Source organism: Ochotona curzoniae, unplaced genomic scaffold (assembly GCF_017591425.1).
Source record: "Ochotona curzoniae isolate NIBS_2020 unplaced genomic scaffold, NIBS_Ocur_1.0 contig_3643, whole genome shotgun sequence".
Classification (NCBI taxonomy): Eukaryota; Metazoa; Chordata; class Mammalia; order Lagomorpha; family Ochotonidae; genus Ochotona; species Ochotona curzoniae.
The window spans coordinates 6524954-6581739 of NW_024465933.1; the positions used below are offsets into that span (position 1 = coordinate 6524954).

At 48.2% G+C, this 56786-nt stretch overlaps 1 protein-coding gene across 2 annotated transcripts; it reads right to left on the minus strand.

Annotated features, from left to right (window-relative positions):
* Nucleotides 1-7948: 7948 nt before the first annotated feature.
* LOC121158201 (sp110 nuclear body protein-like) lies at nucleotides 7949-26846 on the minus strand. 2 transcript variants are annotated; one of them, XM_040982862.1, is made up of 14 exons: nucleotides 26751-26846; nucleotides 25559-25692; nucleotides 23334-23495; nucleotides 21580-21748; nucleotides 20216-20449; nucleotides 19836-19919; nucleotides 17904-17978; nucleotides 16990-17058; nucleotides 15262-15324; nucleotides 13604-13744; nucleotides 11780-11845; nucleotides 9585-9683; nucleotides 9004-9143; nucleotides 7949-8176 (listed from the first exon to the last, which is right to left on the minus strand). In XM_040982862.1, exons 2-14 carry the CDS (start codon nucleotides 25559-25561, stop codon nucleotides 8060-8062), a joined length of 1422 nt encoding a protein of 473 aa, XP_040838796.1. In that variant the 5' UTR covers nucleotides 25562-25692; nucleotides 26751-26846; the 3' UTR covers nucleotides 7949-8059. The 2 variants fall into 2 exon arrangements, with proteins under 2 accessions (XP_040838796.1, XP_040838797.1); XM_040982863.1 differs by lacking the exon at nucleotides 15262-15324.
* Nucleotides 26847-56786: the final 29940 nt, after the last annotated feature.

A 56786-nucleotide genomic window follows, 5' to 3' on the forward strand; every position in this document is an offset into this window, starting at 1 on the left:
GCTGGTCCGTTTGATTTGGCCAGGAGCAGAGACAGAGCAATAAATCTCAGGTGGTGTGAGAAGAGTGAATTTCATAGCCCAGTCAGCCCCCTAGAGCTGAATTGGGCACCATTTTGCGTAAGGAGGAAAGGGCAAGGGAAAGGACTGAGCATGCTCTAAGAGGGAGTGAGCTCATTTCTGACTCAGTGAACTGCAATGACGTGGCATTCTACAGGTTCCATCCAGGGCAGGTCTGGGTAACCCTCGGATCTGTCAGCCAGCAGATCAAGAACTGTTGTGGTAGCACGTCGGGCGCCATTTTGTGCACTGTGGCAATAGCTTTGGGACTGCAAGTGAAAACAGTGAACTGCGCTTGGGCTGAGCTCGTGAGAACTCACTGAGGTCCCGCAGGAAAATAATACCGACTGTGGCATCGTACCGGTCAAAATAGGTCAGTGTGGCATCCAGACCTAACGTCCAACAAGTTCCGACAAGATCAGCACCACCAACAACCTAACTAGATAGTACACCTGGTGTCTCAAATCCTGGAACCCACTCCAACCGGAAGAGGGAGAAAGGTTGCAGAGACACTGGTGCAGCCTCAGCACAGTATCACAGGAGGTGGAGAGCGGTGAGCCAAGAGCTGGGGCTGTGGAGATCACGGTGGATATCTGACATAAGAATCCAGGCCTGGAACTCGCTGGAGGTTGTGGCACAAGTGGCTGCAAAGCAAAAAAGTGGTGTACCAACTGTAATAAGTAAAATCGCATTGTAGACCTGTGGGTGACACAGCTTAGGACCTGCCCCAAGAAGAAGACTCTGCTAACTAGAAGTACAATGATCAAGAGCAAAAGAAGAGACAAAGGCACAATGAATCTTACTGAAAACTCCCCTGCAAAGGAGCAAAATCCTTTGGCCAACCTCAGAGTTCACTAAGGAAGACATCGAGAAAATGGGGGACACAGAATCCATAAGACTCATTTTAAAGATTCTGGTCAAAAATGAGAAGCTCATGCAAGAGTTCAAAGAATTTAAGGAAGCAGTAAAGCAAATCAAGGCTGGGATATCAGAAATTAAGAACACAGTAGAGCAAATTACAAGTACAGTGGAGAGTCTCCAAAATAGAATGAAGCAAGCAGAAGAAAAAAATCTCAGAATTGGAACATATCTCCTGTCACCAGGGGGAAACAAACAAAAAGCTGGAAGCAGAGCTGGATCAGGCCAAAAAAAGTATTCAAGAATTGAAAGACACTATTAAGAGGCCAAATATAAGAGTTATGGGAGTCCCGGAAGGTGCAGAAAGAGAAGCTGAGTTGCAAATGTATTTAATGAAATAATCAAGGAAAATTTCCCTAATCTGGAGAAAGAATTGGGAAACAAGATCCAGGAGGGACACAGAACTCCCAACAGGCTTGATCAAATGCAATCTTCACCAAGACACCTGATAATCAAGCTCTCTTCAATTGAACATAAGGAAAAGATCCTTAAATGTGCATGTGAAAAAAATCAATTGACATATAAAGGAATGCCAATTAAGCTCACAGGAGATCTCTCACAGGAAACTCTACAGGCAAGAAGAGAATGGAGTGACATATTCCAGATTCTAAAAGAAAAAAATTGTTGGCCTAGGATAACATATCCAGCAAAGCTTTCTTTCATCTTTGAAAATGAAATAAAATTATTCCAGAGTAAAGAAAAGTTAAAAGAAATTGCCTCTTCCAAACCTGCCCTACAAATGATACTTCAAGATGTTCTCTTGACAGAGAAGAGGAATAGCACCTACCAAAACCAAAGGCAAACGGGAAGAACATCCCAGTAAAATGACAACAGAAGACTAAATCAATGAACAATCCATTCCTAAAATGACAGGACCAAATTAACTCTGAATGTAAATGGCATAAGCTCAATCAAACATCATAGATTAGTAGACTGGATTAAAAAACAAAACCCATCTGTTTATTGTCGGGAGGAGACACACTCCAACAAAGATCAGCGGAAACTATATCACATGGGTTTTGTTGTTTTCTATTGGTTTCATCTCTTCAAAACACTTTCTTCTGATTAAATCATTCAATGACTCGTAGACCATGCAGTGGCATCACTTTCTTCAAGAAGGTTCTTGATTTTCACTTCTTCAGCTACACATTATACATTTAATAGCATGCTGTTTAACTTCTTGGTAGTGTTAATTTCTTTTTTCTCTCAGATGCTGAGTTTGTTTTGTGGCTCTTCATTTAAGGGAATGCATAGTAGTTGTGCAATGGAGATGGTCATATCTAGTAACATGTCATTTAACTTCATGGCATTGTAAATTTCTATTTTTCTTTCTATTGTTGATTTTGTATCATGACTTTGCATTTAAGGAAATGTACAGTAGTCATGTAATGGAGACTAACATCCAGATGTGAGGATGCAGTGTGGTATGCATTTCTGCTTCCAGACAAAGATGGACTTACAGTGAAACAGTTTATATTATATTTTGACAATAGGACTCAGGACTCTCTGCCATTGTCCATGCCCGAAAAGATGGACATATGACTGAGTATGAAGAACTATATATTAGTGATGATATAAAGGAACTAGGTGGGTGGGGGAGGGAATTGGGGAGGGGATAAGGGAATATGGAACTGTATCATAAAATGACAGCAATAATAATAAAATGTGAAAAAAGGGATTACTTTTCTTTTCAAGAAAGATTTATCTTTATTTGAAACGCAGAGTTACAGAGCGAGAAGAAACAAATATCTTCCATGTACTGGTTCATTCCCCAAAATGGCCACAAAGACCAGAGCTGGGAAAGAGCCAGGAGCTTCTCCAGGTCTCCCAGGTGGGTCTCCCATGTTCTGCTGCTTTCCCAAGTGCAGGGAGTTGGTTCCAAAGTGGAGCAGCCAGGACACACACTGGCACCCATCTGGCATGAGAACACTGCAGGTGTAGGCTCAACCTTCTGTGCCACACCAGCCCCAGGCATCACAGTTGAAACGTAAAATTCAAAGAGAATCCTCTTGACTTAGATTTTGACGTCGATTTGCTTTCTTTCGATCCCAAAGTCATAATCTGAAAGAATTGATGAGCTAGACATCACTAATTTTTTTAAATGTATGCCTGTCCCCAGCTGGCTGCTGGTGGGTCTCAGAACGGGGTGTCTCATGCCTGTATCCTAGACAACAGCCACCATGTGCACGTGGTAAGCTGTCCCTGGGCCTGCCTGGGCTCTGAGGGCTGCTCCCTTTGGGGAGAATACACCAAGGGGGAGGTCTCCAGGGCTGGGCAGGTCCAGGGCCCACCTGCGGCTCACATTGGGCAGTGAATGGGATTGGGGAGGGGCGCGACCTTGGGCCTGGGAGTTTAAACTTCCAGCAGCCTTCCGGCTGCTGGTGGGTCTCAGGATGGGGTGTCTCATGCCTGGGTCCCAGAAGACAGCCACCATGTGCACGTGATAAGCTGTCCCCAGGCAGCCAGTATGCCATTTGGTGCCAGGCTCTGCCTGTTGGCCGCCCAGCCGGGGAGCTCTGGGTTTTGGTTCTTTGAGCCGCTGCTTAGTTAGCTCCAGGTTGAACCCATTGTGCTTCTAGGACATGAAGCATTCGTAAAGATTCCCATTGGCAGTAACTCTTCCTTTGTAAAACTTGCAATCACTGAACAATTCTGACCACCAAATACCAGTCCATGCAGAAGCTATGGCTTAGGGCTTGTCCTGCACAATTATATCATGTTACCTGACATGATGATGGATCAGGAGAAGGGTTACAGTAAGCAAGCCATTACATTAACTAGCACTCAAGAACCATAACCGGGAGTAGATTCTGTGAGGGATGTGTGGGCCACATCCTGTGAAAATTCTAGCCCCACTGCTTAGCTCAAGAGTTGGGGTGGTGATAGACTAGATGTGACCATGGAGCCTGCCATCAATCACAGGTAAAGGAACCCCCAATAGTCTGGACTGGTCAGGGCAGCAGCACCCAAATGTGCATTCTGAATAGGGTGTGGGGTGGGCCGGCTGCAACGCACACCAGCTCATACAAGGCCAAACGGAAGGCCAGACTGCGCCGGGCACTGGCCTAAACCCAATGGCATGTATGAGAACTGGGTCTGGGAGTGGATTAAGTGGAGCAACTTGGGAAACTCCCTTGGCAAATTGTAACTCCCACTGGTGAACATGTGGTCCAGGCCTGGGGATTGGACAAGCTGGGAAAATTAGCTCCAATGGCTGGGTAATGTGTCAACTAGTAATGGAACAGACTGGACCGAACAGGACTGAGCAAACCTTAGCCCACAAGCAAAACTAGAGACCAGGACGGAGCACAGGTCATGCTGAGCTAGGCTCTTGTACGTACTGGTGTGCATGAGCCAGGAATGCTAAGCCACAGTGTTGAAGGCAAAGGTCAGGACAGGTAAGGGTCTGTGCCAAGCTGAGTCAGAGCAACCACTGGCATGCGCATGATCTATGGCTGCGAATAGGCCTGGTTGGGGAGCTAGGGGACAACCCCAGCTGGGTTGAGGTCCCACCAAGGGGCGTGTGACCTAGAATGGGAGCTACGTTCTGATCTGGAAACGGTTATAGTCTCCCTTGGCACAAGTGTGGACTGGGATTGGATGCACCGAACTGGGCCGGACCCCAACACCCCCTGGTGTCATGGAAGACTGGGATAGATGTGGGACAAACTAGGCAAGGTCTCTACCCCCTACTGAGCCATATGTGAGCCATATGTGGGTATGGACAAACCATGGTTGGGCTGAAACATCCAACAGCAAGAACCAGTTTGGGTTGAAGGCCAGTCAGGAAAAGCCACTGTTCCTGCTAGGACAGGAGGTAGACTGAGTAGGGTTGGCTCATGGACCCACTGGTAAGCGTGAAATCTAGCATTGGGAGAAGTTCTGATGGAGGAGCCTGGGCAACTGCTCTGGCAGGACACAGACCCGGCAGGTCAGCGCAAGAAACATGATAGGATACAGCCCAGAACAGGCCATGGAAAGTTTCCCACTGGCATACAATTGGCATGGGTCGGGGGAAGACCAGGCTGAATCTGTTCACGTCATCTACTGGCATTCCAAGCATCAGAACAGTGTGTGTCAAGCCAGGTTCGGTCGCAACAAAGACTAGTGCACAATACGGAATGCCAAGGTGAGGTTGCCTGTACCGGAAGGGACTGCAGCGCCCAACCAGCAAGCATGAGAACAAGGAAGGGAGGCGAACGAGCCGGCAAGGGGAATAAGGGAGGCTTCCTTTGCTGGACAGCTACTCCCACTGGAGAGTGTGGGCTGGGATGGGGGCAGACCAGACTAAGCAGGGCTACAACACCTGTGTGCCTCATGTGGACTAGATCAGGGAAAAGCCAGGCTGGGCCGATTATTCCTACTGGTGCAAACAAAATTAGAGTGGGAGTTGGTTGTTTGGGCTTAGCTGCAGCATCAGCTGGCAGAAGCTGGTACTGGGGGCTAGGTCTGTCAAGTTAAACCACAGAACTACCTGGAGAGAGCACAATCCGGGAGTGGGAGAGGCCTGGGAGGGAAATAGTGGGCTCATCCCTCTTGGGTAACCAATTCCATGGGAGGGCACGAAAACCAGGACAGGGGCTGGGGTGGAATGGGGTGTGGGACAGACTGGATTACTGCTACACATACTGGCAAACCAGGGTAGGGGCGGGCCTGGTGGGGGTTATTGCGGGTCGCTCCAACTAGGCTGCAGCTCCCACTGGTTTATGTGAGGGCCAAGTATGTGCTGGGCAGAACCAGGCTGGACTGCAACACCCATTGGTCCCAGTGGAAGTCGGGAGTGAAAACACAACCAACCCAGGAATTGCAACCACCAGCTGATCTGGACTGTGCCGGGCCCTATACTTGCTAGCACATACAAGAATCTGGTTTGAGTACAACTCAGATAAAGTTTGTTTGGAGATCTCCCCAATCAAAATGTTGGACTCTGAACCCTAACGAAGAAAAGAGAGAATATAGAACAGGTCAGCCAACCATCTCAGCTATGATGGACTATGTCAATCAGTGGATTCTTCAAGGACCTCATAGTGCTTGGAGTGGCAAGATTGGCAGCGATTCATAACTGTTGAAATATCAAATCCACTTGAGCAAGAACCTCAGGGCATACCCTACATGTGGGACTTGGGGAGGGTAGGAAATTGGGTGTACCTTCTCCCTTAATACCCCCTTTAAACATGAAGGAAACAATATGCACCTGCTGGGACCTTCTGGTTCAGGAGACTCCACACCTGCTTCCACTGCATCTTAGGTCATGGAGGCAGCACCCCGTGGGCACATCACGAGACACACTCTTGGAGGATCAGCGTCAGGTCTGTTTATTGCACACATGCACACAGCTAGACCCTCGTAGAGGCCGGGTGAGCTGCAGAACTAGTTGCGCACTAGGAAAAATAGCTGAGGGAGAGCCTAGCCTCAGCCCATATCTGATCAGAACTATTCAGTCTGTGTCAGGAGGTGGGACTGAGAGGTGTGATGGGGTGTGCCCCTGGCTGTCACCTGCTACCACGTGGCATTATAAGGATTGGAGACACTAGCATATCTTACATATTAATGAGTGATCCTTGTTTTCAAGACGTGTAAGTTACAAAAGTAACAGTTGTTCTAGGAATTCCAGGTTAGGTGCTTGGATCCCTGGCTCCAGCTTCCTGCTAATGCAGACCCAGGGGAGGCAGTAGCAGTGGCTCAGATAACAGGGTTCCTGCCCTCCACGTGAGAGTACTGGATTGGTTTCTGGCTCCTGGATTTAACAAGGTACAGACCAGGTCACTGGGGGCATTGGGAGTGAACCAATGGATAGGAAGTCTCTTTCTGCTTATCTCTCAAAAAAATTCCAGTTGTATATAATTCCATAATGCAGAAGATAAGTGTCCCTGTGATTCTCCTCTCAGGATAACAACGGTTGAGTATTTCAGATACTTGTATGGTTTCCGTGGCAGACCTAGCTGGACTCCTCCCTCATACATTACCACCAGCGTCAGCTTTCTGCTGCTGTCCTGACTGTAACAATGTGTGGGGACTTCCCACTGGTGGAAATATGAATCCACATAACTAAGAAACACCATTCTGTGTTGTCAGAGTCATGATATGCAGGCTAAGCCCCTGCCTGTGATGCAGGTGTCCGTCCAGTAGAGGGGCTGGTTTGAGTGCTGGCTGCTCCACCTACGATCCAGCTCCCTGCTAATGTGTCCAGGAAAGCACTGAAGGATGGCCCAAGTGCTTGGGCATCTGCACTCACGTGGGAGACCTGGATAAAGCTCCTGGTTCTTGCCTGGCCCCATCCAGGCTATTCCAGCCATTTGGGGAATGAACCAGCAGATGGAAGATTCTCTTTGTTTCTCCTCCTTTTTCAATAACTGTGCTTTTAAAATAAATTTTTAAAAAGTCTTTTTACAAATCCACCATTCTGCAGATGTAACAGGTTTTTCATAGCTGATGGGATTTGTGTTCCTCTCTTAATTTTGTACCATGATTAATGTTACACTGAAGATCCTTGAACTCCTGGATATTTCAAATCAGGTTGGAAAAGCGGTTTATGCAACACATGGTAGAATCCGCAGCTGAAATTGTGAATGAAGCCCTCAGAGGGTCAGACTGGGATCTCGGGAAAGACAGAGAAGTGCTACTGTCTGTGCTGGAAGCTCACCCTAACGACCCTCCCTCGTGAGCGATTGAGACTCATTCCTGGAGAACCCAGGCAGGCAAGTGAGGAAAGACAGGGCACATGAGGTCAAACAGGCAACGGACAGCTGCAGAGACCAGCTCGGTTGAGCAAGCATCCTGATGCCACCACCAGCACACACTCTTGGGCAATACTCGTGTCCTGTAGGGATCAGCGGCTTCTCCATTCCTGTGATTCTCTTCTACTCCAATGCCACGTTTACTTTTCCAACTGTGGTGTTCTAGTTCTGACACCTTCGGTTTGTAGTCATCCCAACAGCCATATTTTAACAAAACACACACATGGACACATCAGTTTGTGTTCTAATTTTTCATTTTGGAAAAACCTGTTCTTAGCCATTTAAGATAAGCTGTGGAATCCTATGCTCAGCAGTCGCAATGATGATGTCCTGCCAGGATGTGGAAGTTACTTGGAGCTGGTTAACTTGGGGACTCTGAGGCCTTCAGACAAATGTGGCAGAAACTCACCTGCCCTTCCCCCTCTCTTGAGACATCTGCCTGGAGGACAGAGCAGCAGTCCTTCCTGAAAGAGAGGAAGCATCAGTGAAGGGGATGAGTCTAGAGCGTCCTTTGTGGACATGCAAGTTCCCACCTTCCCGCTTACATGCCTGGACTTCACACCGGACCTCAAACTCAGAGTGTCTACCTGCAAAGTAAGCTCCGGTCCCCAGCCAGCTCGTTCCGACTCTCCCTAGTGGGGAAATCAGACTCTTGGGTCACTCAGACCTGAGACCCATGTCCTTTTGCCCCAGTCCCTCATCCATCCCTGCACTCTCCCTTCTCATGTCTTCCTCTCTGGATGAAGATCCTTCCAAGTGCATCCTAGTGGTAACTGCTTATCCCTGGAAAGTTTGTGTGTTAAGGTAGCTAGGGCTGGTCCCCTGTGTGCACCTGACCATGGGCAAGCACAGTATCTGTGCAAATGCAAAGGAGAGCCTGGCCCCCAACAGTGGCCACAGGTGTTTTTAGAGGGGTCCCGGCAGGTGGGTGCTGAGCAGGCGATGATCCGATGATCCAGTAGAGGAGGGGAAGTTGTCACAGGTACCTATATCTCCCGCTCATTTCTTTCCCACCCTCCCCACCCAACACTGGCAGACCACGTCCCTCCTTCCTCGAACCCCTCGGCCTGCACATTGGAAGCTCTCACATTATTCTCTCTGCCCTTGAAATTTCCCAACACCATCACCCGTCTGCCTCTGTTGCCTGTCACGCTTCTCTGGCTGCACTAAGCTCCACCTCCATCATGCCGGTGAAGCTTAGTGGGAGTTCCTTGGTCTTTCTGCTCCTTGAAATCCTTCTCATTCCTGGAAGGCTTCCAACCGCCTCCTGTGAACTTTTGCCCCCATTCACCTCCAGCAGCTCTCTGAGGGACTTTTCTCCACAGCGGATGTCCCGTTTCCAGTTCTTGCCTCCTCGTTTCCCTTCTGCTGCAAATTCACTTGGGGTGAACCAGGCACCTTTTCCATTCTGAATACACTTCTCCAAGGAGCCTGCAAGGGAAGGATGACCCATTTCAGGATCCAGCCCTATCCTCTCCTGCATCCCAAGTCTTTGAACTCCTGCTCAGGGCATCCACCAAGAAAGGCTGGCCCTGTGAGGTGGGGGCCTCGAGCAAGAGGTCCAGGTTCCTTCTCTCCTAACCTAAAGGAAGCCTAGGAATCTGCTTGGGTGGTGAGGGAGTCGACAGAACTTCCATGTTATGTGACACCCACACGCCCCAAAGCGCTCAGCGCTGCTGGGTGCATTTGGATTTCCTTGTGGGAGTGGGGCAGTCTGCTGGCCAGACACAACATGGGAAAAGGGCTTTAAATCTCTTCCCCAAACACTTGCTTCCCTGCAGCCATTTCTGGAACAACGACATGTAAGGGCCCTCTCCTCCCTCTGACTCCCCCATGGTAGGATGCGAAAGAGCAGGAGACCATAGGCCTCACCTTGTCTCATTTTCTTTTTGTATAAAATCCCCTTAGCCTTTCCACAGGTCACAGGAAGCTTTGGACAGCGAAAGTCCACGGTGTCATCCTCATGGTTTTCTGAAAGTAGAAGTTGACCTTACTCAGTTCTAGCTTCCTCTTGCATTGTCCCCTCCAGGAAACCCAATCAATGGGGATCAGTGGTAATCAATGGTATTGGGAAAGATAGCTTAATTTGCAGGAGGCATTCCACTTTGAGCAGTGGATGAGCTATCTGCCCAGCGTGGTGTGCCGTGCTCCCTACTGATTACAGATGTCTCAAATGGCAGAGCAAAAGGTGGCTTTGTGGGTTACCATGCAGAGTTTCCCCTTTCCTGGGGTAGGTAGGTCACCAAAGCAGGTGGTGTTTTTTGACCTGAAAGCTTTCAAAGCCAAGTCTATTCCTAAGCCCAATTTCCTGGACTGTTCTTGACAGTCCTGCATTTGGCTTATTCATCGTAGCAAATTGCACCCAAGAGAGGGGACCCTGTGGGGAAAGTGCTGGTCGGGGGCGGGGGTGGGCTCTGACATCAGCCAGCCCATGCTCCTAGGTGAGCGTCAATAGGGACTGGTGTGGACCACCACAGTGAGTGAACAGTGACAGCCTGCTGTGAAAAGCCAGCAGTTACAGATGAATGAGTTCATGGAAATGAGAAGCACAGGCAGGGAAGGAAATTAACAGAAAAGCCTGACCGAGTCCAGGAAGTACAAAACGGAAAAGCACCTAATTAACAAGGCCGGCAGAACAACTCCAAGAATTCTTAGAAAACATAAGGGGAAAGAGCCAGGTGAAAATTAGCTGTGGAAAAGGCCTGGAAAAGATCTGGGGGCTGGGAAGCGACACTAGAGGGGATGTGGAGGGGCTAGGGAAGCTCGGGGGCCTGGAGGAAAAGCAGCCACGAGAACATACTACCAGTGGCAACGTGGACCATCCTGTGTTGACAGCTGGGGGAGGTGGGCCGGGCAGGGCTCAGATTCACAGAGAAGGAGTGGTGGTCAGCTCACTGTATGGGGAGGAGTTGGCACTACAAGTGAGACAGGCCAGACTGCAACGGTCACATCAGAGACACCTCAGCAGGCTCCTCAACATGTGATCGGCAGCAGCACAGAAGCCCTGTGTTAGAGCAGGAGGCACGGCCAAGGCCAAGTGCTCACGGGGGGAGGCATGTGCCCAGTGTCCGCCTGCATCCCGGATCCCCCAGGGTTTTATAACCCACGTGTCTGGGCTCATTTGCCTTTTGGTGCAAAGGACAAAGGGCTCAGATCACCTGGGCTGATTGTAGCTAATGCAAGTGCTTCAACTTTTAATTGAATCTGTAAAATGGGTTGCTAGTACCAGTTACGATGAGGATCTGATGGGCTAATTGTAAAGCAATGTACATATTTGGATTTTTATCAGGGTTTCTGCAAAACGTTGTGCAGATTGTGCAGGGAGCAGTGTTGAAGAGGAAGATGCTGGGATTTCACCTCAGAAACACACTCAACATGTGTGCTTAGCACAATCATCTTCCAGCAGGGAGTAGCAAAGGCCTTGTCTTAAAGAGTCAGCTCTGCGAGAGGAAGGCAGGGGTGGGGAAAGTGGCACTCGGTGTCCAGCTGACCTAGAGTGGGCGTGCCAAGCTGGTGCAGCCTGTGGGGTGTCAGTGCTGGCGAGGTCCTGGCTGTAGACCAGGGGGCCAGGTATGTTATGCTCTTCCCTGCTGTCCACTCCTTCCACTGCACACTTACAAGGCCAGTGCTGCCCGATGCATCAGCAGCAGAACCAGGGCACTGCCCACCTCTGCTGAGGAGTCCAGCAGCTGCCAACACTGTGAGCCAGGCATCCCAGGGCATCCATGAACCCACCGTCCTTGCATTTCTGCCAACAACAGGCTGGAGGCAGCACAGGCTGGGATCTCTCTTTGAGAAGCATCTGTAGGACTTACAGTGGGAGCAAGTGACAGAGGGGACAGTCAGCAGCAATGATGCTGAGGAGGGAAGGTGTGGAACACGATGGGGGCAGTGGGAGTAGGGACACCAAGAGGCCACGTGTGGTGCACAGAGGGGAAGCACAGACGCCAGCCTTAGAGAGCTCCTCTCTGCTCTGAACTGACATGGAGGCGGAACCCAGGGCAGTGAGGACAGGGGTGGGAAGACAGTAGGGGACCAATTCCAGGGAGGACCCTGGGTGCACCCACCTCTCTGGAGAATATTTTTCTGGATCCTTTTTGAACGTGCACGAGTGTTCGCTTTCTGTTTCTTTTCTAAAGAAATGAAAACATACCATAAACAAAGATGTATACACCTCATATGATAACAATTTTAATTTTTTGCTGTATTTCTATAAGTTAGGGGGAGAAAGAATATATATATATATATACATACAGTACAGAAAGAGAGACATGACAGAACACGAATTTTCACAGTAAATGTGTACTTACGTATTTAATATAAACACTCGAAGTGAACAAAAGGGACATGTAGTTTCTGAATATCACACAGAAGGGCTTTAACGGCAGCAGAACGGGGCATGGAGCAGCAGTTCTCAGGGCAGGCGAGTTGGCCTCCTACATCAGCATGTGGCAGGGATGGGAAATCCTGCTGCCACGACCACCGGCACCTCACGGTGAAGGACAGGGGCTTGCTAAGCAGCCCCTACTGCACAGGGCAGTGAACACGTGAGCAATTATCCTTCTGTAAGGCCAACTGTTACATGAACCGCACACTCATACCTGCACACTACAGATACACTCATTTTTCCAAATTAAATTGTCCCCGCAAGCAGAAGCTTCTCACAATAAGTGAAAGGGGTTAATTTTTAACATGAACAGTCATATAAAAATGGGCAAACATAAGCAGGTAGTCTATGAAAGAAGAAGATTCTGATGACAGACTTATAAAACAGGTAAATTAGTAAAGACAGGTTAGACGTGGGGTACAAGTTCCCAGTGATTCAAGACCAGTATTGGCAACTCCAGCCCGACAGCCTGGCACCTCTTCATGTGAATAAAGACTTAGTGCAGCACGACCCTGCCCACACCCTTGTGGGTGTGTCCCTGGCTGCCAGCATGCTACAGAGACAGAGCTGAGCAGTTGATGCACAGACTGTGGGGCTGTAAGCCTGCACTATTTATCATCTGAAACTTGGGGTTGTGGGGGAACTTGCCATGCAGCAACTTTTCCCTTCTCCCTCATGCTATTTCTTCATCACAAGGTAGATAAGGCTCAGCCCCACATGACTGACATGCTTGGCTCTAGTGGCTGACAAGCCTCGGTTTAGCACATTGCTGCTTTGGGGCCAGAGAGAAAAGGAACAGGAGCTCTTCAACCTTTGCCCAGAAACTGACCCTGTGTTATAGTCCACCTTTCTCTGGCTGACTTAAGTCACATGGCATCTCTGAGTGCACAGCGTGGGTGTCTGAAACCTTCTCAAGGGACTGGGGACGGGATACTGATGAGCAGTGAGACGTATGCACAGCCTACTGCCGTGTGTGTGCCCACGGCACACAGAAAGTCGGAGGAAAACCGTGGAGAGGCCAGGAGTAAAACCTCATTATTTCTAGTGTTGGTGAAAATAAGGGCTTTTGTTTGCTCATTGGGAGTGCAAACTGTATACAAGATGGGTAAATGAGGAACACTCTACAGAGTCCTTGACCAAGACACTTCACTTCTAGAAATGAACACTGAACAAACAATCCTGAAAATACATCCACCCTGAGGACTGGAGCCACTTGCGATCCTGGCATGAAAGAGTTGATCACACTCAGTGAAGTAGTGGTGCCTCCATTACTGCAAATGGAAATAGCAGACACTGGGGAGCAGTCCAGTGAACACACATCCAAGACCAGCTGCTCCCTGAGGATGTCCTGCCAACAAGCTCTCTAAGCCCGACTGAGCCTTGTCCTGGCTTCACGTGCCTCTTGGCTGTATGTCTTCCAACAGCTTTACACTTCCACCTGCTCAGGAGAGACCACGCACACAGAGACAGAGTCCATCAAATGGCGGAGTCCATCGCAGCTTACCCTCCAGTCTGGACACCCGGGTACAGTTCATTTTTGCCTTCTTGTTCCTTGTCATCACCCCTGAGTTTTGGATTGGATCCCCTTGCCTTCTAGCCACCTGCTCCAGCTTCTTTTGCATTCCATGCCCAGATGAGACAGCGCCTGGGCCAACAGTGATTTGTGATTATTCTACATTTGGGCCTCCAGCAAACCTCTCCGCACCCCGCACCCAATTCGTGACTCCCTCCTTCTCAGTCCAGCCACTCTCCCACCCCTTGGAGATCCATGGACCTTTCCACACCCCGCACCCAATTCGTGACTCCCTCCTTCTCAGTCCAGCCCGACTCTCCCACCCCTTGGAGATCTATGGACTTTGCTTTAGCCTGGTCATTTCTCTATAATTACTTCTTTGTTTTCTGCAGTGTCTTCCTTTCTCCCCTAGACTCACTGTACTTCTTCCAGTTTAGCTTTTCCCCCTTTATGTCCTTCACCACCAACATTCCATAAAAGAAGGACTGGCATCTACCTGGCTCACTCCTGAGTCCCCATGGCTTGGGCTATAGACCTGACACTTTATGGATGCGCTACAAAACAGCCCATTTTTGAAAATACAAAATGTGTATATTTTTCATTACTATAAAGTAGCAGGGTTCACGGCTATGAAATCAACAGGATTCAGGGAAGGGCAGAGGCTGGCCCAGAGCCGAGGAGTCACTGCTCATCCTGGCCATCTGGGAGGCCTCCAACACTGAAGCACAGAATCTCCTGAGTGGTAGGGGATCCCTACATTCCCAGAACCACCTGTCCATACCAAGAAGCGCTTAGAGGCCTGCATGTCAACTTTCCTGGAAGTCATCAGTAGAGGAAAAGCAAATGGCAGAGAGTAGGTTTCCTCCAGCCTAAGGAGGCAATGGGTAGGAAATCAGAAGGTAGAAAAGGAGGGCAGGGGAGGACGAGCAAGCAGAGTCCAGGTCACAGCCCGAGACTAGTGGTGCTGGAGCACCCTGAGCCTTTGGAGGTGTCCTCAAAGCAGTCGAGCACCTATCTCGACCATGGTTCGGCAGCTGCAAGGAAAGTTCTTCCAAGAGTCCCTATCCTCCACACGGGCAAGGCATCCCACATCTCCCTGACAAGAACCCCCGAGGCCCTCAGCAAACAGCCAGGAATGGGGGAAAAAGAGGATGAGGAAACAGAGTGAAGAGGGACAGAATCTGGGGAAGGAGATGGAGACAGGAGGGCGGCGAAGCAGGCAGTTTCTTCAGCATGTTTCCTACGCTGCCAACAGCACAACCTCCATGCACTGAGACGCAGACAGGGCAGGGGAGGGGTTCTGAGAACTAAGTGACTCCAAACGTAATTCCGGCTTGGGATTGGGCGCCTCAGTCCTGCTGCAGCTCCCTGCTCTCCCTGGCTGGGACCCTGCAGTAAACACAGTCTTCACCTCGATGCTCCCTGCTGCCTCCTGCCCCCACCTCCACCACCAGTCCTTCCTGGGGGCAAGAGACCAGAAGGCCGGGTTTGCGTCACTGTGGTGCCAGGTTCTGTCTTGGTGGGAGGTGTCTGCTGATGGCGTGGCTTGGGCAGAGATGGGCCAGTAAAACTGGGTGACCACACTGGTCGCTCAAGTGACAATCAGAACACTTACAGGAGAGTAGTGACACTTCACTTTTCTTGCTTACCTCCTGGGGTTTTTGTTTCCTCTTGTCTTGAATTTGAGCAGCTAGCTCTCTTTCTTTTTTCCTCTAAAAAACGGGGAAAAAATGTTTCTGTCTGCAAATATTGATTATTAAAGGCTATACTGTGAATTTTTTTTCTTAACGTTCAAAAAATGTATTAGACTGTCCACTGGCTGGTTCACTCCCCCACATACCTGCAATGGTCAGGGTTGCACCAGGCTGAAGCTGGAAACTCAGAACCCAACTCAGGTCTCCCCATGGGTGCTAAGCTGGGGTTGGTGCTGCACCCAAGCCCTGCCATGTGGGTGCTGCTGTCTTCTTTTTTCTTTTTTGAAAGCTTTATTTATTTATTTATTTATTTATTTTTATTGGAAATGAGGATTTACAGAGAGGAGAGACAGAAAGATCCTCCATCTGCTGGTTCACTTCCCAAGTGGCTGCAACGACTAGAGCTGAGCTGATCTGAAGCCACGAGACTCTTCTGGGTCTCCCATGCAGGTGCAGGGTCCCAGGGCCTTGGGCTGTCCTCCACTGCTTTCCCAGGACACAAGCAGGGAGCCAGAAGAGAAGCAGAGTAGCTGGAACATGACCCAATGGCTACATGGGATCTTGGTGGGTACAAGGCAAAGACATTAGCCACTAGGTTACCACACTGTGCCCGATGCTGCTATCTTCACCACCAGGCTAAAGGCCCACTCCCTCAATGCTTTTTAAACCAAAATTGTCTGTTTTCTCATCACTTTGTGGAGGCCTATGTGATACCAGTGCTTCTCTTTTACCTGGAAATGAGTAAAGATGTAAGAGAGCTATACTAGAAACTCACACTTAGAATATACCAATTTCAAATTAATAACCATTTTTTAAGACTAGAAGAAGAAAGCAGAAAACGATCATCAGAAGCCACGGACATGGAAAGGTTTTCCAAGCTGAAATTCAAGCCTAGGAATCAAAGACTATGAAAATGAAGTGAGAAAAACTGCACAATATGTAACATAACAAGTCATCATCCTTCACAGAGGAAGCAAAAAGCAAGTACTCTGTGTGGAGCAGAGACCAGCATTGTAGCGGGTTAAGCCACTTGGCCCACCACTTCGCACTTCTCTCTTGCATTTCATGGCTGCCCATGGACCAAGAAGTGATCTGTGGACAGTTCTAACTGGGGTCCCCAGGAAACCCCTTCTTCCCCTGCCCGATGACCTTTCTTCCTGAACCCAGATCCCTCCCTTCAGGGGCTCTTTACCCCCTGCTTGCTTTTCTCTCACTATTTCTCCATGAGTATCTCTTTTTGGTTGTATATAGGTTTTCTCCCCTGAGATCATCATCTGCTTTCTCTCTCTGTCCAGGCACCATGAGTGGAAATCCACCATATACAGTTAGGGAAATTTTAGAGAAGCCTTGTCAAGTTACCTGCAAACTTGATCTATAATTAACCCTCTTCTAGAAACCACCCCTCCCATCCCCAATCAGATCCGAATCCAGCCTGTTTATAACACTGCCTGAGTGTCCGTCCTCAAGGCCACGCTGACTCCACTATGTCCACCTCCACTCCTTCTTAACCCAGCAGCCACTCTGATCTTGTCAACTTTAAAACCAGACCACGTCACTTCACGGATTCCACCTGTCCAGTGGCTTCTCACTGCATTTGAAATGAATTCTAATGCCCACATCTTGGCCGGCCGACCCTGTGTGAGCTCTCTCCAGCTCCCAGCTCCTCCCCTTGCCTCATCTTACCTCTTGGGAGTCTTTTTTTCTGACGTCGCTTTTTTGGAGTTGACCAGATACTCCTTTTCTTCTTAGTTCCTAAAAAGAAGGGACAGAAGACATCTTTTACATTCACAGGTGTAGATCTTCCGACCTTCAATGTCAATGATGTTCAGCTTCTAAGAAGGAGCAAACTTCAAAGACAGGGGTCAAAAAAGGGGAATTATTGAACATTAGAAATGGAGCTGGGTCTCCATTACAGAACCTATAAGCTGGCCCTTTGGAGTGATCAGAATGTGTGGCAGAAGAAGCCACCAGACACGGGTGGAAGAAGGATTTGAGATGCCAGAGTGTTGGGTGGGTTGTCTGTTGCCTTTAGCTACTGTCAAAGAACCTAGGATGATGGCAGGACCTACAGTGGGAGAAACACAGCATTTGATGACAGTGGGAGAAACACAGCATTTGTCTTTCGGGGGATGGTGGGGAAGCCGGCAGGTGACAATGATGGAACGAAGGGACTTTCAGCTGGGTGCTGGAGTCTCCAAAGAGGGGACACAGGACCAGGGTCCCAGATTGGAGCATCAGGCAGCAAAAAGCAAACTGCAGCCTGCCTCCCACCAAGCAGCCTCAGCAACAGCAGGGAAGGCCCAGCCATGTCTTAGAGGAAATGCTGTCTGCTCAGGGGAAACACCCATCCATTGCAGAGGTTGGTGCAGCTAACTGTCTAGGAAGCTGGGGAACTGGGAGACCAGTGGTGCCAAGGGATGGACATTCAGAATTCCCTCTGGTTTCCCTGTGAGTCTCTTCACTGCAAGAAGGTACCATGAGTGGGAACAATGGAGAAGCTGTGCTGGCCATCCCGAAGCAAGACATGGCAAGCTATGATAAGGGAGAGAGAGCAGCTGTGGGTCCCCTGACACCTGCAGGAGGAAGACAACTCTCACCTTTCCTGGGAGATGGGCATGGGACCTCCTGGGAATCTTCTGGGTCATCTGGCTCTGGAGAATCCTCTCTTTTCACTGACAAGAGAAATGCACTTTAGGCTCAGAACATCCGGGGGTCGGGGAGGAGGCAGGATGATAAGAAGGTGAACCTGCTGGCACCACACCCCCAGGGGTCCCTGATTCTGCCTTCATTTTGCCAGCCTGTGATGGTGGTTCCTTGGGTGACTTGTCCCAGTGACCCAAGATATAGTGAAGGATATAGTGACCCAATATAGTGAAGCCTTAGTCTGACCCATTTAGGGGAATTGCTTCAGTGGAAGCGGGAAGACAAGCCCACGGGTTCTTGGTGGCTGTGCTCCAGGGATGCAGCTAAAGGCAGTGGGGAGCAAGATGTCAAATTCTGATGGCCAGGTAGAGGGCACCACCTTGGCCTTGTGGGAAATATGGTATTGCTGCGATGTCTACACATGCTGTATCTGTGACTGTCTCACCTTGAGAAACAGTAAAGGAGACTAAGTGCCTTGTATACCATTAAACACAGAGGACGGCTGAAAAACCAGGAGCCTTTTTCTTTTTCAACAGCAAATGTACTTGGACACAAGGTCCTACTAGTTTCTGGTTGCAAAAGACAGGACTGGAAAGTTCCTCTTACGCAAGGTTGCCATCTTCCTCTTGTTTCCCAATACCACGGACCTGTCTCAAATGCTGGCCTACTTAGGAGCAGGTGAGAGAGGGGACAGGTCACCATTAGATCCCTGAAATGAGGACATCCACTATTATACGACCCAAGTGACCTGGAAGTGACTAAGGTTCAAAGTCAGGGTGGGTACCAGCAAGGAGGAACAGCACTGCCTCGTCACTGTTGGGCCACTCAGGACTTGCTGGCTTTGCTTCTTCACAGTCATCTAATTCCTTGCAATATAAATCTGTTTTCTTTTTGTTTCAAAGGCAGAGAGAAGTAAGTCTTCCATCCTGAAACAGCCAGAGACAAGCCAGGCCCCAACCAGGAGAGAACTCAGTTGTCAAATCATTGCAGTTTCCAGGCCAGCACACAGGGACCAGGGTAAGGAGGAGAGAGAACATCCAATTCCAACTGGTCCCCACGATGGGGCGGCCAGCTGCCAAGGCCTGGCCCATGGTGGGAAGGAATGGGCAAGTCAACAGTCATTTATGTTCCATGAGTCATTACTGTAATAATGCTACTTAGTATCTGACAACTGTGAGGATGGAATCTTCTCCAATGGAATCCAGAGCTCCTGGCATCAGCCCTGTCCATCGTCGGCTGTTGCAGCTTTTGGGGGAATAAACCAGCAGATAGAATCTCTCTCTCTCTCTCTCTCTCTCTCTCTTTCTTGCATGCTCTCTCTCTGTGTCTTCCACTCTCTGTAACTCTGCATTTCAAATAAATAGATCTTTATTCACAGTGTTCCATTTGGGAACACTGTCCAACAATATCGCACTGCCAGAGTTAATGTGAGCAGATGCTATCATAGTGATGATTTGGGGCAATAAGTGGCATAATTTGGAAGCTCAATCAAGTTTGAATGCTCTTTCAACATTTAGTAATCTCTCTCCTTTTTAAAAAACAATTCTTCTAATGTTAGTCTTGCAAATTAAACCCTACTAAGACAAATCAGGTTGAAACTCAAAGCTCCCCCTAGTTATCCTGGGTCAAGGAACCAAATAAGGCCACCAGCTCGGGAGGTGCACCACTTACCTGACCGTCCAGAACAGTGTGTGCAAGGCTGACTTGCCCTGCAGTGGGGGCTGCTCAATCAGCACCTCTGATTCTTTTTCTTACTGGTTTTTTTTTTTTTTTGCCATGCCCAGGTGGGTCTCCTGGGGTTTCTGCCACAGCTTCCTGCTTGGCAGGTGCATGCCATCCTACACAGCCACCTGGAGCTAAGCTAAGCCGGTCCCAACCCACATTACCTTGGGCAGTGTCCAAAGGAGGGCTGGGCAGCCTTTGGGGGTCTTCCTGCTCATCTCTTTCAGATATTAAGTTGGCGTTGGTCACTGCATGGAGGAAGGAGACCCTTACAGGTTACAGGGACTGGGTGGGAGAGGAGAGTGTGGCAAGAACACTGGGGCAGACAGAGTGCCAAGGGCTAAGATAGGTGGCTGGTGTCCTCACAGTGGGAAGTGGGTGCTCCAAGCTCCGGACCTCCTGGGACACTGCCCATGCTCACCATCCTTTCTGGAAGGGGCGGTGCGTGGACAGGCAGGACCATGGCAAGGACCACTCCAATGAAACACAGCCCAGGGTCCCCAGGGTGGGCACACATAAGGGTTGGACAGGGTTTGTTTCTCACCTGGCTTTTTCCTTCCTTCCAAGATGTGCACAGGCTGAAGCACAGAAGTGTCCGAAGAGCTGGGCGAGGACACTCCAAGGTCACCAACTCTGCTGGCACTGGGCAGCTGGCCCTGAGGAGGCGGCTGTGGCAGGGGCAGCAGCAGGGTCTGGGGGCAACTCCCTTCAGTGGGGCCAGGTGGGGCTTCCAGCGGGATTGCTGGGCGTGGGTGCCACTCTCCATAGGAAGTACAGACTGGGATGGGGAAAGAGCATGTGGGTCACGTGGGGGAGGGGATTTTGCTGACGGGAGGATAGGGGTGTGCAGTTGTTCACTAGCTTCCTGGGTACAGAGAACAGACTCAAGGTCCTCGGCCCACCCGTGCCCTTTTCTACTGTACTGGATAGGGCCACCCAGTGCTGCAAAGCCCTGATCTAACATGGGTGTGGTTTCATACCCAAAGCTCACTTTGCCTTTCTACACAAGCATTTAAGCTTTTTCATTTCAGTTTCATAGAATTAAATCAATCACGTACATGCAATAATTTTAATAGAAGTCTCTGCTTTTAGAAATAAATACACAGGGCATGCCTCCCTGAGTAAGTACAATACAATAAAAATTCCCTTGCAGGGGAATGAGTCCATTCATATTCTCATGTCTGCAGATTCAGCTCCTGGGCCTCCTGCCGTTCCCTCTCATTGGCTTACACTGCCCCTTCTCTTACTTTACTTCTCCAGGACCCTGAACTTCCTCCCTACTGTTGCCCTGCACGGTTGGTCTTCCCTTGTGATTCTTCCCCATCATTTTTCACAGAAGTAAAATTGTTTCATGCAGTGAACAGGAAAAGGAAAGGAAAGGTGGATTTGGGGAAAGAGCCTGGAACAAAATAAATGAGGTTGAGCCCCATGGGGTCGGGGCTGTTCAGCCATGGGGTTCCTTTGGCTTCAACATGCTTAGCAAAGCTTTGCCTGTCCCGGCTTCTCCTGGCACTGCCCTGATGCTGCCGAGAGAATGGGCTCACCTGCAGGTATACCTGCACCTGTCTGGAGCTCAACCTTCCCCTTGGCTGCCCCCTTCTCTGACACTGTGACTGTTACCTGGTTACTAGTCTCTTGGGCATCAGCTTTTACTGTGTTCAAACCATGTTCCTCGTATCACCAAAATGCCCAAGTGTTCCCCGTTTCACCATGTTGAACCTTTCTCACCACAAGATCTTGTTTTGCACAAAACTGTTTTTCACTGTTGAAGACTGATGGTTCATGTCACCACTGACAAGAGCAAACTTGGAGAATCCAGATGTTGGGGAGTTAGCTTCTTTACACACCCCCAGTCTCCCATCGGGCTGAACTGACACCCTGACGGCTGGACACGGCTCAGCTCCTCACCTCTCCTGAAGCTCGTGAGAACTGCTGCCAGCCTGGGGTATTCACACAGGTTGATGTGGCTGAACAAGGTGCCCAGCAATGCTGGGGTGAATGTCTGCTCCAGCCTGGTAAGAACGTCATACACCACTCTGCTTACAGGGACCAAACGACGACACTCCTCCACCGAGTCCTTTCAGAATGGAGCAAAGAATGACAGCCCATGCTTATCCAAGCAGACGGAGAGCAAATCCACTCACACACGTGGGGCTCTGTCCATTGTAAGAAAGCTAGTTTACCCTTTCAAAAATTTTAACAGAAAACACATTGCCAAGTCCCCTAAGGTGAAGTTTTGTGAAATTTGATATCATATACACTTGAGGGAAGAGAATCTCTTAAAAACAATCTTATTTGTTTGAATGGCAAAATGATAGAGACAGAGGGACAAGACACAGAAAGAATCTTCTGTTTGCTGGTTCACTCCCCAAATGGCTACAACAGCTGGGGCTAAGGCCAGGCCAAACCAAGAGCCAGGACTGCGTCTAGCTCTCCCACATGGGTCAGGGAACTTGAACTTGAGTCATCCTGTCTTGCCTTCCCAGACACACTAGCAGGGAGCTGGACTGGGAGCAGGGCAGCTGGGACTTGAATAAGTGCTCTGAAATGGGATGCTAGTGTCACAGGTGGAAGCTTAACTTGCTGTTCTACCATGCTGGCTCATGGAAGACAGCATTTTTAAGGAAGTAAAGTAGCATCATGGGATGCTGTCATGTAGTTAATTTTTGAAGGCTTTGGGCTAGAAACTTTTCCTTTCTTGTACTTGAGGTGGTCTAAGTAGCTTCCAGACTCCCTCTTGGTGAGATGAAGTTGAGAGAAACAGAACAGAAGAGAACTGATAGCAAACATGCACTGAACCCCTTCTAGGCTCAGGGAGCCTTGGGTATGGAGTTGTGTGTGAGAGCAGCAAGACACGGCCCGTGTTGGAGGTGGGCAGTGTCAGGTAGAGAAGATGAGCCCTGAGCAATTAAACACACGTGAAATGAATTCCCAAGGACGGCTATGCATCATGCTATGAAGGAAAAGTGCACATAGCTATGGGAGAGATTAATGACCAAAGACTTTACAGACGAGGGCTAAAGAGACCTGTGCGGGGCAGTGATGACGGAAGGAAGGAGCTGCAGCAAAGAAGGCCACCCAGGGCAACCGTTCAACACCTGCTAGCACCTATGAGCAATCGCACTCCTCCCGAAGACAGGCCCATTCAGAATCTTGAATGTGAACTTAACAATGTTGAGATGTGACCATGAAGGATCAGAGTGGGTCCTGAATCCGAGAGTCATCGAAAGAGAAGGAAAGCAGGGCAGACATGGATGACAAAAGGACACGGAGCTGGATGTGTGTGGCCATAGGCAAGGCGCACCAAGCAGCCACCAGACACCACGAGGGAGGCAGGGAGTGGAGTCTCATCGGAGCCTCCAGACAGAATCAACCCCATCAAGTCTGGACTTGGGATTTCCGGCCTCCACACCCATGAGAAGGAGTGAATTTCTGCTGTTCTGAACCAGCTGATTGGAGGTCATCCACTAGGGCTGACGCTGTGGCACCCTGGAAGCTAATGCCCTCTGAGTGACGCACAGACCCCATCTACGTGAGCATGAGCAGGCCCAGACTGGACCTGCCAGACCCCAGAAGCCGCAAGGGCTGGGGGTTTGAATCTCTGTGATTGGACAGCCCTGTTGGGGTCTGGGCTGCCAGGAGAAGGGGTGTACCCGACTCACCGCAAGCACTCTGTCGGTGATGAAGGAGTTGTCCCGGAGGCCCTCGAAGAACGGAAACGGCTTGTGGATGGCATAGGCGATCTCCATCTTCTGACACATGAAGTGCTGAAAAAGAGCCTCTTCCAAGGCCGCTGGCACAATGAACATCCTGCCGGGGGCTGCCTGTCAGGCACGGAGAAGCCCAGAGTCAGAGGGGTGTGCCCAGCCGCTCTCGGCATGGCCCAGCCCCTGAAGACGGGCAGGTGATGCCCAAGTCATTCCTCACTGCAATGTCTGCCTGAAACGTGCACGGGCAAAGGAAACAAGGACAATTTCCAGGAACGATGCATGCCAAGAGCAGCTGACATCATGATGCTAAAATTCCAGATGCTGAGGCACATGTGCTTTACAAAGCTATTTATTAAGTGCCTCCTGTTTACCAGACTTTGTTCTAAGGGTTTTTTATGCAGTAATGTATTGGATCTTTTTAAAAAATATTTTATTTATTTGAAAGGAAGAGTTTTATATAGAGAGAGGAAGAGACATACAGAGAGACATCTTGTATCCACTGGCTCACTCCCCATATGATCACAACGTCCAGGACTGGGCCAGGCTGAAGTCAGGAGCTCCTTCCTGGTCTCCCACGTCGGTGCAAGCGTCACGTACTTGGGTCATCCAGGAGAAATAGCAGGGAGCAAGATTGGGAATGGAGCATCCAAGATTTGAACCAGTGCCCAGATGGGATGCCAGCAACTACATACAGGTAGAAGCTTAACCTGCTATGTCACAGTGCCCACCCCACTAACCTGATCTTTACTAAATGTTTGTAGGATGGTTACTATGACTAGACCCATTTATATTGTTGAGGACACTGAGCCATAAAGAGGTTTTTTCTGGTTTGCCTCTAAAATGATTTATTTATGGGGTTAGAACGGTGGCACAGCAAGCTAATTCTATTTGGTGTGGGTATTCCATATGTGTACCAGTTCAGTCCAAACTGCCCCATTACTTTCATTTTTCAATAATAAATTCATTTTATTTTTGATGATGTTTACATATTTGAGAGGGATGCATGCCCATACGGATCACCGATTAGGGTGCAGAGGGTTGAGGCATGGGGAAAGTGGATGAGACAACTGCTTCTAATCTTTTTTTTTTCTGTATCTGTGGAAAGTGGAGAAGGAAGAGGTGAGGGCCACTCCCCACAGCCCAACTGCATCAGTACTCAGGGATCGCTACCCAATGTCATCCCAGGGTCCCCAATGTGGAGCATGTTCTGAGGATACTGCTTAAGTGGTTTTAACAGTTCTGAGATGCTGTTGATTGAGTTGCTCCAGGGATAAGGAATTCCTTCCAAGGTCCATTGGCTGACATAGTCCACTCAGAGTCTCCATTCACCCAGACACTCGCTATCAAAAGCTTGTCTGGGAGAGCTGTTTAATTTGTTCTGCCATCCACGGTACTAGACATCCTCTAGGCCTAAATGAACTGGTTGCCATGTCCCCCGTGAGCAGGTGGGCATGCCGTTCACCACACAGGCCTCAGCAACCATGGAGACCCAGCTCTGACATACGCACCCCAGGGTCAGACCACACATCTGTGATTTTCACTGTGGCTGGAGTTTTGAGTCCATTGATCCAGCTGGGGGCTCCCCAAAGAAACTTCATCTGAGGTGACTTTGGACCTGACTCCTGTGTGGGTTTGGTTCAGTCTGTCACCCACATCAGCCTACACACACACTGATGGTTTCCGTCATATGGTCGGTTCTGTCTCCAGCCCTATCTCATATGCAAACTAAGGGATGCTGTAGCCAAGGCCAACCTTCATGCACACAGCTGCTCTGCTTCTGATCCAGCCATAGGCTAACGGCCTGGGAAAGCAATGGAGAATGACCCAAGGACTTGCACCCCTGCACCTATGTGGGAGATATGGAGGAGTTTCCTGGCTCCTACCTTTGACTCCAATCGGCTCTATCTAGCTGTTGCAGCCATTTGGGGAGTGAACCAGTGGATGTAAAATCTCTCTCTGTCTCTCTCCCTCACTCTCTGTAATTCTGAATTTTAGGTAAAATAAATAATCTTTATTTTAAAAGTTATTTATTTATTTGAAAGGCATAGAGATGGTGAAATCTCCCAGTTACTGGTTCACAAAAGTGGCTGCAACCATCACAGCTGGGACAGGTGAATGCTGGGAGCAGGAACTCAACCCAGGTCTCCCAAGAGGGTGGCAGGGATCCAGCCACTTACCATGTATGCTTTTCAGGGTATACATTCACAGGAAACTGGAACTGGAAATGGAGTTTTGACGTCAACGTGGGTGTCCTGGTAGGGCCTGCATGTGTCCCAAGTAGCACTTTTACCAAGATGCCCAACACCTGCACCTGTGGACAGGGAGGATGACTCCTGCTCCAGCTTGTGTGGCTTATAGAGAACAGAAGGGAAAGAAGCATGCTGCCCACACTTTACACAAGGGAAGGAGACAGGGGAAGGAGAGATAGCACAGACCTGGGCAGGAGTGCAGGTCAGTATGATCGCTGGCTAAGAAGAGGCGACGGCCCTGCAGCTCCACACAAACAATGCATTACCAACAGTGCGCAGAGCAAGACATCTCATGGTTTCTCCTTCTTACTCTGCTATGAGCCACAGAAAGGTGAAGTCACCAGCTCCAGGCTTTCTTGGTGGCCTAGTAGAACTTATTGACCTTATGGTCCTACTTTTTATCACACAGGACACTGCTGTTCAGAGCGGGGGCTCCTTTCATGATAGATGGGATCTGACACATGAATATGCAAAAGGTAAACATCCAAGCAAAGCGGGGAAACACAAAGACACAAACAGGCTATTAATAAAGAGCTAAGTCCAGCACTCAACAGCTGCATGAGAAACACACTGACCACCAGCAGTCAGAAAAGCTCAAAGGAAGACAGTTTGAGAACACATGCACTTGTCAAGTTGGCCAAGCTAGGAAACCCTAGTCCTCATCACTAAATTTAGAAGCTAATTTAATGATCACCCCCAAACGAAGCCCTTTGAACTCCTGTTTCTAGAAACTGAACTCGAAGCAAGAACCATGAACGTGCCTACAGAAAACACAGGGGAACCTTGTGGCAGGCTTCCAACAGTTACTCAACCAATCACTGGAAAGGACTGGGAATGCAGGAGCAGCCTGAGGGCGGGGTCAGCGTTTCAGGGAAGATCCAGGGCACAGGACACACTGCTGCAAACGCCAATTTAGGAGAAAGGCAAGTATGTCAGCTTTGCCTTCCTGTGCCCCCTTTCCCTTTTATGTGCTCCCCAAAGTCCCACCTATCCTTTCCCACCCTTGGGAAAACCTCAGAATCCAAACACTTGCATTTCAAGCCCCCAGTGGCTGCTTCCAGAAAGTTAGTCCAACAGCCCTAGCCACCAGTCACGAAAAGTTAGGGGCCCGAAAACTCACCTGTTGCTGCTGTTGCAACTGCTCCTATGCCCTTCTTGACCCCAGGGAACTGAGGCCCGCAAGTCCTGTGGATGGCTGACCCAGGCAGCCAGGGCCTGCTTCTGAGAAAACGAAAGTGCTCTTAGGAAGTTGTGGGCGGGACCAGTGCTTGGTGCCCAGGCCGGCCTGTGGGCGGAGCCGGGCCGGAAGTGGGGCCTGTGCAGCTGCAGGTTGATGCTGCTCAGCCCCTCAGGGTCAGCCCTCAGAGGGGCTGAAGCGGGTGGGGAGCCAGGGACCCCCTCGGAGTGTTGGGAGTAGGAAATCCACCTTTGGGTGTGTCTCACATGTGGCCCAACCTGAAATGGCCTGACTCACCATGGCTTTTGCTGGTGGGTACTGCAGCCTGGCTTGGTCCAGCCTGCCCCTGGGGATTTCACTTTCTTTGGACTGCCTGCTGCTGCCACTGCTGGGAGTGGACCCACTGGCTCAAAGAGTCCACAAAGACTCTTCACACACTTTGTGCAGTGTCTCTTCCCCCAGTCCACCAGAAAGGAGGGCAGTGGCAGACACAGCAACAGGGGGGCTGTTTCCAGGGACCGTGCCCTCTGCTTGCCTCGAGTCTAACCTTTCAGGATCCGGGGCAGCTGAACTTTGTGCAGAACAAAGCAGTCTTTGGAAGTCAGCAGAGTCATGGAGAATTCTAAGCTCCTGGCAGCTGGAGGTGGCATGGGAGCAGCTGCTGAGTTGGAGGTGGACCCCAAGTCTTCCCCTTTCCATTCTCATGTGAGCAGCACTGGCGGGCTCAGGGTCAGGGGAGTGACCCTCCCCCTGCAAAGGGAGCACTTCCAAGCCCTGCTTCAATCACACAGACATAACACCAAAGCTTGTTGCTAAAAAAAGAACTCAGCAATCTATATCCATTTCCAAGATCTACATGTCTGGAGAAAGTTCCAGAAGATGGTGTGACTCATGCCTCTGCCTGCACATGCAGATGAGTTCCTTTGCACCGAGCTGCTTTTCAATCCCAGCCTCTTTCCTGGGTGAAATGTGAGTTCTTTGTCTTGAAGACCCACTGCTGTCCCCAGAACCTTGTTTTAGAATGATTCCATAGTTATTAGCGTGCATAACTACAGCCAAGTCGGAGTCAAGGCTGCCACATCAATGACACTAAAACAGGTGCTCGACAGAACCGAGATTTTAATGCAGGGGAGAGAGAGCACCTGCCCTAGCTGTCCCTTGGATACTTTTGTCACCACGTTTGAGACGCTTCTGGAAATCTGCAGATACCCACGTGGTTGGATGAGGAGTGGTCTGAGTGCATGGTGGGGTTGGTGCAGGGAATGCAGCTCATGTTGGAGAACCACAGGGCAGCATGCAGCGTCGGTGGCTTTCCCTGCTCCCAGTTCCTTCTCTTTCCATCGAGTCACTCTGCCCCTCACTTCCTGCTGCACCAGGGAAATTGGCTTCCCTCATCCTGTAAGCAGCAGTTTGGGGAGGTCAGGATGCAGGCTCCCTACAGAAAGTGAGAGCGAGTCGGGTGTCCCTGAAACCAGGACCTGAAGCTTTCACACACAGAGAACTTCATCTTAAAGTCATACTGTGCTGCCTGCCCCAGCCGACGGACACTCCAGGGAAAGGGGCCTCATGGCTTCCAAGGACTGTTCCCTATGACATCTGAGTATCCTCCTGCGGACCCCGAACCTCACCATGGCCCCTGACAGTCTGCAGTGTTTGTAGCTCAGGCAGTGTCCATCTCACAGTGGGAGCCTGCTGAGTTCTGACCCTGCAGGGCACTCAGAGGACTCAGCACTGTCATTGTCCTAAGCTATGAGATCATGGGCTTTGGGTAAAGACCTCTCGGGCTCAGCTCCCAGCGTGGGCCCTCGCTATGAATCCACACTGCACGCTCCTTGCGGGGGAGGAGGGAGATGGGGACCCTCTGCTTCTCGCCGTGTGTTCTTGGTCGGGAGACATCCTCCTGAGGATTTAACGATCCCAGGAACCAGATGTGTCTGTACTATACTTCCTGTTAGACCCAACTCTCCTGCTCTTTGGAAGACAACGTTTCTGTCAGGTTCTATCAGGGCAGGACCCGAGTCCCTTTAAAGTGGTGGCTGCTTCAATACATCCCTAAAAATAAAACAAAACCATATGCAACAAAGAAAAAAGAAATCCTCTCCGACTTCTGAGAAACAGCGTGCACAGCTTTCCTGTCACTCCAGATGGTTTGTTAACTCCAGTGGAGATCTAGAACAATCCATGCGTCTTCTAGGAGTTTCTTGGTTTACAAAGTCCACTCTGGGGGGCACAGAGTGCCAGCACTTCCGATCAGTGCCGCCATTCTTCCAGGGTGGCGCTCGCCTCGGGGGCCCTGAGGTCTCCAGGACCAGTTCTGGCCATAGGAGGGGCAGTGCCAGGGGACAGCTGAAGAGGGAGCACCACACCTAGCAACGTCCGGTGTGCGGTGTCCAGGAGGCGCCTCCCGTGCATGGCACTTCCGGGAACTCCGCAGGAACACCCGCCTGAGTTACCGGAAGCAGGCGGCCCTGGCGGGGAGAAGCCCGAAGTGACGCCACAGAGTAAAGCGACTTCTTGTTGGTTATCGAGGGGGCCGGGGAGAAAGCAGCCCCACCAACGCTCTCGTTATTCCAACTGGGTATGCCTTCCTTGTAGCCCTGGGCGTGCCTTCCATGTAGCCCTGACACTGTGGTCAGCCTCGGGCTCCGCAGGCCTTCTGCTCCCATCAGACATGAAACCCCTTATTCTGCGTGACATTGAAAGTGGATTTTTCCATCCTCAAGTCTTCAGGTTTCCCCTGAACCCCCAGGCTGGGGGTCTGACAAGGGCTATGGTGGTTCATACTGGGACAGCACATTCGAGATTCCTGTGGGGCAACCCTGCCCCCACCACAGCATCACATCACCGCACTAGTGTGTGGCATGTTCTAGAAGGCAGTGTTTCCCCTGCTGCTGAGACCCCTGCCTCACTGTCTTTGCTTGCGTCTTGCTGGAAATGCTGGATTAGCAGGTAGAATGGATTCTGACCTGGGCCAGCTTAACTGTCCCAGGGCTCATCTGCAATGGCCTGAGTCTTGGGGATGTAAGGGGGGCAGAGAGACGATGCTGGACCCTAGCCTCGGGTCCCAGGAGCCGTGTACTGATGTGGCCACAGCCTGTTTCTCTCCTGTGTGCGCCTGAGGTGGGATGGGGTCCATGGCAGGTGCTCGCTTTCAGAAATGTTTGCAAGGTCCCGTGTCCCTGCCTGCAGCTGGCCAGCTGTTTCTGTTTTCTGATTTCTCGGGAAATAGAAGAGTGAGCCCTTAGCTCCTGTGTTGGAGGATTGTCCGAATGGTGAACGGCCAGTGTCAACTCCACCTGCTCAACCACCCCCGTGGGAAAAGGACCAGTTTCCAGATGCAGTTCATGCTGCCACAGCTCAAGGATACCATTACCGTGGTCACACCCAACCCAGAAACCCAGCTCTTGCACACATGTGATCCCTTCACTCACCACAGTTCACATCTTTGGGCACTGAGGACTGCCCAGCATGATGTGTGGGAAAGGGGTCGTAGCCATGGAGAGTAGGCCGTGGGAAGAGCAGAGGGGTGTGCATTCTCTCTAGAGTGGGATGGTGTCACCTGCTGGACAAGTCCACCAGCCATTCTCAGCTCATGCCAACCAGTCACTGGGCACTCACCCCTGCTGCCCAAGGAAATGGGTCCATCTCCAGAGAGAAAGCCAGAAGTTTCCAAGGTTGATGTCAATGTTTTGAGAACCAGCACAACCCCGACCAAAGAGCCGTTGTACCCAGAGACCCCTGCGGCTGCCAGCTGTCGAGATGCCGTTCTGTTTGCCAGCCCACCAGCACCTGATGAACCTCGTCCCAAGGTAAGCTCACAGTTCACCCGTACCCTCATCAAAGGACGAGGCCCAGGAAATTCAGCAAATACCTGGGATTACCCGATGTGTTTCCTGAGCCACTGTGTAACCTGGAGCCATTTGGGTGCCAGCCTGCGGTGTGGGTAGTCACAATGGTACCTGGCAGGCACCTGGGGGTCAGACATGGCATCTGCACAGTGATGTCCCATCAGCTTTAGAGAACTTGACTTGGAGTTTCCCAGGGACTGGAACTGCTAGAGCTGATGGTCTCAAGAGGCCCACCTCACCCTCTGCACTGGGGCAGTGCGCTTTCAGTTAGCTCCCATCGATCACGATTTCCAGCAGGAGCAGCTGTGGGCAGGGCAGAATCTGCTCTTCCCTGCCTGTCTGCTCTAGCCATGGTCAGCTGGTGTGTGTCAGACACCCCGGGCAGGCTGCACACAGACTCCTCTCCCCTCCCTCTCCCTCTTCCCATGGCAGAGCCTCTTGACGGCAACGCATCTCCTCTCATACTTCAAGAGTGTCATGTTGGCTCATGGGCCTGGCTTATAAAGCTCCACTCTAACCGCTGAAGCCAACCTACTCTCTTCCCAAGGCTCCCATGAGCACCCCGAGGAGCCCACGGTTGGATTGTGTCCTGTCTCCCCTCTCTTAGTTTCAGCAGCGTAAGACCTCGGGGTCTGAGCTCCTGAGGTCACGAGAAAAGTAGTGAATGTATGGCTACAGCCTCCTTTGTGTCTGGAGTTGTCAGCAGGAAATGCGCAGTGAATTGGCTCTGCACCATCCACTGTTGCTGCCTGCTCAGTCTTCTGCGCTTACTCATCACTGAGTAAAATCCATGTGCTGGGGAGGGGTTCCCACAATTAATTTGCAGGGCATCCAGGAGAGCAGAAAGATGTGAACTCTGGGCCACCTTGGGACTCCCAGAAGAGGGAGCTCCCTGGGAGGCAGATGGCCCTAGAGGGTTAACAAGGGGTGGAGTCATGGTACTTCCTGTTGGACTGGAACCCTGAATTTATGCGGATGACAAGACTGCTGATGCTTTAGAACTGCTCTCAGAAATGTATTCTTAAGTTGGCCCACATGTGTCTAGGGAAAAAAGAAAAACCAATGCTTCCTTGCAGGTCCTGTAAAATTGCGATCTTGCAGAAAGGATATGTGGTTCCTATTGCCAACTACCAACAGAACCCAGTTCAAGGGAGATGGTAATATCGGGCATGGCCACTAGAGGGGAGTGTGGGAGCTAAGCTGAGGCAGCAGGCCTTTACTTGGATGGATGCTCTGGATGTGCAGGGTCTGCGTTGGGCACAGCCACTGACTGGTCAGTCCTGGGGAACACGCACAAGGGGCTGCGTGGGTATGGGCCGCAGAGAGTCGGTCTGGTCGTAGGTAGCACCAGGCACAGGGGCTACATAGCAGGGAAGGATGTGGGTAATGATGCAGCCTGGGAAAGGGGATTTGGACTGTGACTTGGGGCCAGCCCCTACCTCGGCTCCCTCATGAGGACAAGACACTTCTTGGGGGCTTTTTCAGAAGGGGGATTGTGGGGTTGCAATGCTCCCTGGGGCTTCCCTCCCCTTCTTATACCCAGATCCCATTGTTGGGAGCCATATACATTATAGCCATATTAAAGCCATTTTTGAATCTAGATCTGGCTCAGTGAAAAGTACCAGCTAGCAAAGTGCAAGGGAAACCAATTTTTAAGACACCCTGCGGTTTACAAGTTATCTAGCAACCCACCCAGCTCTGAGCACACTTGGTGCTTGTAACAGGATGTTGGCTTGTGCCCTACCTGCTGGCATCCTCTTGTGAGCATAAGGGGGGGCTTTGGGAAATAGCTACCCAGAAAGAGTTGTGAACCATGCCCGCCTCTTGCAAGCATAAAGGGCTTTTAGAAATAACTGTCCAGAAAGAGCTGTGAAGCCATGTCCTGGACCCTATTTCCTCTTTCTCCTCACCCATAGACCCTGTTTTGCAGACTATAAAGCCTTGTGTGAAAATAAAATTTGGTCAGCTTGATCAGACATCCTGTCTTGCTGTCCATTCCTGTGTCTCTTGTCCTCCCATTCTCTCCTAGGTTGGCTGTGACCCCCGTTGACTGTCCTGCTGGACGGGACACCCCATAGCCCTTTCCATGTCAGCCTGGGGCCTCTTGCCAGCCATCCACTTTCCCAAGAATTTGCTTTCCTGTAGCAAGAAGAATTACTTTTCCATTCCCAGGCATGATCCAGCCCCTCACAAGCTCTTCCCCCTGTGGTACCCAAAGGCCCCCACTCCTGTACCCCGTCTCTGAGTTTCCACTAAGCAGATACCCGTGTGGGGGTGAGGGTTGGGAGAGGAGGAGCCAGGCTCAGTGTCACCCCATATGTTTATCTCTCTCTCTTTTAAAGATTCACTTTCTTTATTGGAAAGACAGATTTATAGAAAGGAGAAACAGAAACTGAAAATTCTTTGTTTCCCCAAGTGGCCACAATGACCGGAGCTGAGTGGAACTGAAACCAGAAGCCACAAGTTTCCTCTGGTCTCCCACATGGGTGCAGGATCCCAAGATTTTGGGCCATCCTTGATTGCTTTCTCAGGCCACAAGCAGGGAGTTGCATGGGAGGTGGAGCAGTTGGGGTACGAACTGATGCCCATATGGGATCCCAGCACGTGTACAGAGATTTAACAACTGAGCCACCGTGCAGGTCCCCATCACAGGTTCTTCTAAAAGCTGCAGAGTTGGTACTGTGTTCTGCTGAACCTGGGTGGGAAGGGGGAGGATTTCTGCACAATCGAGTGATTCCAAGAGGCTGTTACTGCCCACCCCTGTCTCTGCCCACTTGGGGCACAAGCAGATGACAACCCACAGAGAGAGCCACCTCTGTGTGCTTGAACACTTAGAGTGTCAGAATGTGCCCCTCCCCGACCCGTTGCATCTTTTCTCACACTGATTTCCAACTAGATCTCCAAGTAGACATAATCAAAATGAGCAGACACGTGGGGACACACACACACCAGCTTTATTCTTGCTAACAGCGCTTGAGACATAGATTAGACAGGTGGAATAGACAGCCCTAAAATAGACTCCAGAATTGGGCTGATCCACAGAGCCCCAGGCTGCCCCACACCATCAACCAACATCCCCATCCCCACCCTCACACCAGCCCCTGTCACTGTGCACTTGAGCTTGGTGGTACCCTGTCCACAAGCCCTCCCCCTGCCGCAGCGAGAGATGTCTACCCCAGAATAAGACACAAAACAGACCATGCGTGTGCACCTGCAGGTGCAGAGGTCCTGTGTCCTGCCGAGGATGTCCTGCCCAGCATCGGCCACTGTGTCCTAAGTTGACTGATCCCACTCCTCTGTGGAAAGCGAGAGTGGGAGTGGAGAGACAAGAAGCCCTTTCCTCCCTGTGTTTTCAAGGGTGATGTGCAGGTGCTCTTAAGGCAGCGGAGTGTCATCAGATCCCCTGGGAGGAGTTGGGAATCCATTGCTCTTATGCCTTAGCCATCCACCCCCTGCTTCCCTGGGCCCTGGGTTCTCCACGCCCCACCCCTGCTACTTCCGGTCCCTGCCCCCTCGGTTCTGTCTGGACTTCAGCTCCCCAATGGAGTCTTACAGCTGCATTTGCTCCCCTGTGCTTTGATGCCTACACCCCACATCAGATCACGGGTGACTTCAGTGTGGAAGGGTGAATCGGCTGCGGCCCCTGGGTAGGGAATCAGGGGAGCAGCACTATGTACTGGCTTGCTTCCTACCTCTAGGGGCCTCCTCCTCAGCCCTAGCTGGGGTTGCAAAGCAGCCCGCAGTCCTGGTTGGTACCTTGGGGGCCCTCTTGCCCCAGCCTGATCACAAGGCATGCTGGTGGAGTGCCCAGCACCAGGCACCCTGTGCTTTCCACACGCGGGCCTGCCCATCAGCACCACTCTTGGTGCAGCCTGGGCTTTACATGGGCCCGTGAGAAGGGCTGACATTTCTGCTTTCCTCCAGCCACCCTGCCCCACAAAGGGGCAGATGGGCAGTCAGCACCTCCGTTTGCTGTGTGGACTGTGCCCTGCTCCTGCAAGGCAGAAGCAGCTGAGGACAACTTGGGTTCAAGGCATTTTATCTTTCTGACTTGGTATGCACAAGTGGACTCCCTGGAGCTGGTCCTGCTGGCCCCGGGATCCCCCTTTCCTGTCCTCCAAGTGGTGTCAGCCACCTCTGAGGGCAGCAGTGAGGAGACAGCTTGTTTAGCTCTCAAGTTGTAGTTTCACTTCTCTTTTCCCCGTTTGGGTGGAGCCTGCTGGCTTCCCAGCCAGGCCCTCTGAGGCGGGGGGGGGGGGGGGGGGGGGGGGGGCTTCCTGCTAGGGCAGGGCACAGGCAGGGAGCCTGGGGGAATCAGAAGTGGAGCAGGCTGTTGGCAGGAGGGGACAGCAACAGCTCTACCAGGAGAGTTCTTAGCCACTTCCTTAGCTGTCTGTCAGTCCGCAGAGCAGCTCCAGTGTCCTCAGCTTCTGTGGTTCCTGGGGACTAGTGCAGATTCCCAGGAGATCAGGTAGGTGGGCTGAGGAGCCCGGTGTGCGGGAATGGGCTGTGTGGGGCAGCTGGGCCGTTTCGAAACTAGCAGGGGGCAGTGCACTGTGAACACAGCTGGAGGATGTGTGACTTTCTCATTCAGCAGCTTCTACTCCTCTGGCCAGCCTGCCAGCAGACAGGGCTGTCCTGGTGACGGGTGCAGGACTGATTTCCTCGCGGCCTCTGAACGAACTTTCTCTAGGGTCCCTGCCTGCTCCTTCACGCAGGTCATGGCCATCAAGGAAGCTTAGAAAATAGCAAACATGGGAGGAAGCGCTTTGCCCATTTTCCAGCTTTGGGCGTGGTGGGTCTCACCCTGGCAGCAGGACCAGCCCTGGACTGACTCGGGTCTGAGCTTTTCTCTGGAAGAGAGGGGCCCGTGGGCATCAAAGGCTGGTGCAGGCTCAGGGGCTTTATTTTCACTCTTAACTTCCAGATGAGTGGCACTTCTGACATAGTCACAGAAATCGTCTCTTTTCCTGTAGTGGGCTCAGAAATAACATGGCCTCATCGTTTTGATTTAATTTTTCACAAAGAAACATGATTTTGTTCATAAAATTTCCAATGACACAGAGGTAGACAAGAGAAAGAAATGCTGTCGCTCCTTCCATTCTCAAGTCCTGCGATGTCTTGGATGTGCCTTCCGTATCTGTGCACTTAACATAAATAATTGGCTTTGCAAATATTGAGGGTGCTTCAAAAAATGGAATGAAAAAATAAAGTTTGGGTTTTTTTGATGCAGAAAATATTTGAAATCTGTATGTACAGGTGTCTCCAGGAAATTCACTGCAAATACAGGTTAGGAAAAAACTATGCATGAAATTCCAATGAACTTTTGCAGTCCACTGATAAAATTTACATATTCTCCATCAGTAATAAATGGGACTAGACTATGGGTATAGGGTCTGCATTTTTCATTTTCAATTATTTTAGCAGTGGAAATCTTAGCAGTCTTTGTGTTTATGTGTAGCTCTACCTCACTCTTTCTAACAGCTACATGACGTTGCTTGCATAGGATTTATACATCCTTATTGTCAAACGAGTACCTGTGGATGAAATCTAGACTCTCGGTTGTTCACTTTGATCAACAAGCCATAGTGATGGTTGTGCTTCTCTCTCGCTGTGTCTCGCATGTAGACAAGTATTTATCTTATGTCAAAAACCAATAACAGGTCTTTTTGTTTGTTTCAAAGATTTACTTAGTTTTAGTGGAAAGGCAGATTTACAGAGATAAAGAGATACAGAGAAAATAATCTTCCATCTGCTGGTTCACTCACCATGCGGCAGCAATGGGTCTCCCACGCGGGTCTTGCAGGCCTCTCTCTCGGGTCTTCCAGGTCTCCCGCATGTGGCGCAGGGTCCCAAGGCTTTGGGCCATGCTCAACAGCTTTCCCAGGCCACCAGTAGGGTGCTGGATGGGAAGCAGAGCTGCCAGGATTAGAACAGCTGCCCATATGGGATCCTGGCACATGCAAGGCAAGAATTTAGCCACTAGGCCACTGTGCTGGGCCCCAGCAAAAACAGGTCTTGAGGCAAGGTTAGAACATTTACTGGCTGGGTCAGTGTTTTTAGTAAGAGCAAATGAGGGAAGCCATCTCTCCCCACTTGGCCAAACTTTGCGACGGGTGACATGTGACTTCTTGTTTCCATTTGTGTTTTCTGGTTGCACGGGCAGCTGGGGAGTTTGTGTGTGTTTAACAACCACTCAAATCCCCTCCTCTCTCGCTAGTTCATTCTTTGCCTGTGTCATTTGGGTTAGGCATTTGGCCTCCTGTTCAGGACATGGGAGGATTTGCTTGATATTCTGAAAAGCAGAAGTACGCTTTCCTCATCCTTTATCTTCGCAGTAGTCATGGCCATATTGAATACTCATTAGGGTTTGGTTCTTTAAATGTATATTCTTGTAGGAGTGTTTCTGAGCTCAGTGCTATAGTTCCGTGAATCACCCATGAAGCCATCATGTCAGCCACCGTGTGTTTGTTTCTCAGCCTAGAGTTCACATTCCTGCTTTGTTTAGGTTGTTGGGAGGCCTTCAGCACCTTGGGCTACCCTCTGTCCCTGTGCAAGTTTGCCTTCTCTGCCCCTTTGTTGTTTGGCATGCTACCGTGGCCTCACAGCCCACCTCGCCCGTGCTTGCCCGGAAGCTGGCTCTCATGTAACTGCCTTGGCTGAAAGTGAATCATCTCCCTTCTGGGCAGTTGGAAGATTCTTCTTAGGTGCTTGTTTCACCTGGGGGTGCCACCCGTCTGCACACTGCTTGCCAGCGCTGCCCTCTTGCCCAGGTCAGCAGAGGCAACACAAAGTAGGGACTTATTGGGTGCAGGTTTTTTTTTAGTAATATATGGGAATTGTGTAGTATGAAAAAATTCTTCATGAGCCTGGTATTCTATGGTATAGAAACAGTGATGGCAGTGGCTTGCCTCTTGGTCCCAATCCTAAATCATTTTTAAGTTGAAGAAAAAATTTTTTTTTTACTATTGCACAAACAAGGGTGTTGCCTGCTGTTAGTTTTCTTTTAAAGAAGGTTTTCTCAAATGAAAGAAGTTTTACAGTTAGCGTTCAATATTTCCAATATGTAGTTTGGCTTATTTCTGCTGTTTCTCACTTATAATATTATTTTTTATCTGGGACTATAAAAGATGATATTTATTTGAAAGACAAAGTTAGAGAGACATGGAAGAGAGAGAGCAAGAGTGAGAGAGAGAGAACTTTTGTCTGCTGGTTCAATTGCCAAAGCGCAGCAACGGCCAGGGCTAGGTTAGGCCAAAACCAGGAACTTCTTCTGGCTTCTTTTAGGCCTCCCACACAGTTGCAAAACTGCTGTTTTCGCATGTACATCAGCAGAAAGTTGTATCAGAAGTGGAATAGCTGGGACTGGACCCAGCACCCACATGGGACACCAGCACTGCAGGTGTCAGTTTAACCCACTGTGCCACAGTGCTGGCCCTGTCTTTCTCCTCATCCTCCATATTAAAGCTTTTAGCAGCTCTTTTATACCGTCCTCCACCAATCACTTCTCCCTGTGGGTCCACTTGGCGCTACCTGATAGGCCAGTAGCAATGACATAATCACAGCAAGGGCATCAGCCTATCCCTGTGACTTCCTGTTTATCTGCTGGCGAGACCAACCCCACCTCCTGGTCCTGGGCCAGCCGCCATCTTGCAAAGGCCCTTCCTATTCCTGGGAGTGGCTTCCTCACCCCGCTCCCCACAAACATTGGATTGTAACAATGGGCAACAATGTTAGCTGTGTAAGAAAGGGATGAGAACCTAGAGGAATGAGAACTTATAGACATTAAAGGACATTAGAAATAACTGGAGATCCCAAAAGAGAGAGTTGGAAATTGATCAGCATTTCATGTATGAAATGACATGGCCTGGGATGTGTGAAGTGCTGATCATATCTGAGACTGAGACTTGGAAAATGCACCAGTTGGTAGGATATTGAAGCCTATATATTGGCTGGAAAAGTTGCAAAAACTTAAACATGAGATGTTAGACAGCAATGTGTCAATATACTTAAAGGCCTGGGAATCTATTGGATTTCCCAGTGGATATTGAAATTGTAAATTTCTTCAGCAGTTCTGATAACTCCAATGTTGAAGTTCTCAGTGAATAGGAAATGGTCAGTGCAACGAGAGAGAAAAGGATAGAAAAGATTTTATAGGCTATCGAATTGGTTGGTTTATGTTTAACTATTAATTCCATGGGAAGTTTATTTTTACATGTGAAATGAAATGCAAAGCTACTTTTAAAATCCAAGCATTTATGTAACAGCATTGCCAGACTAGTTTATCCTTTATTGCTTTGAAATAACATCAATTTTACATATTAAAGAATCTTGCAAGGAATATTTTACAAGGGGGTGTGCTCCTCGCACCGTGGGCCAAGCCACCACCATCCCATAAGGGTATTGGCTCAAGTCCCAGCGGCCCCACTTCTGATCCAGGTCTCTGCTGATTGCCTGGGAAAAGCAATGGAAGATGAGCCAAGTGTTTGGATCCCTGCCTCTTGCATGGGAGATCCAGGTGAAGCTCCTGACTTCTGCCTGGCTCAGCCCTGACCATAGTGGCCATCTCATTGGTCAACTAGCTGCTAAAAAAAAAAAAACTGTCACTGTGACTTTCAAAGAAATAGATCTTTTGTTATAAAAGGCTCAGGGAAAATGCTTATATGAAAAAAGCATGTGTTTCCAATAATTTTTGCACTAAAAGTAAACTAACCATTTCATTCCATGTTTTTTACAAACTTTTTGAGGTACTCTCAAATGTGAGTCTGTGCAGATGATTTCTGTTGATAAGTATTCTTATTTGATAAACTACTCTTATTTGTATTTTAATATTGAAATGACTTATTGACCATTATTTTAATGGGAAGTACAATCCCTTTTCATAGATCTTTTCAAAGCACAGTTGGCTCTTCTGGAGTTTTATTCCCTGAGAAAAATTTCAGAACCAATTGATAATGTTCTGCAGCCTGTCTAGCTGGGAAGCCTTCCCGGGGCACCCTAACCTCCCCATCTAAGCAGTTCTGGCTGTCTTAGGCTGATGTGGCTCACTTCTGAAGCTGGACCTCTCCTGTGTTGGAATTGTTGTGGGCATAATGTGTGCTCTTCTTTCTTTCTGTCCTTCACTCATGAAGAATGCACAGATCTGCATATATTTTAAAAATATCCTTCATATCTGAAAGTCTACTTTCACAACTACCAAAACTGTGGCAAGCATAGAGGTTTACTATGAAAATTAGTCTACTTCTCTTTTTTCCATTTTCAGTATTGCTAATGAGAAGCCTGCAGCCATTCAGGTTCTTGATCCTTTCTTTTGTATCACTTGCTTTTCATTCTTTGAAATTACCAAGTTCTTTTCTTTCATCCGTTGGTTCTGACATGTCTGGATCGTTTGGTTTAGTGTGGGTGTAGAGTTTAGTCACTTTTCTAAGTCCTTCAGGACTATTTGAGATGGAAATTGATTCCAAATCTCTTAAGTTTGATTCTAATGTTTCTTTGATTATTGTTGTACATCTTTGAACCTTTTAAAGTTCCTGTTTTTGGATTTTAGGTCCTAGAATAGGTCTTCCTTCTGGAGTCTTCTTGGGCTTTCTTGTGTTTTGCATATCTACCATCTATAAAATTTTTTCAGATTGTTCTTTGCTTGTAGTGATTTTTAAATTTCTTCCATTTGTTCCATTAAATAAAAGTGTAGATAGGTTTTCTAATGTAACCTGTCTTAGAATTTCTGACATAATATCTTCTTGGTCCTGTCACACTGATTTTCCATCTGCTACTGGGTGGTATTTACCAATAGTTTACTGTAAGGTCTTTATCATATGTGTCTATGAGCAACTTTGAGCCCAAATCTTTATTTCTTAATTTGTAGTTGTCTGTTTTTGACGGAATGAATACACCAGCATCCAGAAGAGATTGGGAGTTGTGTGTGTCTGCTTTTCATGCTGGCACTGCAAAGCCTCAAGGGAAACTTCTAGGTCTGTTTCAGCTTGCAGTTTGGATGTTACAGTTCTGGGCCAGGAAGCCCCTAGTCTGATGTGTCCTGGAGGCTTCTCAGCATGGGTGGGGGGGAATGATCCCATGGTGTTCTAGGAAGCAGGGGAACAGCTAGATGGGACCTAACTCAGCCATTGCTCGAGAACACCTTCGAGGGCTGGTCCACCACAGTTAGATCAGGTCTCCACTCTTTCTTTTCTGTTGGGTTTTTTTGTTGTTTTTTTTTTTTTAGATTTATTTATTTGAACTTGAAAGTCAATTACAGAAAAAGAGAAAGATTTTCCATCAACTAATTGTCTCATTCAACCTGCCACAACAGGAAATGCTGCCCTGGTTTGAGGCCAAAGCCAAGTACCAGAAACTTCATGGTCTCCTACGTAGGAGATTCTGCCTGCATCCTGTATCAGAATGCCTGGATTTTAAGTCCGTGATCCACTCCCAGGTCCAGCTTCTTGCTAATGAACACGCAGGGAGATAATGCTGATGACTCAAGTAGCTGGATCCCCACCAGCCTCTTGGGAGAGACCCAGATGGAATTCCTGGCACTTGGCCTTAACCTGGCCCACCACTTGGTCGTTGCAGATATTTGGAGGGTGAATCAGTGTATGGGAAAATGTCGCGCCCACGTGTCTTACCGCCCAGCAATAAGACGCAGACGCGAGTGAAGTCTTCTGCGGTAAAATTTATTGCGAGCACCAAGATGAGGAAGAGAGAGAGGGGCGACCCCAGCAGGCTGTCTGCTCTTATGTGCTGACTGGCCCCGCCTCCGCCGATGATAGGTCGGCGTCATGATCACGCAGGGTCCTGGGCGACCGGATTCGTCAGTCCCCAGTGTTCACGTGCCGGCCACGCCGCAGCTCACTGCGCATGCGCTAGGCACCTGCGCAGTACCGCGAAGGCTACGTGACTCTCCACCACGCACGAAGGTGTGGCTTCTTCGGCCGGCGCCATTTTAGGTACGGCATGTGGCCAGTGCATACAGATGCGGCTTGCAACATCTCTCCCCTTCTTATACAATAAAAAAAATAAGCTGGTATGGCCCTGTCTTAGGTTGTAGACTCAAGGCGCACGATCCGTCATAGGGAGGCTGCGTAGCTTGACGTAGTCCCTGTCTTAGACCGATAATTGTCTGGGTCTATCTTACCCGTCATGGGCTACAACCGCGGTGGTTGTAAAGAGCAATGTCTCGACAAGGCAGTTATAAGAGTGACTACCCTCTCGCGTGCAGTGGACAAGTCCTGCGAGGTGCAAGGGCTAGTCAGGTGCATCATGCTCGAACTCAGTGCAATGCCATAATGGCCTGAGGTGCAGGAGCCATGATGTCCATGCTCTTAACTAAGCCTGTTGAAGCATGCTCAACCATACCATGGGGGAGTCACCATTCTGCATGGCTAGTAGGGCTTGATGTATTGCCACACAATCTCGCTGAGTGCGGCGTCTCAGACGACACAGGCAAAAAAGGCATAAGGCACAGCCTGCACACAAGAGCAGAATCAGCACAACCACTCCCACCCATTCCTTAATATGGGAAGTGATGTTCCAAATCCAAGTGGCCAGGGTTTCAGCAACAACAGGATCCACCCGTGTAGAATTAATCTGGACAATGGCAATTCTCAACTCCGACTGTAAAATATCAAATTCTCTCGTCCAATTTCCTAAAAGATAAGAAGAAAGCTGGCAAGAAAGATTAGCAGTCGTTGAAACATTTTGAAAAGGAATAGAAGTAACACATAAACCTTGACACTAAAATTCTCAGGAAATGCTTGAATACAAAGCGTGTCCTGTAGGGGGAATAAAAAATTACGCACATTCTCCTTAATATCATCATAAGGGAGAAAAGGCAAATCCAAAGAAGAAAAAATCAAGGAAACACTCAGGCTGAGTGGGCAGCCGGTAAGGGTCGTGGAAAAACACTCAAAACTCCTCATCGTGGCTCAGCAATCACGGTCCTCACAAGCGCCATACAGACCATTAGTTGCACCATCAGCCGTGTTTGCACTGGGCGGGGCACCATTGTCCTGTGGGATTGTAGGAGGAGCTTCTGATTGCAGGGTTGCATGAATCTTCCCCAAGTCAGATCCTCGGGCAAGCGTTCCAACGGTTGCAGAAACGTCAGAAGGCGGTGATGGACAGAAACGAGTCAATCGAGCTGGAACCCAAACCGGAACTGGGGCGTCCTGTGGAAACACACAAATGGCTCCTCGAGCCTGCCTAATAACTGGGTCTGGGCCCTTCCATTTGGACTCCAGAACATCCTTCCACTTGACCCAAGATTGCTCTTGCGCCATGTTGAGGGAATGACGATCTGCAGCACTGAGGCCTTGCTCATCCAGCTGTAAAAAATTGATGGTGAAAAGAGCCAGGGCTAGAGTGGCCCGAGGGCTCTGACTGGCGAGGCCAAGTGATTCCCAGGTGGTTTTTTGTTTTTGTAATATTTCTTTTTTTTTTTTTAAAGATTTATTTTTATTATTTTTTCATTGGAAAGGCGGATATACAGAGAGGAGAGACAGAGAGGAAGATCTTCCGTCCGATGATTCACTCCCCAAGTGAGCACAACGGGCCGATACTATGCCGATCCGAAGCCAGGAGCCTCTTCCGGGTCTCCCACGCGGGTGCAGGTTCCCAAAGCTTTGGGCCGTCCTCGACTGCTTTCCCGGGCCACAGGCAGGGAGCTGGAAGGGAAGCGGGGCTGCCGGGATTAGAACTGGCGCCCATATGGGATCCCGGGCGTGCAAGGCGAGGACCTTTAACCACTTGCGCCACCGCGCCGGGCCCTGTAATAATTCTTTAATAGAGCGATGAGCACGTTCGATTATTCCCTGACCTTGTGGATTATAAGGGATGCCAGTCACTAATTTGACACTCATTTTCTGCATTACACGTGCCACAAAATCACCAAAGGGCTCATCCGGCTCCTGCTTAACCTGTGTAATGCCCAGTTTCTCTTGCCCTTTAAGTGAAAGAGCCTTCCAAGCCTTTATAGCTGCAGTAGAAATTTGAGTATATACTGGCCATGGATATCTATTTTGATCATCAGAGTATTGGCCTTGTCCGGAAAGCATATTATAAGACCACGTCAAAGTGTCGCCGCCGCGCTGTTGATTTGCCCGGGCGGTCTCAACCAAAAGCTCTTGCCAGAGGCCCTTCCAATTTAGATATGATCCCATATTAGGGAGAACAGCCTTCACCACAAATTGCCAATCAGAGGGAGTCATATTCATTCCCCCCATACGTTCTAACAGGGACAAAGTGTAATTGGCATGAAGACCGTATTGCTTTACAGACATGGCCAATTCTCGCACTAATGCTGCATCTACCTGTCTGTAAACTCTTTCCCTTTCTTCTTCTAAGACGGGGAACATATTTTGAAGTTCCCGGCGTGTGGCTGGATCGATGAAGGAGGAGCCGGCACCACAACTCATGGGCGGGGCAGATGGCTTCACAGCAGGAGGAGCCATTAGTGAAATGGCTCCAGAGCCCTGAGGCCATGGGCCGAGCGTGGCCGGCGCAGTAGCACCGCCATTCTCTTTCTTCTCTTTTTCTGATCCTCCTCTGCTTCCTGCGGGTTGTTTGCGTCCTAAGCGCCTATCCCGCTTGTACCCTTCCTCCGCATCGGATGTCTCCAAACTTGATGAGGAAGATCCTGCTTTCAGTTTCACCTTTATTTTTTGCTTCAAACCGGTTCTCCTCTCCCGCTCTGTTTCTGAGAGACTATCCTGGGCAGACTGAAGGGCTTTGTCACTCTCTCTGACCGCTCCCTTACGGAGGGCATAAACCATCTGCAAAAATTTCACCAGAGAGACCTGTGCGCCCATGTCTATAACCAGAAGCAGTGGCTCATATACCTCCGATTTATGCTCCTAGTCACCCGAAAGTTCTCCCTCTCAGAGCTCCTTACCTGTTTTTTGGCCGCAGTTCTGACTTCCTCCCGTTCGAAATGGGAGGCCCCCTCCAGGTCCCGGGTTTCCGGCACCAGTTGTCGCGCCCACGTGTCTTACCGCGCAGCAATAAGACGCAGACGCGAGTGAAGTCTTCTGCGGTAAAATTTATTGCGAGCACCAAGATGAGGAAGAGAGAGAGGGGCGACCCCAGCAGGCTGTCTGCTCTTATGTGCTGACTGGCCCCGCCTCCGCCGATGATAGGTCGGCGTCATGATCACGCAGGGTCCTGGGCGACCTGATTCGTCAGTCCCCAGTGTTCACGTGCCGGCCACGCCGCAGCTCACTGCGCATGCGCTAGGCACCTGCGCAGTACCGCGAAGGCTACGTGACTCTCCACCACGCACGAAGGTGTGGCTTCTTCGGCCGGCGCCATTTTAGGTACGGCATGTGGCCAGTGCATACAGATGCGGCTTGCAACAGGAAAACTCTCCCTGTCTCTGTCTCTGTTTCTCTCTCTCTGCCTTTCAAAAAAATAGAGATAGGGTCCCGTTTTTCAGAATCTGCTTTTTGCTTCCTGGCCTAATGCAAGCACATGGCTTAGGCTCTGCTGTTTGAAAAGCCACATAGTGTGATGATCAAAGAGGGTGGTTGGAGGTGGGAGCGTTGGGAGTCAGGAAGCTGGAGAGAAGGTGGCCTGAATTCCAGTTCTGTCACTGTATGAATCAACTGGGGTAAGCCTGGCTTCACACCTGTAGAACACTGGTGACGGTAATGGTTCTCATTTCATGGAAGGGCCAAGAGAAGAGACAGTGTAGCACCATGGAAGGCACACTTAAAAGAGTGTGCTGTATCAATCAAGCACTCACAGTATTTCTAAATGTGTTGCAACAAATTGGAACCTTAGAATGCTGTACCTTTTCAGTCCTGAGTGTCCATTTAAAAAAAATTCAGGTTTTAAACAGCCCAGAAAAGGCCATGGAAAGCTACACACAGGCATACAATTGGCATGGGTCGGGGGAAGACCAGGCTGAATCTGTCCACGTCATCCATTGGCAAATCAGGCACCAGTGTGGGACTACCCATTTCGGTCGCAACAAAGACTAGTGCACAATACAGAATGTCAGGGTGAGGGTGCCTGTACTGGAAGGGACCACAGTGCCCAACCAGCCTGAGAACAAGAAAGGAAGTGGGCAGAGCCGGCAAGGGGAATAAAGGAGGGTTCCTTTGCTGGACAGCTACTTCCGCAGGAGAGCATAGGCTGGGATGGGGGCAGACCAGACTAGGCAGAGCTACCACACCTGTGTGCCTCATGTGGACTAGATCAGGGAAAAGCCAGGCTCGGCGGATTATTCCTACTGGTGCAAACAAAATTAAAGTGGGCGAGGGTTGTTTGGGCTTAGCTGCAGCATCAGCTGGAATCTGGGAGTGGGAGAGGTCTGGGAGGGAAATAGTGGGCTCATCCCTCTTGGGTTACCACTTCCACGGGAGGACATAAAACTAAGATAGCGGCTGGGGTGGAATGGGGTGTGGGACAGACTGGATTACTGCTACACATACTGGCAAACCAGGGTAGGGGGCGGGCCTGGTGGGGGTTATTGTGGGTCGCTCCAACTAGGCTGCAGCTCCCACTGGTTTATGTGAGGGCCAAGTATGTGCTGGGCAGAACCAGGCTGGACTGCAACACCAATTGGTTCCAGTGGAAGTTGGGAGTGAAAACAGAACCAACCCAGCAATTGCAACCACCAGCTGATCTGGGCGATGGACTGTGCCAGGCCCTGTGCTTGCTAGCACATCCAAGAAGTTTTTTTGGAGATCTTCCTAATCTACATGCTGGACTCAGAACCCAAACGAAGAAAAGAGAAGACAGAACAGGTCAACCAACTATCTCAGCTAGGATGGACTATGTCAATCAGTGGATTTTTCAAAGACCTCATAGTGCTTGGAGTGGCAAGATTGACAGCAATTCATAACTGTTGCAATATCAAAACCACTTGAGCAAGACCTCAGAGCATGCCCTACATCCGGGACCTGGGGAGGGTGGGAAATTTGGTGGGCCTTCTCCCTTAATATCCCCCTTTAAACATGAAGGTAACAATATGGAAAATATACTAGTATTATCCACTTTCCTGTAGCCCTTGAACCTTCTTACCCTAATTAACTATGTAAAGATTGTCAAAAAAAAAAATTCAGGTTTTTGTCTTTGATTTAAGTTTGGCTTAGCTACATTCCTTCTCTACTCAGGTTTTCAGAGTGTTTGTCATCAAGGATGTTGAACCTTACCATGAGCCTGTTGAGATGATTTGTTTGTCCTTCCCTCTGTTAATGTGATGGGTCATATTTATAGATTTGTGTGGTTAAACCACATGTACATTCCGGGAATAAAGACCACCTGATCCCAATAAATGACCCTGTTGGTGTGCTACTGTATTTGGTTTGCTAGTATTTTATTGGGGATTTTTGTAATCACGTTCTTAGGGAATTTGGCCCAGTAATTTCATTTTCTTAAATTGTTGTTTTCTGGAGTTGGTATCAGGGCAGTGCTGATTTGGAGGTGTTCTCATCAATTGTTTGGAACAGTTCGAGAAGGATTTGTATTATCCTCCTGATTGTTTTGTAGCATTCAGCCATGTTGCCATCTAGCCCTGCACTTCTAGTTGATAGTAGATTCTTTTTTGTTAGTAATTCAGTTTCCTTACTCTCTTCAGATTTTCTGTTTCTTCTTGATTCAGTCTTGGTATGTTTCCAGGAATTTCTCTATTTCCTCTAGGTTACTAAATTTGTTGGTATGTAACTATTCATCATAGATTCTTAGGGTAATTTGTGTATCAGTGGTATCAATTGTGATGTTTTCTTTTCACTTTTTGATTGGGTTGTCTGTCTCCTGATTAGTCCATCTAAAGGCTTGTCAGTTATGCTTTTATTTTCCAAGAATCAGCTCTGTCTTTCGTTGAGCTTTTTTCCTATCGTCTCATTTATTTTTCTGTAGTTTTATTCCCTTCCTGCTGCTGACTTCAGGGTTGGTTTTTCTTTTTCTGGTTCCTTGAGTTGTAAGTTGGATTGTTCACTGAGTTTCTCTCCTTTTGTTCAATCCCAGTGTCTATAGCTAAAATCTCTTCTCTTAGGATTGCTTTGTCTCCCCAAAGTTTTGGTATGTTATATTTCTATATCCATTGGTGTCAAAAATGTTAAAAATCTTCCATTCTTGTTTTTTCTTTCACTTGCTGTTTGTTCAGTAATATGTTAACTTTCATGTGTTTGTGAGTTTTTTCAGTTTTCCTCTCATTACTGATTTCTAGTTCATATCATTATGGTTAGAAAAGATACTTGGTATAATTTCGGTCTTTCTATTTGTTGAGACTTGTTTTGTGGTCTTGGTGATCTATTTTCTTTCAACACACACGCCCAGGCTCTCTTTGGGAACCATTTACATAGACTGTGATTTTTCTTTCTTTCATTTTCAGTTGTGTGTCTGTGAAGTCAGCATGAGTGTCTTGTAGGGAGCAAGCAATTAGATCATGTTGGACTTACTATACTTTTTTCTGCCTTTTGATTGGAGAATTTGATCTATTTGCATTCAAAGTAATTATTGATAAGTAAAAATTTACTGTTGCCATTTTGTCAATTACTGTCTTACTCTTGCATAGTTTCTTTGTTTCTGTATTTTTTCTTGTTAAGTTCATTTATAATTTAATGCTATTTGGTAAAGATAATACTTTTTTCGCATTTTGTGCATATACTGATTTTTTTTGTAGTTATCACAAGGCTTGAAAAATATCTAGAGTTGTATGTAATTGAAATTCAGTTATTATCAACTAAAATAGAATAGCACCAATTTGTGTTAACACAAAACAAAACCAGTTGTCTCGGGAGATATGGTTGCCATTCTTGTTACACTCTCAGCTTACAATTGTTATTATTACACCATGTGATATCACTCATAACTAAGTTTTTGAGGTAGAATGGCATTTCTCACTTAATTGAGTGGTTTGATGACTGTGATCAGAAATAGGGCATTTTGCTTTTGTCTTTTTGTGATCTGCTTTCTCTTAATTGCTCACTAAGATATATTTTCAAGGACAGATCCTGTTTTTCTTTCATTATTTTATACTCCTGTCTAAATGCCCTGCTTATTCCATCTTGATTTTATAGGAGCTAAGGTTTTTCAATTGAAATACATTCTACATATGCTTAGGTGGGAAGTACCTATAATCGCTGTGATGCAGGATGGGCTGGGCAGTCCGCAGTTACTTCTTCTGTGACCTGTGCGCTTCCTCCCATTTCATCTCTATTGCTTTAGCTCCGTTCATTCTGGCATCTACCTAGGATGCTTGCTTTAAATGTGCTGGTGCTTGGTGGCCTTTCCTTCCCGAGTGTGACCTTAGGACCTCCCACGGGCCCTGTAATCCTAATGACCATTTTCATGGGGTGTGCTTTCCCATAGAGATGTCCACAGAAGACGAAGAAGAAAAGCTCATCTATGAGGCAATGTTAAATCATTTCAAGAGCTGCAGAGTGGAGATCTCACATGCAATAACGCACACATTTCCTTTTCTTCATGGCCTCCGTGACCGTGGACTCATCACGGATAGAATGTTTCAGGTAAGTGAAGTCCACTGTGTCACAACCTGGTGTACTAGCAGCCACTTAATTTATGCTCTGATATTCCAGATTCAATTTCAAGTTACAACCAGTGACAGACAGGTGTTTCTGTAAGTGCTCCTGTATCACTCATGCCCTGCTTCTCCCAGACGCAATGGTGTTATGTGACGCCCTCTGGAGGTGGGCGGATGCACTGGTGATAAGCCAGAGTTCACACAATTGCACTCTTAGATGGGTGCTGTCTTGTATATGTCATACCGTATAGTTCAAACAATCATTCATTATAACATAAACTAAATGTTATAAATAATTTTAGTGGATTAATGATTTTACTGGTTTACTGAAACAGTTACTGGCACAGCACTTTATTTCAATTAATGTTGATTCAAAATATCTAAGTCCAAAAGCCTTAAAACTCATTGGGATGAATTTAGAAGTAGAGGCTTGCTTGGTTTTTCTTTCATTTGTGTGTGTGTGTGTGTGTGTGTGTGTGTGTGTGTGGCACTTGTGTAGTCTTAAGAGTTTGAGTAGGGCCCAGCATGATAGTGCAGTGGCTAAATCCTCACCTTGCATGGGCCGGGATCCCATACTGGGCACCAGTTTGTGTCCTGGCTGCTCCACCTCCCATCCAGCTCCCTGCTTGTGGCCTGGGGAAGCAGTGGAGGACGGCCCAAAGCCTTGGAACCCGGTACACGTGTGGGAGACCTGGAAGAAGCTCCTGACTTTTGGATTTGGATTGGCTTAACTCTGGTCATGGTGGCCACTTGGGAAGTGAACCAGCAAGTGGAAGATCGTTCTCTCTCTGTGTGTCTCTATCTCTGCACCAAAAATTGCCTTTTCAATAATAATAAGTAAATCTTAAAAAAAAAAAAAAAAAAGAATGAAACTGACTTCTGGAGCTTGTTGTAGCTTAATATTCTGTGTTTTTGTATTTTGTATTTTTTAAGGATGCTGAAGAATCTTGGAGAAAAAGGGTCCCTGTAAAATATGTAGTGTACGATGTTCTTGAGAAACTGGAGAAATTTGACGGGACTGGTTTTCAGGCAGTGTTCAACGAGGTCAACCTGCAGGAATACCCCAAATTAGTTCCTGTTCGTAAAAGCTTTGAAATTGGTAATTATGTTAATTGTCTACCTTTAGGAGTTTAGGGTAAAATATTTTCAGCAAGCATGTACTGAGTTTCTAACACAAACCACAGACTGTGCTGGACAGTGGAGATAAAGTACTTGTCAAGACAGACGCGGCATGAACCTTCTTGGAGCTTCTGGCATGATAGCAGGGGTACAGCCGCCACTCAGAGATCTGCTGAGCCAGGCGTTTAGAATAACAAGATGACCAGCATGACACGGGCACCACGGTTACTTAGGAGGACACAGGACAAGTCACAGAAAATCCCAATGAGCAGAACCAGTGGCTTCTGTTCCACTGGAGCCCTTGTGTTGGTCTACACTGCAGCCCACCCCATTGACTGCAGCCTGATTTGAGCGATAGATAATCTAACTGTGGGTGCGGGACCCAGCTTGGCTTGGTACTCTGTGCTCATGGGGTCGGTCTCTTGTAAAAACCTCCCCAGCCAGTTTCAGGGACACCCAATGGGGGCAAGGCCAATTGTAAGAGTCACCACACTGAAGGGAGATCTCCTCACCCCTTACTCTGCTTTCTAAACAATAAAAGAATCTTTTTTAAAAAGAGGTACCAGAGAAAAAACCCACATGATTCTCTTTTATTGAATATGTTGCTATCTGCTTTCCCTCTCTCAGCACTCTTTAGGTAACACAGCCCACAGTGCTTCCACTTCTGTTTTCTCCAGCCTTGCTTGTCTTTTTCTGTCTGGAAAACATAAAACCTCCCTTGCTGACATGCCGTCTCCCATGGACTGATGGGGAACGTTCAGTTCTGTGGGATGCACTGATCCGGAAACTAGAAAATCATAAGCAGGTGGTTTTGTGACTTCCATGGTTCCTGCGAAGATCTCTGACTGCCTTCTCATCTCTGTCTTCAGAACTCAACCGCATGCTGCGATTCCAGAACAATGTCAGAGGCCACATAGAGGAGAATTCCAGGATTCAGCTGCCCCTGGAACAAGGTAACAAGCATTTCTCACTTGTAGAGGGAACGGAGCCAGCTGGGTTCTGGACAGAGAGGATAAGCCAGGGATGGAACGTGGGAGGACACGGAGAAGGTCAGGGACACGAGGGAGGACATTGAGAAGGCAGCCGAGGTCAAAGTGGAGGAAGCCAGACTTGCACAGCTGAAACACCTGGAAACAGTAGTGCTAGAGAACCTTCCAGACAGGAGAGCTAGGGGTGGAGCCCTGAAGGGCTCAGAAGCATGGCCCGTGGCCAGCGTTAAAGAGGAGCCCAGATGAAAATCTTTCTTTGTCTGGTCTTTGTCCTCTAACACACAGCATCTGAATATGTTAAACTGGTAACATGTGTGACTCCATATCCTTGATAACTATCTGTGTGTGCAGGTGCCAGGAACAGGGAGGGATGAATGGAGGAGAAGAAAGGGTTCAAGGCTGCAGGGTGTGGGCAGGGCTCCCTGAGGGATCCCCAGGCACGTCGGGAGTGGAGAGCAAAGGGAGACAAGGAGAACCCTGCAGCTCACAGCCCACTGACACAGAATAAAACGGATGACTTGATGTACCGAGCATATATAGCTCTTCATATACTTTTTGTGGTAAGAACACTTAAAATCCGTTTTCAGTAATTTTTAAGAAAACGAGATGCTGTTGTGAAGCACAGATGAGCTCTGTGATGGTCCTCTTGTACCTGGCTTGTTTCCCTCAGTGTTGTGTCCTCCGGGTCATGTGGGTTGATTCAGGTGATAGGAGCTTCTTCCTTTTGAGGCTGAGTCGTATTCCTTTGTGTAGATGTCATCTTTGCGCATTCCTCTGTCGCCGGGCACTTGGGCTGACTTCACGCCTCGACTTCTGTGTCTAATACTGCTCTGAACGGGGGAGTGCAGGCACCTCCGTGACATATTGACTGCATATACTTGGGATAAATATCCAGGAGTGTGACTGCTCTGTCTTACGTAGTTGATGTGTGATTTTCAAGGAATCTCCATTTTGTTTCCCATGATGGCTGTACTATTTATAACCCAGCCAGCAGTAGCACCGGGGTTCCCGTTTTTACACATCACCACCAGCATCTGTCCTCTCATGTCTTTCTGCTAAACACCAAAGCAGCCAGCGTGAAGTGACATCTTCTCATGATTTTACGTTATGTTTCCCGGGTGGTTAGTGGTGCTGTGCATTTCCCATTTACACGTTGGTCACTTGTATAGGTCCTTTTGTGCAGGACTTTTTTGATAATAAAATACCCATTATTAATTTATTATTGAGTTGCTTAAGTTAGTTCCATCATTTGGGTCTCAGTCATTTAGCAGATAGATTTGCACATATCTTCTGCCATAGTGTAGGTTGTCTCTTACCTGTGGGTTATTTTCTTGACTCTACAGAGCTTTTTGGCTTTAGATAATCTTTGTTGTTGATTTTTGCTTGTATTGATCATATTTTGTGTATCACATTGAAAATCATTGCCAAGACCCATGATATGTAGCTCTTCCCCATGTTTTCTTCTACAGTTTTAGGTCTTAGATTGAAGCCTTTAATTCATTCTTGGTGGATTTTTTCAGGTGATTTTGATGAGGGTCTAATGTCACTCTCTGGTCTCGTGTTATCCAGTTGTCCCAGTGCTGCTTATTGACAAATGGTCCTTTCCCCATTGTGTGTTCTTGGCACTTTTTCTGAATAACAGTTGACCATGCAAGAGTTTATTTCTAGATGCGCTGTTGTGCTTCATCTATTTAGGTGTCTGTGTTTATGACAGTAGCATACTGTTTGGATTACTGTAGTTTTATAGTGTATATGTGTATTTTAAAGATTTATTTATTGTTGATGAAAGAACTACAGAGAGCAGTAAAACACACACATTCCATGCACACACACACACACACACACACACACACAGGTATCTTCCATCTTCTGGTTCATTCCCCTGATGGCCACCCTGACCATAGCTGGGCCTTCCAAAGCCAGGAGCTGGTAGCTTCTTTCAGGTCTCCATGTCAGTTCAGAGAGCCAAGATCTTGAACATCCATTGGTGCTTTCCCAGGCCATTAGCAGGAAGCTGGATAGAACTGGAGCAGCTGGGACACAAACTGGTGCCCATATAGGATGCAGGTTTCACAGGTGGAGGATTAATGTATTACTCCACTGCACTGTCCCAGTATTTCTTTGCTGTCAGATACTGTGACGCCTTCAGCTTTGTTCTTTGTCATCAAGTTTGCCTCAGCTAGTCAGTCTGTTGTGTTTCATAAAAATTGTAGACTTAGTTTTGTTTTGCTATATCTGTAAAAAAAAGTCATTGGAATTGTGAAAAAAAATTATATTAACTCTATAGAGAACTTCAGTACTACACACAGTCCACAATATAAATTTTTTGAATTCATGAACATGAAAAATCTTTCCATTTATGTTTTCATCTTTTTTTTGGAGATGTATTTATTTTTATTGGAATTGCAGATATACAGTGAGGAGGAGATATAAAGAGGAAGATCTTTATCTGCTGGTTCACTCCCCAAGTGGCCACAATGGCCATAGTGGAGCTGACCTGAAGCCAGGAGCCAGGAACTTCCTCTGGGTCTCCCATGTGGAAGCAGAATGCCAAAGCTCTGGGCCATCCTTGACTGCTTTCCCAAGCCACAAGCAGGGAGCTGGATGGGAAGTAGGGCTGCTGGGATACACACTGGTGCCAATATTGGATCCCAGCAGGCGTAAGTCAAGGACTTCATCCACTAGGCCATCAAGAGCGGGTCTATCTTGTCATCTTTAATTTTTTTTAATCAAAGTTTTAGGATTTTTAGTGTACACATGTTTTACTCTAAATTTATTTCTCTGTATTTTGTTCTTTATCAGTTCCAATGTAAATGGGATTTTTTTTCCAGAGTGGCCATGGTTAAAAATGGAAAAGCAACATTTATAGAAACACCGCTGACTTTTTTTTCCTTCTTTTAAAATTACTGTTATCGTGCCCGGTGTAGTGGTGCAGTGGTCAAGGTCCTCGCCTTGCAAGCCCAGGATCCCATATATGCGCTGGTTCTATCCCGGGAGCTCCGCTTCCCTTCCAGCTCCCTGCCTGTGGCCCGGGAAAGCAGTCGAGGATGGCCCAAACTTTGGGACTCTGAGGCCCAGAGGAGGCTCCTGGCTTCGGATTGGCATGGCATCGACCGTTGCGCTCACTTGGGGAGTGAATCATCGGACGGAAGATCTTCCTCTCTGTCTCTCCTCTCTGTATATCCGCCTTTCCAACAAAAAAATGATAAAAGTAAATCTTTAAAAAAAATAATAAAATAAAATTACTGTTATCATTTTATGATACAGTTCCATAGGCTCTGGGATTTCCCTCCCACCCTTGTCAAGTCCCCTCCTCCTCTCCCAAGTTTACCTATATCATTACTATAAGTTCTTCATAAGGAGTCATATGTCCATCATTGTGGGCATGGTAATGGCAGAGGGGCTAGCATTGTATTGTCAAGATGTAATTAACAGTTTCATTGGGAGTTCATCTTTGGTCTGGAAGTAGAGATACATACTGCATTGTATCCTCACATCTGGATATGACAGACTCCATTTCACAGTTACTGTACATCTCCTTAAGTGAAAAGCCACAATACAAAATCAACAGCAAAAAAAAGAAAAATAGAGATTTACAATGCCATGAAGTTCAATAACATGATACCAGATATGAATATGAAAGTCTCCATTACAAAGTTACTGTACATTCCCTTAATTGAAAAGCCATAAAACAAAATGAACAACAGGAAACAAAGAAATTTAAAATGCCATGAAATTAAATAACATGTAAAATAAAATCAAGAACCTTCTTGAAGAAAATGATGCTCCTGTATGTTCTACGAGTCAGTGAAGAATTTAATGGGAAGAACGTGTTTTGAATGGATAAATTAAAGATATATATATAAAATCCATGAGATATGGTTTCTGCTGATCTTTGTTGGTGAGATATTTCTCCTGTAGGCAACAAATAGATGGGTTTTGCATTTTTAATGCATTTTGGGTAAGTATGACATTTGACTGAAGAGTTAATCCATTAACATTCAGGATTAATATATAAGGGTGGTAATTTGGTCCTGTCATTTTAGCAATGGGTTGTTCGTTGATTTAGTCTTGTGTTGTTATTTCACTGGGATGTTCTTCACATTTGCCTTTGGTTTTGGTAGGCGCTATTCCTCTTCTCTGTCAAGAGAACATCTTGAAGTATCATGTGTTGGTCGGGTCTGAAAGAGGCATATTCTATAAATTTTTTTTGCTTTACTGTGGAAGAATTTTATTTTATTTTCAAAGACAAAGGAAAGCTTTACTGGGTATGTAATCCTGGGCCGACAGTGTTTTGCTTTGAGATTCTGGAATATGTTGCCCCGTTTTCTTCTGGCCTATGGAGTTTTTGTGAGAGATCTCCTGTGAATTTAACTGGCATTCCTTCATATGTCAATTGATTTTTGTTTCACATGCACATTTCAGGATCTTTTTCTTATGTTTGACTGGAGAGAGCTTGATTATCATGTGTCGTGGTGGAGATACTTTTGGTCAATCCTGTTGGGTTTCTGGATGTTGTTTGCCAATTCTTTCTCTAGATTAGGGAAATTTTCCCTTATTATTTCATTAAATATATTTTTGAACCCAGCTTCTCTTTCTGTATCTTCTAGCACTCCCATAACTCTTACATTTGGCCTTTTAATAGTTTCTCTTAATTCTTAAATACTTTTTTGAGCTTGACCCAGCTCTGCTTCCAGCTTTTTGTCTGTTTTCCGCTGGTGAAAGGAAATATCTTCCAATACTGAGATTCTTTCTTCTGCCTCCTTCATTCTACTTTGGAGACTCTCCATTATACTTTAATTTTTGCTTGACTGTATTATTAATTTCTGATATATCAACTTCCATTTGATTCATTTCCTGTGTGACATAGTCCTTAAATTCCTTGAATGCCTGCTTCATATGCTTCTCGTTGATAAGAAGCTTTAAAACAAGTGTTTTGAATCTGTATCCTCCACTTTCTCGATGTTCCTCAGTTAACTCTGAGGCTTTGATTCTTTGTAGGGAAACTTCAGTAATATTCATTGTGCCTTTGTTTCTTCTTTTGCTCTTGGTCATTGTGCTTCTGATGATCAGACTCTTCTCCTTGGGCCAGGTTTCTAAGCTGTGTCACCCACAACTCTATAATTCGATTTTTCTTATTTGCTAAAGTTACTTGTGCCACTCCCTCCAGCGAGTTCCAGTTCTGGGATCTTATGTTAGACTTCCACTGTGGTCTCCATAGCTCCAGTTCCCGGCTTACCAGTCTCCAGCTCCTGTGATACCGTACTGAGGCTGCACCATTGTCCGTACAAATTTTTCTCCCGCTTGTAGGGGTTTGAGCAGTTCCCAGGATTACAGAGACACAAGGAGTCCTATATACCTAGGTTGTTGGTGGTGCTGCTCTTGCTGGAACCTGTTGGCCATTAGGTCTGAGGGCCACACGGACCTATTTTGACCTGTCTGATGCCAAAGTTGATATTATTTTCCCTGTGGGACAATTGCTCAGTGAGTACGCTCAAGCTCAGTACAGACACAACTCACTGTGTTCCTTTACTCCTTT

Bases quoted from the DNA above. Each gene is read 5' to 3' on its own strand.
- LOC121158201 (XM_040982862.1), bottom strand. The intron at 19,920-20,215 runs GTGAGAAACAAA...TCCTCCATGCAG, and splicing joins GGAAGGAAGGAAAAAGCCAG to TGACCAACGCCAACTTAATA. The intron at 13,745-15,261 runs GTAAGCAAGAAA...CTGTTGGCCCAG, and splicing joins GGAAACAAAAACCCCAGGAG to GCGCTGTCTCATCTGGGCAT.